At 37.6% G+C, this 60,948-nt stretch overlaps 2 protein-coding genes across 2 annotated transcripts; one reads left to right on the top strand and one right to left on the bottom strand.

Moving 5' to 3' along the window:
- Nucleotides 1-233: 233 nt before the first annotated feature.
- LOC129263266 (histamine N-methyltransferase A-like) lies at nt 234-34,810 on the bottom strand. The gene is made up of 4 exons (XM_064100435.1): nt 34,600-34,810; nt 15,269-15,583; nt 12,688-12,993; nt 234-310 (listed from the first exon to the last, which is right to left on the bottom strand). The coding sequence occupies exons 1-4, from the start codon at nt 34,808-34,810 to the stop codon at nt 234-236; spliced, it is 909 nt and encodes a 302-aa protein (XP_063956505.1).
- A 5,725-nt stretch (nt 34,811-40,535) lies between these two features.
- Nucleotides 40,536-41,591, top strand: LOC129263265 (uncharacterized). The gene has a single exon (XM_064100434.1). The coding sequence runs from the start codon at nt 40,536-40,538 to the stop codon at nt 41,589-41,591; it is 1,056 nt and encodes a 351-aa protein (XP_063956504.1).
- Nucleotides 41,592-60,948: the final 19,357 nt, after the last annotated feature.

Raw genomic sequence — 60,948 nt, 5'->3', positions numbered from 1 at the left:
CTTCTCGAGAACTTCGATTGGCATCTCCTTCTTTCGCTTCTGCTTTGGGCGAGTTTCTTTACTTGCTTTTTCTTTAAGTTTGGGCATGGTTGTATCCAAAGAAAATACCAATAACGAATGTAGTAGTAAGTAGAGAACAATCCACAACAAATGGTTCCAAAAAGCGGTGCAAATAATCAGTAATAACTTCCAATTTCTACAGCACAAAAATTGCAGTCGGTCCAGTCAAGTCTTTATACGTTTGATGTCGTTGGTGTAGCTGACGTGTTGGTCCGCGTTGCTGACGTGTTGACGACATCGGTGGCGGAAGCTAAAAAATTTAGGGGGGACCACCAAAATTTCTTTTGACAAATCTTTTGACTATTTTTTTTTTTTGACAAGCAAAAAAAAAAAAGGATATCAACCAAAATTTTAGGGGGGGACCAACCACACCCCCCCCCCCCCGCTTCCGCCGCCTATGGTTGACGACCAGATGATCCGTGTAGACGACCTACTCTGCCGGCACGGTCCGTGTAGATCCTTGTGAAGATGCCGTGTGTACAGTCATCATGGCTCGTCGACGCTTAATCCGGGGCAAAACAATCCCGGACCACCCCGGATCATGCCGACATTACCGTGTTGATCCGTGAGGATCCGTGTCTATATGTGACTGGGGGCTTTAGATTTATTTATTTTCGTTCAACATATTTTTTTAAATATGAGCAAAGTAACAATACAAATTCGATATGATACCGAAAGTTCAATGACATTTCAAAACAAATATTGAAGATAAATTAAACAAAACTAAAGTGAATTGCAATCATTTTATCTTAAAAAAATGTTGAAATAAACGGAGGGACTGTTGTGATTGATTAATGAAAATTTTACTTATAATGTCGAATTAAATGGGTATTCCAGGCTGAATATATTTAGATATTTATAAATAGAGTAAAATTCACGAAGCAAAATGCTGAAAATTTGATCAATATCGGATAAGAAATAACGAATTTATTAATTTTAAAGATTTGCATTATTCCTTTGATACAGTTCCATGCATGTCTCCATGAATATTTATTTGTGAGCTTTTGATTTACCAATGTGGCTCCAAAATGGCAAATTTTCCAAGTGGGCAAAATACGAAAAAAGGGCTGGGTGAATTTGGCAACCCCTGAGGGAGTAGGCTTTGCTGTGCCCTATTCTTCTTTATGATCTTTATGTAGCTAATATAGAAAAGCCTAGTCTTTCGTCTCCAAGTTTTTTACCTAACCCAAGCATCATTTTACCACATTGGGGGCTCCAAAATGCAAGATATTTAATAATAGTCAAGCTACCAATAAGGAGGGATACGTTCGACGGGCTCTTGTGGGACTATACTTTAAGGTACCCGAACGTAATTGCTTGCGACATTTTATAGAGCAATGCCTCCTTTAACTTTTCCAAGAGGTTTCATTAACATACCGTTGCTTTGATATGCATAAAACGCCGTTCGCCCTCATACCCAGATATGTAATATACACCTTTCTACCGCTATGCTCATTACATGCATTTATGCGTGGTAGTCACACCAACACAGGCAAGGCGAGACCGATTGAGTCTTTTGTACTCTATTGAAAGTTTTGCCAGCTAGTAGGGCATCGTAGTAGGCACCACAGTAATCACTACAGTGCGTCCCCTAAAAAACTATACACTTTTGAAATGGCTACCAAAACATAGAGCTTTTGGAGGGAAAACACATATATGGAAGCCAATAAAGTCAACTTTTAAATGACACAAACAAGTTGGAAAACTATTCATGATTGAGCGAGCACTGCCCACTAAAACAAAGGGTATGAAAATTGGGCTGGGCCAGAATTAGCCTTCCAGTTTATGTCAGTTTTTGACTCGGAGGCAAATTCTTTGGAACTTGCAAATAAATTAATGATCAACCATGACCAGTTTTAGTCGTTTAAGAAAATTTTATAAATTATCAAATTGAACTTTAATGCAAGAGTGAACACAAATTACACATTTTGGGCAGCATTTCAACTTTATCATGTGGATCTCAGCAATGTGTTCATGGGCAGAGTCGGGAGGATAGGGGGAGAGATAGGAGTATGTGGGAGAAGTAGGTTGATGGAATAAAGGTCAATAGAACATTTACCCCCCCCCCCCCCCGCCCGCCTTCCCCTCCTGTTGAGAAACTGATTGCTATTGTCATGTACGCGTGAAGTCCAGAGCAGAATGTTGATTTAATGATAAATTCTGAATCGGGGCATCAACTTTTCCCTATCAATAATCTAATCAACAATTTATCAGTAAATCAACTTAGGTGGCCTATTCAATGTGAAATGTGATTAATAAAACATTCAGTTTTTTTCAATAAATTATTTCATTAATCATCATAATCAGTAAATTTCTTGGTAATCATTCAACGAAAAAAATGACCATCGGGCACCGGTCACTTGGCAGTTAAGTTTTGAATAGGCTACAATCCATGAAGTGTGTGTGTGAGAGAGAGAGATAAACAGAGAGAGGGGGGGGGGCTGGTAAATGAAGGTGGAGGGGGAGGGTACATGTGACTTTTAATTTGTAAAAGGACACAAAGAAGAGGAATGCCCTTGTAACTAAGTCTTACCATATCTCGCCTTCTTGCTTGTAACAGGTACCATCACATCACTCTCTCACGAACACACTCCTGAGGTCCACAAGATGAATATGCTACACTAAAATTACAATTCCTGTTCACTCATGCATTAAATTTCAATTTAGTAACTCATGAAATTTGCCTAAGAAACAAAAACTTATCTCACTCATTAATTTAGCATGACGACCTTAGCTTTGCAAGTTCCAAAGGACTAACCACTCAAAAAACTATAAGACTAATTCCTGCCCAGCCTAGGCGAGCTTAGTCTCTCAGCAGGGGCCGCGGAACCGGGGGGGGGGGGGGGGCTGGGGGGGGGGGGGGGCTTCAGCTTCAGCCCCCCCCCACTTTTTTCCAAAACCGTGTACAAAAACTTAAAAATGACCATATGATTGTGATTTTTAGCATGGTCAGCCCCCCCCCCCACTTTTGGCTCAGCCCCCCCACTTTGAAAACCGTTCCGCGGCCCCTGCTCAGGATTAGAGAAGTGGGGGGGGGGGGTATTAGAGATGGAGGGAGGGGTTGCTAAATGTTCTGTTGAACTTTATCCAATCAACGTTCTGCACCTTCTTAAGTCCTATCTTACCCCCTATTCTCCTGACTCTCATGAAAACATTGCTGAGATCCACATGATAAAGTCAAAATGCTGCACTAAAAATTGCAATTCATGATCACTCATGCATTAAATTTCAATCTAATAACGCATGAAATTTTCTCAAACAACAAACCTATCACAACTGATCATTAATTCATCACAAAACCCTTAATTTTGCAAGTACCAAACAAAAGAACCTGAAAGAATTTGGAAGGCAAATTCCGGCCCAGCTTAATTTCCATTCCCTTTGTTTCAGTTACTGTAGGCATTGAAGCATGAATAGTTTTCCAATTTTTTGGTGTCATTTGAAAGTTGACCTTATTGGCTTTCCATATATATAGGTCTTTCCCCAAAAGTGTTATATTTTTTTATTTGGCAGCCATTTCAAATGTTTATTTTTTGGGGGGACACACTGTAGTGTGTGACTAGACACGGGGGTTTGCTTTTTGGTGTAATTTTACCGCAATATCGAGTAATGCATTTTGAGGTATTTGCTCTTTATCTAAGCTACAGGTTAAGACATAAATACTGTCATGACGCATATCATTATTCTCGTTGATACATCTTCTTTCGTGTAGAAAATATGCGTCATGACAGTATTTATGTCTTAACCAGTAGAATGCTGATATGTTGCATTTGTTGTTAATGTTAATAACAACACAGACATATATTAATGCACATGCAAATTTATGACCAAAAACATGAAAATTTTGGCATATTTATCCAAAATTATCAATCGGACTCTCCAGAAAACGATTGCAATCTATTTCTACTATCTAAATCATTGTGAAATGCGTATTCATTAAAGACTTTCCCATTGTCTGTGCAAAAATATGAAAATAATTGATTTTTATGAAAGTGAAATATTTTTATTTGGAAGCCATCAAAAATGTAAAAAAAAAAATGGAGACGCACTGTAGATATATACAAAATATGGTATATTTAAATCGATTTAAATGGGTATCTGGAGAAACGGGAGATTCACTCAAAAGCATAGCTTGCATAATGTGAACCTCCCTAAAGAAAGAGAGAGAGGAGAGAGAGGGGGGCGCAATAATGAGAGAGAGAGACTCAAAAGTTGCTGACCCTAACCCTACGGAGACTTACTGAACAGATTAAAAGAACAACACACAGAACAATAAAAAACTATATACAAGTTAAACAAAACGAAATTTAAAAATGAAAATAAAAAAAACTGGATGGTAAAACGCAGAACTTAGCATTAATAGAAACAGAACGAATTGAGATCGAAAAAGAGAATAAAACAAAATGATAAAGACAAATTAAGATAAGTTGAGGTCTGAAAGGAGGAAATAAGGTGCGGGAATTAGTAATGAAGACCTCTGTAGGATTCAAATGAAAAAGTGTTTCAGTTTTCTTTTAAAAGAATCTAGGGAAGGGCCGTGTTTTGTATGTGATTGTCGAGTGAGTTCCAAAATCTAACATCGAGCATAAAGGTACTCTTTGCAAAAAAAGTTGTGAAACGGGATAAGTGAAATTCCCATATTTGCCTATTAGGGTAAAAAAAATAGTGGGTCTGTGTGTGAACGAAAAACTGAATAATGAATATTAATACGAAGGGACTTTTTTGCAGTAATAACAGTCTGTCTAAAATTGTTTGGTGGGTGCTGTCCAAGGAACGTATCCCGCAATTCAAGTAAGGTAAGATCAAAGAAGAATATAGTATTAAAAGTTATGACGACGAAAAATGATATTTCAATTTATTGATAAAGCCAATATTTCGCGAAAAAAATCTTACAGGTACTAAATTTCTAGGAAAGCTTGCTATCAATGGTAGCATCGAGAAATTTAATGAATGTGACAATTTCGAAATTTGTGTCATCTAACACAACGTCCATGGGAAATGTATTAATGGAATATTGCTAAAAAGCACATATTTAGTTTTAAGTAGATAAAGAGACATTTTGTTGGATCCATTGTGTGCCATTTAAAAGTTGTCTGTTAACAGTATTTGCTAAGGTATATGGATTTGTATGGGAATAAAATATATATATATTTTTTTCATTCATGTAGGGAATAAAATATATTAGAATCGTCTGCAAAGAGGATGAACGAAAGAACATCAGATGATTTACAAAAGTCATTGATATAGATTATAAATTATAAAGGGCTTACCAAAATGCCTTGAGTTATTCCACAATTAATATATTGCATCGACATTAAGTAACAAAGGAGATGGGAAACCATTTACAGTAATAACACTTTTAAGGGCCGATGAGACATCATCCCACGCAGAGGGCGACATTTCATAAAACACTTCAGACATATTAAAAAAAAAAATATTCAAAACAAAAAAAATAATTAGGTAATTAAAGTGACAAAGCACAAAGTCTAATATTTTGGGGAAAAAGGTGTTTAAGATGAAAATGATGCCACTAAAAGTGGGACGATGGGGGAGCAGACTTTCGAATTACAAAAGTCCACTCCCCCATTTAACAAAAATAAAAATAATAACCTATTGGCGCAAGTTGGATGCATGGCCGATACAAATTGACATCTAAAGGACAAGTAGCTTCTGAACCGCTTGAAGGCCTTCGTGCGCCGGCATCCCAAATTGAGAAAGTGTATGCAATAAGATATCGCAACTGATGGTGTTGAAGGCCTTGGAGAAGTCCAGACAATGCCGACTAGATATGGGCAATTATCAAAAGTGTGGGCCACTTCAAAAAAAATTAATACTGCATGTTTTGTGATATCTTATTTTTCTGATTCCAAACTGAAAGTTAAAAAAATATTGTGACTTTTTTCTAAAATTTTGGACAAGGATAATAAGAAACAAATTGGGCGATAGTTACTAATACTTAACTTGTCACCCTATTTATACAATGGAATGGCAATTTTCATGTTATCATTGACTTGCCCAGAGGTTAGTAAAAGGTTGAAGATATGTTTCAAAGGATCTACAATCGACAGAGCTTAAACCTAGGGTGCGAACTGGAAAAGAACAAATTGCCGAATCTGAAGTTGTAAAATTCGTTTGGGGGGGGGGGGTCAATTATCCTTGAGAGATGTTGCAAGTGCGCATCGCGAGCTCAAACTTTTGGAAATCACGTGTAATAAGGCATGGAAATTATACATTCCGAGCAGTTTTTGTGATAATGAAAAATGGTGTGCATTTACCTAAAACGTTGACCTGAGCACGAAGCGCAAGCAATTTTATTTTAATATGCCAACAATGTTGATGCCCGCCTGTTATTTTATTTTTATGATATCTTTGCCGATTTTTTTTTTATATTAAAAGTAGAAATAGTCGGCGACTTTATTCTAGTCCTAAATATCATACATTTAAATCAAATGACTCTTGCCAGTAACAAAAAAAAATATTACGCATGTATGAATTGTAGATTAAACTCTGTCACGTGGAGTTACTTTTTTTTTACCTACTGCTGCTTGACACCAAATAATGAATACGTAAAACTGATGAATACAGTTATTAAAGGATTTAATCAAATCTCTTCAATCATTATGTTGTTTTCTTTTACAACAATTGTACATTTAAAATAAACATGAATATTGATAACAAAATATAACTTAACTTATTAATAATAGTTGACTCGAGCCCCCATCATCTCTTCTCGCCTGACATGCCCCACTCGGCCCTGGTGGTCGGTCCAGTTCCTGGCCTCCACAGAGATGAATTAAAGATAACTGTATATAATTATTTAAAACACTTGTACAAAATATGCTATCCAGCTGACTGGGATGTGATGGATATTCCTAACACGTGTACATTTTACCTAGGTTTAAATATTCACAACACATGAACTTTCTTTATAAACTCAGAACATGAGTCTAATCAAAGGAATTAAATTCAATAAATTTCTTCCCAGACAAACTCTTAGGACTATAATAATCTCGCCGGGATTTTTTTATGCGAAAACAAAATAAAAATAAATAATAATATAGGATTTGTATAGCGCACGTATCCACCTTTCTAGGTGCTCAAGGAATAAATAGGAAAATAACCACACAAAAAAGAAATACATTAAAAAAAAATTCGATTTTGATACTGGATTTTTGTTTCAAAATATTTGCACAAAAAATGTTGGCATTCCACGGTATATTAGATAAACAATAATATTTCATCCATAAAATAATTTATTAATTATTAAGGAGTTTAGTGAGGATACCTAAGCTACCAATAATACGTCATTCTCTACCATAGTGCAAAGTTCGTCGCGATCTCGCGATTCGTGGCCGTGATCTTATAAGGAAAGGAGAGGGGGTGTCTTCCCCAGGGCAATAATGAAAGTATCCTGGGATTATTAGGGTTCAAGCCTTTGGCTATAATTCAGCCGGTGTGCCAACCCACGACATCCCGGTCATAAGACGGACGCTCTACTACTGAGCCACCATATCTGATTTTCCTGTATATATTGAAATATAATTTCTTGTCTTCAATGTATACAAAACCAAGACGTTTCAAGTTTAGCTTAGTCTTTCTTTTTAATTTCTGTGCTTCATTCATTCTTTATTTATTCATTTCTTCTTTTCTTTCTTTCTTTATTTCTTTCATTCTTTCTTTCTTTCTTCGTTCTTTCTTTATTTCTTCTTTCTTTCTTTCTTTCATTCTTTCTCTCTTTCTTTCTCTCTTCCTTTTTTATCTTTGCTCCTTTTTCCGATTTCTTCTTCTTCTTTCGGTCCTTCTCGTCCTCCTCTTTAGTGTCCTTCATTTCCTTGCTGTTTTTTTATCTCTTAAAGTGCAAGTTGGTACTAAAACGGGTCTCGTTTAAAACGAATATGAAATTCATGAATGATAACAATCATCATAATAGTGCATTATTAACAAGTAAAAATTGTATTACGAATCATGTTATTATTCTGACCTTTGTTAGTAAAGAAAGTATCAATAGCAAAACGGCGAAGTAAAGTTGACATCGCCATGGCTGAAAGTCATACACTCTTGAGTTTTATTTGTTACTTGTATCAGCAACACGCAAAATTAACTTGCTCCGATTTATCACAAACGACACTGGCATATGAGTAGAAAACGTAAACCTAAATGAAATATTGGCGACGCAAAAATCACTCTTATGTGACGTCCCAATTGGAAAGCAACTTGCTCGTTTTATTTACTCCAGAGGGGCAATCGCACAGTTCTGAACACGACGGACAATGGATCCAGGGGGGGGGGGGGGGCTCACATATATTGGTTGTACGGGGACGTGCTGCTTTGATGACCCCCTTTTCAGACCTAATTTTCAGTTCTCTAGATACTCAGAATGACAAAAGTTCAGTTCAGAAACCGCCCAGCCCCGGTCGCAAGACCGTTACGAGACATCTCAGTGCCCAGGCCGCGAAATTATGCAGGGGTAAAAATTGAAGATGTAAAAATGGCAGAAGTTTATTGTTACACAAGGAAAGTTAAGAAACAGATTTTACAGAAGAAATAACCGAATCATTCTGTAAATTATTTTAACAGGAAGATATTGTACAATTTTACAAAACAGGTTTGTTTAAAAAAGGGTGAAAACAGTTTCATTACAATAAACTTGTAATGTTACACACACCAAATACCAATTTTCTGTAATTTTACACAAATGCATGTAAGATTATACAGTGAAGTAAGATTACAGGTGTTCTCGAGCCTGCTGCGAGATTTTTTTTAAGTAAAAATTTTCTAACAGTTTAAGAATGGCGGAGTTAAAAATGGCAAAGGTAAAGATGGCAGAAAGAGATATGGGGTGCTGGTTTGTTTAAAAGCAAAGAAAAAGTTTTCCCTCCAAAATGAAAGTGGATTTTGTTCAGAAGGGGTAAAATGACAACAAAAAAATTTATTCCAACTAAATGGAGTTCATTTAGGTCAGAAATAAATACCAAAAAATAATAACAATTAGATAATAAACAAAGTTTCTTTCTACTGTCCAAAAATAACAGAGATTTATGTCAAATCTCCACATTTTAGCATACCAACCTAATTCCCAGGGGGATGTTGCTTATGGTGTAAAAAAATACCCAACAGCACTACCGCTTCCAAAGGTTATGATCATCAAGGCGTTTATATTCAATATCATATTGGATGCAGAGGTAAAGGTCCAAGGTCTTTTTTTATTCAAAATCTGATCCAGACCCTTGACCGAACAAGACTATTGAGTTTCAATTCACAAATTTAGTGCCGAACCTGGGAATGCAAGCCTATTGTCATTCAAATATTTAAAAAGATTAGTACAAAAAAGGACAAAATATCGAACCACAATGACAATTTCAACGTATAAGTTTTCCCCTCTATTCTCTATGGCTTCCCCCCCCCCCCAATACCCTCTCTGTCTCTCGACCTTTCTCATGTCTACTCTTCCTCCTTTTTTATCGGTAAACCTGGCAAAGCTTTAGATCAAAAGAACCAGCCAGACAAAAAGAAAATGTTATAAAAAGATGAAAGAGAACAGTGCAGTTTCGTTTTGCTTCTGATAAATTGACTGAAAAATATATATGTCATTTGATTTCTTTTTAAAAAGCCGTCATGGTACACCTCCACCCGGGGGGGCGTCGATCAATTTTTCAGGTAGAGGGGGCAAAATCATGAGTCATAAATCAACATTACAAATGCGCTCGATCACACAAACAAACTCACACACAGGCTCACACAAACACCCATACACACACCCTCACACGCACACACACTCACACACATATTATATACTTATATATATATATATATATATATATATATATATATATATATGAAGAGCTCACTTGCAAAAGGGGTTAGGTCCATTTTTCATCAAATTGATTTTTTGGTCTCAATGTATAGATTTTTAGTAGCTCTATAAGATGATACCAAAGAAAAGTTGAAATTCCTATTTAAAAGTGATCAAAAATGGCAAAGAAAAATCACTTTTTTTTTCAAAAGGGGTTAGGTCCATTTCAGTTTAGTTGCAAAAGGGATAGGTCCACACCGATTTTTTTTTTTGGAAAAGAATATTTTTAAAAATATGAATAAAGGTAGATTTATTTTATACTCAATTTTATGTTGTCATGGTAGGGAATCTTGACAATTTCGTTTCGCATAAGAATATGCAATATAGGAGAATTTAAGTGGACCTAACCCCTTTTGCAAACAAACTCTTCTGAAGAGCTCATTTGTCAAAAGGGGTTAGGTCCATTGTTCATAAATTTTATTGTTTTCTGTCTCAAAACCTCTAAATTTTTAGTCGCTTTGATGAAAACATAAAATTTGAAATTTACATGAAAACGTGAAAAAGAGTGGCAAAGAAAAATCAATTTTTAATCAAAATAGATTGGATTCATTTCAGTTTACTTGCAAAAGGGCTTAGGTCCACAATGATATTTTTTTTAAGAATTTATAGAAAAAAATTGAAGACAGGTAGATTTCTTTTATACCCAATTTTATGTTCACATGATAGGGTAGTACATCATGACAATTTAGTTTCTCATAAGAATATTGCAGTAAGTGAGAATAAAAAACATGGTTTTTCTCAGAATGGTCCAAAGTGGACCTAAGCCCTTTTGCAACTAAACTCTCTATATATCGCATACATTCGTAATTCCGGAGCTTCGTTATTCCGAAGGTTCGGTTATTCCGAAGGTTTGTTAATCCGAAAACGAAATGAGGTTCGTAATTCCGAAGCTTCGTTAGTCCGAAAACGAAATGAGGTTCGTAATTCCGAAGGTTCGTTAATCCGAAAACGAAATGAGGTTCGTAATTCCGAAGGTTCGTTAGTCCGAAAACGAAATAAGGTTCGTTAATCCGAAAATTAAACATGGTTCGTATTTCTGAAAATGAAATTAATTCATTTTGGTAACAAAAACGGTGTTGTCATTACACGATAACACGATATCATGCAATAATAGTAATAGCATATAAGTGCCTTTTTTTTTGCTTCCCCCCCCCCCCCCCACCCAAAAGGAAAATACGTTCCACCGCCCCTGGTTGAAACATGCATCGTTCTTCATGGCTAACTGCAAAAAGTCTTTGACATGTCCCTTTTAGATCAGGTCAGAGCTTATATTTAAAATTTCTGTTCGCGCTTCTTGCTCGCAGTTATTATCTAGTCACACAGGGATCTCGTTTTGAAGATCACAAACATATTACCCATCATATATAAACAGATATATACATAGCTCGCGCTTCGCTCTCGCATTATCTAAAAAGGGCTTATGATGTTATATTTACTTTATTTTATAGGAATAAAGCTAATTATTGACAGTTAGGACAACCCTTTCAAAGAAACCAAAAAAAAATCAACTTTGAGCTGCCGATCGGGGAAAATATGGGTGAAACCCCCCCCCCCCCTATGAGCGAAAGTTGGATCCGCCGGGGGGGGGGGGGGGGCAGGGGGCACCTATACCCCAAAAAGAAAAAACAGGGAAATTCTATTTTTCCAAAATGGGAAATTCCTATTCCCCCCCCCCCCCAAAGGAAAAAAAACGTACCGTTGCCGTTTTTTTTTTCGAAATAAAATATTCTTTTTAAAGTATACATTTTAGATTTAGTTTTCAGGCTAGAATATTACAAATTTTCAGCTCGTGCTTCGCACTCTCAATTATTCGATTAGTGACATATGTATCCTAAAGAGGTCACTAAATGCATTCTTTAACAGGTTCCTTTTCTGGTCAGTATATTTAAGCTCGCGTGTTGCGCTCGTGTTAATTTTTTAGTTAGATGCCCATCTTTTCAATGACAGCAGAAGCCTGTTCGGATTGTTTTTTTCATTTCTTATTGAAATGCCATAATGTTTTAGCATGTGATTCACGCTCGCAACACCTCGCAATAATGCCATTTTAAGAATGATTGACCCTCAAAACGAGTTTTACAACTTCAGCTTTGGTTTTTTTTTCCAAGCCGCTCGCTCATTAATACTCTCTCGCGAAAAATAAAGCCTAAATCTACATCTTACCATAATTAGGAGTCACTTCAAAAAGGTTTTTCTCTACTTAATTATTATAAAACACACAATGACTTCACGCAGATGATAATCTCAAGGTGAAAATATCACCAAAGTGCCCATTTTGACGTATGAGTTTCATTTTTGGCTTTGCCCCCCAGACGAAAATTCGCACGGCCGCCCTTGCCTTCCCATTATAAAATGCACTTAAGACTTGGTAATAAATATGCTCGCCAATCAACTCACAATATGTTGACGCAATAGCAGAGAGGAATCCAATTTTGTTTCACATGATAATATTCCGACTAAAGGAATAGTCAATAGGTCACATCCTTGACTCCCTTAATTCCATACCGGCCAGAATAATTATTCAAATATGAACTTTTTGTCAAATTCAGCGCAGTTATTATTGTTTTGTTTGCATACGATTTTGGTGGAAAATTGTATTGTTCTCGTGATATTCAAATAGACTTGTTGTGTGTGGTAGGACTTTCAATTTAGTAGCAAAGAGATCAAACTTTCACAATAGCATTTGGTCATCCCATAGGCCTATTGCTTGTATGATTTCTCAACTATAATAGCGTCCCATTCTACACACACAGGATGATCCATATAATTTGTTTTACCAGATTCAGAATCCGGGGTACTTTCTTGTCTAAGGAATTTAAGAACACGTTCGACCAGGGATTCTGGTGCTGTTCTTCGGAAATCCATTACCCCCGTAAACAGGTCCAACAGATCATCGCCTTCAGCATCATTATCGTCGAACACACATGAGAAGTCTACGTTGGTCCGCACGCTATTCACTTTGGCCGTCAATCCCATTTCAGCAATTGCCTTAGATACTGTCTTCGAAGAGATGAAATAACTTGGTTTGAAGGCTGGGTGCAGTTCAGGAAAATTAACGATGATGCGAAAACCAGCTCCCTTTTCTGTTTTAGTATCAATTTGGAGCAATGCAAATAAACAAGTTAAATATGGTAGCGACTGAAGCAACGAAATGCGTGTGCCATAGACAGTATTATTAGGAACCCTGTCTATGACAGAGCATCTATTTATACTAATTTCGTTCGAATTTGTGTTATTGTTGATGTGGCTGTCTGTCTTAATTAAACCGAACACCTACTAATTTCGATAGATTTTAGAATTATATTGTAAATATTATTCATGTTCATAACAATATTTATTTTACCAAGATACAGTAACTCGAAACCGGCCGAATGAATTGTCATGTCATCTGTAGAGGCCATTTACTCCCGTAGCATTTTTGTAGAATTTAATAATTGATCATATCGTCATAACGGATTAAAAAAAATCATTCACGTTGATTTATTAACTTCAGGGGTCATCGTGTCACGCCATCAAAAGCCATACAAAAGACTCGATGCGTGATTGTACACGCACAACACAATTGTAAACTGTTTAAAATAATTTTTGACCCCCCCAAAAAAAATGCTTCAGGCAACATTAAGGATTTGTACCAATCATTCATCCTGATAGATGTCTATTCTTAACAATAACAGATATAAAATATTAATTAGCCATTCAAACAAATGATAATTCGCAAAGGCACGCATTAGGAAAGATATTAGGTCGTTTATATGGACGCTTAAAAGTGCCACCCGGTTGTTCATAATATAATCATCTCGTCATGTCTACGTCTCTTAGGGAAAAGGATAAGATGACGAGATCTCGGATCTCGTCATGTCTACATGCCGTGGGAGAGACGATCAGATCAACAGATCTTGGATCTCGTCATGTCTAAATCTCTTAGAAGAGATGATCAGATGGCAAGATCGTGGATCTCGTCATGTCTACGTCTTTTAGAAGAGATGATCAGATGGCAAGACGTAGACATGACGAGATCCAGGATCTTGCAATCTGATCACCTCTTCTAAAATATGTAGACATGAAGAGATCCAAAATCTTGCCATCTGATCATCTTTCCCTTCAAGATATAGCATGGTGAGATCCGAGATCTTGCAATCTGATCATCTCTTCTTTAAGAAGTAGACATGACAAGGTCCAAGATGTAGACATGGGGAGATCCGTGATCTTGCCATCTGATCATCTCTTCTTTAAGATGTAGACATGACGAGATCTCAAGATATTGTCATCTGATCATCTCTCCCACGGGATGTAGACATGACGACATCCGAGATCGTCATCTTGTGGGTCGTGGGGTCGAATCTCAGCCATGGCGTAATTTCCTTCAGCAAGAAACTCATCCACATTGTGCCGCACTCGACCCAGGTGAGGTTAATGGGTACCCGGTAGGAAGAAATTCCTTGAATGCTTGAGCGCCTAGGCAGCTCAGCTAAAGCCGGGGTAATAATAGCAGGGCCCGTTAGGCATACTAGGAGAACAGTTTTTGGAGCTGAAGTGGCTACCCTGGGTAAATATACCTATATCACTCTCGGCGAACAAAGTGAAATAACAAAATAATGTGCGATTACGTCGTGGCTTTATTAAACAGAGATGAACGCTTTTCGGATTCTGGTGTCACAATTACATAACAATAAAACATCATATGAACAATACTTCTAATTAGAGACTTACATACAGGTATGTCTGGAACCAACCGATAGCCTTGTTTTAGCTCCACGAAGGGGAGTTAAACCCCCAGCTAGAACCAAAAACTAAATTATCTAATCTTATATAATAAATTCAATTATCTAATCATTGATATTAATCACACGTTGATATTTACTAAAAACAGAAGAGGGATTATCGATCAAAGTCAAAAGAAACCGCTGAGAAACTCACTCATCACCACGAAAAAAATTACAGTGACTTTCAATATTGTGTCATTTTACAACTTTTGAATTTTGACCTTGCCCCAGATTTCAAGCCACTGTACCTCCATATGAGCCATATCATGTAGGGTATCATTTTAAAGAGAAATAAATTATCTAATCATTGATATTAATTACACATTGATATTTACTAAAACCGAGGAGGAAATATCGATCAAAGTCAGATTTCCAAACTTTTTTTTAGTTTACATGCAACAACACATATTCTTAAACAAGATTGCATTTTCTGATTAATAGCGCCTAAGGAAGGAAAACTGTTTGAAGTTAGGACAATAGTGTACCACCGAATCTTAAAGATGCCCGTATAAAGAAAAAATTGAGAGATACAGGAGAGAGATGGAGAATAGTCAACATGGTCAAAGGTGAGATGGGGAAGATAAAAGGTTCTTACCTGAACGGACAACTACCAAAAGATAGCCTGATTCAGTTAGTTGATCAATGAGAGAGCGAATGGTCTCTTTCACATTGCCAGTGTAGTAAAGAGAATTGACAGCACTAATGAAGTCGAATTTTCTACCATTGGAAGTGCACTCCTGGTCCTGCATGTATTGCTGGAATGTCTTGAGCTGCCAGTCATACTGTACATTCTCAAGGACGGAGTGAAGTTTGTAATGAGAAATGAATTCCTCACACGGCTCCACAACGGTGTGGTGTATTGAAGGGAAATTAGGCTGAAGTTGCTTTAGAAGAGCCATTTCAAAGCTTCCTGTAGAACGGGCAAAATATTTGAAATCACATGTAATTTCCTAGTAAGGTAATTCTAGTTAATTCGTCTTTACTCAGGGTAGATCTATATTCATGGTCGGAAGGAGTATTTTCTACCAAATGATTTGAATTCATATGCGGTATGCCCTCACTCTTTGATAATTAGCAGGCCTTTGCGGTGATGTAAATCTTGACTTGCGCCAAAATATAGGCGTGACTCCAGTCAATAAATTTTGATGTTAATGATGTCTTAATCCTACAAAGGTCGCATTAAAATCAATTTTAAAACATCTTTTCAATAATGATCATTAGAATTGTTTAATAAACGCATTTTAGTATCAATTATCAAGTTAATTTCATTGAAAATGATGCTGCAACTATGTTGACTATCTGATGTAGGATTAAGACATTAGTTGCATCTGGATTCATTCGGTGCAGACATGCCTTTCTTTGGCGCTAATCAAATTTTACATCACAGTAAAAAAAATACCTCCTGATTATCAGGCATTAAGGCCGTGGGTCGAACGATCAAAAGTGCTTTAGTTTTTAACTTTTGCTTCAGTTGACCTTGAGGTACTTGAGGTCAACTCCCTGCAGTTAGCAAAATATGTAATTTAGAACTCCGGTTTCATCATACTGTCGAATTATTGTACGAGCCGCACATTTAGCCAAACGCACTGCAATAGCTAAAGGGATGGTCCGAGCTGACAATGTTTATATCATAATACATAGAATAGAATTCACTGAGCAAAATGCCGAAAATGTCATCAAAATCGGGTAACAAATAATAAAGTTATTGAATTTTAAAGTTTAGCAATATTTTGTGAAAACAGTCGTTATGAACATTCATTAGGTTGGCTGATGATATCACATCCCCACTTTCCGTTTTCTTATGTTATTATATAAAATCATAATTTTTTCATTATTTCATACTTGTGTGAATAATATGTCTCCCTTATGATGAAATAAGTTGCAGCGATACATATCGAATGCACTAAATCAGTTGTCAGTCCAAGTTTTCTAGTTCTTGGAGGAAAAACAATGAATAAACCTAATTTCATATAATAAAATACAAAAGAACAAGTGGAGATGTGACATCATCAGCCCACCTAATGAATATTCATGTGACTGTTTTCACAAAATATCGCTAAACTTAAAAATTCAATAACTTTGTTATTTGTTATCCGATTTTGATTAAATATTCGGCACTTTGCTCAGTGAATTCTACTCTATTTTTAGGTTTTAAATATTTTCAGCCCGGACCATCCCATTAATATAATGGCACAGTCTGACAGTGGTGAAATGCGAGTGCTCACAGTCGAACGAGTCGAGTTCTCTAAGTATTAAACAGTATTATTATTTTTACACCCACTATAACGTATCCCTGGAGGTGTCTGTGGATGTCAATCACCTACCTTTTGTTGTAAATCATCGCAATATATGAATATTCCATAATAATATCCTCAAATTTACAGAAACAGTCGAGAAAATTGTAGACTCGCGTGTCGGACTGAAACTGAATACTCGTATACAAGCAGAACAAATTGCGTTGCCAATTTAGCTTTATAAGATATTGTTCGTAGTGCGCTGCGCTGCGGGTCTGTATCATGATGAAAATATGTGTTTATAAAGTGTTTTATTCACAACACACGCAAAACACTTGAAAACGAACATATCGACTAGTCTTAATATCATTCTGGTATGATAGCATAACATTTCGCCTTGGACTAATTTTAAGAAATGATAGCAATTCCTTTTCCAAAGTGACAAGATGCCTTGGTTCCATTAACCATGACATGATTTAAGAAGAAGACCGATTCTCTTAAAGGTCAAGGCCACCGCAGAAAAATGTTGATTTGAATAAATAGAGAAAAATCAAACTAGCATAACGCTGAAAATTTCATAAAAATCGGATGTAAAATAAGTAAGTTATGACACTTTAAGTTTTCGCTTATTTTTCACAAAACAGTGATATGCACAACTCAGTGACATGCAAATGAAACAATCGATGATGTCCCTCACTCACTATTTCCTTTGTTTTTTATTGTTTGAATAATACAATATTTCATTTTTTACAGATTTGACAATAAGGACCAACTTGACTAAACCATATAGTCATAAACAATGTTAATTCCACATGGTCAGGGAGGAATTAATCCTTGTTTCACTTGACAATGGGGAGGAAATTAGAATATTTCATATTTAATATAATAACATACAAAAGAAATAGTGAGTGGATGACGTCATCAGTTTCCTCATTTGCATACCGATCAGGATGTGCATATGACTGTTTTGTGAAATTAAGCAAAACTTTAGAATGTCATAACTTTCTTATTTTACATCCGATTTTGATGACATTTTCAGTGTTATGTTTGTTGGATTTTCCCCTTTTTATTCAAACAAACTTTTTGTTGGGGTGGATTTGTCCTTTATTACCCCCATCTCACTAGATGGCGATTCCACTGCGATCGTCAAAAATCGACAAAGCGTGGTATAACGTAGCTTGATCGTGCCTTGATCTTTTCAATCTTCTCCGTCGTACCTTGATCTTTTCTGAAGCGGCAAGGATCGCCACCATCTTTATGGTCGCCACAAAATTTTGAACATGTTCAAAACTTACGTAGCGAGATCGCGGAGGTGCTAAAGCGCATCACAGTCGAGTCATGAGCGTATTACAAACGACATATTCGTAGCTGTAACGGAGCCCCAACGCATAAAGTGTAGTATAAGCGCATTAAAAGCGGCACCGATCGCCCGTGGTTTTTTAGGCCCGTTCCCAAGACAATTCTGCTACGCTGCTTACGTTTACAAGGCGACTGACTGCCTTGCGCTCGACACGCTTCACACAGCTTCCACCACGACGCTTCCTTCTTTGGGTGGCATGTGGCACACGTTCTCAGCCCGCTACAGGCGTTCGCGTTGCGCTTTTGCTGCGCCGCTGATGACTGGGCAGCGATTGCGCAACAACCGTCCGCGCTGCTATAAAACGCCGTGCCGATGGTGGCGGATTATCATATTTGCAACAGATTACGAGGCGATACCACGGCGTTTTCAAACATACCTCCCAGAAAAAGGACCAGAAAAGGGAAAGCTGCCCAAGCTACCCCTCTTAGGCCGGCGGTCGAAGAGGAAGATCAAGGGGTTATGGTGGTGGTAGAAGAGGAGGTGGTAGAGGAGGAAGAGGAGGGGGTACAGGAGGATGGAAATCTTACTGCTGAGCCAGCTGGAAAGAGAAAAAAGATGCTCACATGTCTTCATGACGAAATGGGTTACCTCTGCAGAAATAAATAAATTGATTATGTTTTGAAAATAAATTGAATTCTATAACCACAGTGACAGTAGACAACATCAAATTTTGTTAATGATTCGATCACTAATGTATTGATTGGGAAAGGCAATCTTTAGGGAGATTCTGGCATTGTCCCTCCCTTTTTAGGAGTGCTCTCACATCAGTAGACTACTTCTTGTCAGCAAATTTGAAAGGAATTTACCAAATATTTTTGAGTGACAAACTTTGTGGGAAAAAATAAACAGAATATCAAAGATTTTTAAGCTCTTTTATGAAATTCTGGATGCATCCCTCATATTAACTATTAGACTCATCGACATCTTTTGAATGAAATTTTAAAAATATTGTATATTATGACTTAGGTGACAGCCAGGATCGGACCATGATCTTTTTGGCCTCCTCCTTCTCCTGTCCTCGCATTCAACTTTTAACTGATGTTCTTTTAGAATGCCAAGATGTATAAGTCCAACCAAATTCTGGACATCCATGTTGGTCGGAGGTTGGCAATCGACTGAAAAATGTGTCATGTGCCGCGATTAGTATGCCGATTGCTTGAAATCGTTTCAAGAGCCCATCATTAACGTAACATAATCGCTTCATTCGTAGCACCACCGTACCGAGGTCCTAACTAGCGTATGAGCCTCGTTGTACGATCGCTTTGATCGCAGAAGCAGCGCATCACATCTGCCTCGAATCGTCGCAAGAAAGTGGCATCGTCGTACTTTCAGCGTATTAACATCGCCTTCAGCGCAGGTCGGTCGCATAGAAGTTGCAGTGCAATCGTCTCGCAGGCTAAAAATAGAATTCGAGGAAGATTCTGCTACGATTTGCGGGATTTACACAGATCGCCATGGTCGCCACGATCGCCTTCCTAGTGAGATGGGGTATTAAGAATGCATTTCTTCTGGCCCTGCTTATTGATCTCTGTGTTTCAATATGTGTGTAGGTAAAGTTAAAGAGAGAGAGAGAGAGAGAGATAGGGGGAGAGAAATAAGAGATTACACCGTGGAATTAGAAAGAGACTAAGAAAGAGGGAAAGGTAAATATTGTAAATGCATAATTTTGGTAGGTTTAGTTGTATGGAAGATTCAGTTTTCCTAGCAAAATAACATAATGATATTGTCCTTTCATTAATGCATTTTCTGGTCATTTTGATCTTTGTATTTCTGTGTCTGTGTGTGTAGTTGAAGAGTGTGGGAGACATTGTAGAAAGCGAAACAGAGACAGAGAAAAACGGAAAGATAAATGTCCCTAATTTTTTTCCAGGATGAAAGAGCAGGGATGTAATATATTAGTTTACCAAAGGATGGTGAGCCCATTCTAAATAATCATGATTATCGTGATGATCATATTAAAAATCATAATAATAATAGTGATAACATTTACTACACGCTTTTGATGATACTAAAATCTAAATGACTCTTAGTTCATATTAGCTTTAGCTCAAATCTTGACAAACTTCCCTCCAAATTGTCATCAATAAAAAATTATCACTGTCTTCAATCCCATACATGATTTGTGTACGAACTATTCTCTCTCACCGATGCAGAATCGGCAATTTTTGCACCACCAAAGTAATAGGTTCAGAACCGCGAGCCGATGCAGAATCGGCTTTTTTACTACGTGTAAACAGGGGGCGTTTTATGAAAGGACTTGTCGGACGTTTAATCCGACAAGTCCCATTTTATCCCACAGTTACCATAGGAACAGTGCCTCCCTGCCAATCAAAATCATGGAAAGATGTCAGATCTGACAACTTGTCGGATGAAAATATTGATGAAACGCTCCCCTGGAAGCCGATTCTGCATCGGCATTAGGCGCGCATTTCGTTTAATTTATCATTATGACGTACTTCAAAGCGCACGGATCCAGCGCTGTGTTTATTATGACGTATATTGATAATTTCAGGTTTTTGACACGCGAGCCGATGCAAGTTAGTCGCCTTTACACGCAATGAAAAAGCCGATGCAGCGTGTAAATACGGTATTATGACGTATATTGTTGGTGAGCGTATCATTCCAGGCTTTTGCCACGCGAGCCGATTCTGCACCGCGAGCTGTAACAGCGTGTAAACGCTGTGCAAGATAAACCAAAATCCGATTCTGCATCGGCTTTTGGTTCTGAACCAAAAGCCGATCACATGTAAACACGGTAGTGGTTAATGGAATCTACATCTTGTCACTTTGGAAAAGGAATTGCTATCATTTCTTAGAATTAGTCCAAGGCGAAATGTCACGCTATCATTCCAGAATTCTACAAGGACTAGTCTATATTATGTTCGTTATCAAGTGTTTATGAATAAAAAAAAGTTATAAAAACATATTTTCATTATAATACAGATCCGCAGCGCATCTTTATGGCGCACTAAGAACCCGCATACATTCGTAATTCCGAAGCTTCGTTATTCCGAAGGTTCGTTATTCCGAAGGTTCGTATTTCCGAAGGTTCGTAATTCCGAAGGTTCGTTAGTCCGAAAACGAAATGAGGTTCGTTATTCCGAAGGTTCGTTAATCCGAAAAAGAAATGAGGTTCGTAATTCCGAAGGTTCGTTAGTCCGAAAACTAAATGATTAACTAACCTTATTTCGTTTTCGGATTAACGAACCTTCGGAACAACGAACCTTATTTCGTTTTCGGATTAACGAACCTTCGGAACATCGAACCTTATTTCGTTTTCGGATTATCGAACCTTCGGAATAACGCCACAAATGTTCGGATTAACGAACCCTTTTAGGTTTTCGGATTAACGAACATCGAGGTATAGGCAATTTACGTGTTTCGGAATTACGAACCTTCGGAATAAAGAATCTTCGGAATTACGAACCTTCGGAATTACGAAGTGTAACCGAAGAACCATCTGTGTATACAGCTAAATTGGCAACGCGACTTTTTTTTCTGCTTGTATATTCATTTTCAGTCCAACACGCGAGTCTACAATTTTCTCGACTGTTCTGGTAAATTCGAGGATATTATTATGAAATATTCATATATTTATTTAAAGGTATAGGTGATTGACGCCCAAAGGGATTTCCAGGAATACATTATACTGGGTGTATGAATAATAATACTTTTTAATACTGACGGGAATACTGACCGAACTCGACTCGAAATTCGACTGTTACTTTTGCATTTCCCTGCTGTGCAATTGCAGTGCTCATGGCTAAATGTGCGGCTCGTAAAATAATTAGGCAGCGTGATGAAACTGGAGTTCTAAATTACATATTTTGTTAACTGCAGGAAGGTGACTGCGGTATCAAGACATTTCCCAGTCAATATATATTTTTATTCGTTTGTTCAATGTACCAAAAATACGAGTTACAACGGAAATGTTTTGAAACGAAAAACACCCTCGGTCCACGGCCTAATAACACGAATTATTTTGGGCGACACTATTCCAGGCCCATATACATGTACATGATTGTATAATAATTTTGTGTTCATGGCATGTTTTTCTTTAAATTGGGAATTTTTGAGAGGTGTAAACCTATCTTTTACTTAGTTGATCAGTATAGCCGAACTTTCTTTCTTGACGAGCTGGTTCGGCCAGGGGCGGAAATTTCTCCCAAAAGGTAGGGCGGACAAGGGGCTGAAAATTTTTACAAGCCCCCCCCCCCCCAAAAAAAAAAAAAAAAAAAAGGTCATCACCCTTATGTAAAGTCATTTCGACCAAAAAAAAAAATGACAAGCAAAGAAAAAAGAAGGTTATCACCCCACAAAAGTAAGGTCATCTCGTCTAAAATGCACGTTTTATTTCGATTTTTCGATTTTGAATTATGTATTTCTTTTCATCACAAGAGACTAAAATAGTAGGGGGGCATTTGACAGTGTGCCCCCCTACTATGGGGGGGGGGGGACGCGCCCCCTGGGATTTCAGCCCATGGTTTCGGCTGCAATATACAAATAGTTGGTGTAAACTCCGTCTTTTGCACTTCTGACTCTTTGCTCCTTCTCAGTAACTATTTCTCAAGTAACCGTTCAACCATGTCGAAGAACCGTGCGTGATTTTCTTGTAATGTAAGTAAGACCATACACAGTACTTCTCACTCAATAATCTTGTCTATCGAATAACTCTTGCTATTTCCAATATCTCAGTCACCTAGGTTTCTCCAGTATCTCATTTATTCCAGTATTCAGTATCTCCGTAATTTCAGTATTTTCGGTGTCCTAAATAATCTCAGTATTTTCCGTTTCTCAGTAATTTCGGTAATTCCCTTATCCCAGTAAAGTCAGCATTTTCCGCATTTTCCGTATCTCGGTACTCTCAGTATTCTCACTCCTTCTAGTCAGTACTTCCAACACTTTCGTACTTTTGCTTTTCCGACCATGCATTCTTGTAGCTCCGTTCAACGAAATATCAACAAACATGAGGGTGAAGTAACTTTACTTTCGTGCTCATCCGTTCGCAGCAGGTTTCAATAAAATATTCAAAAGAGTTTCGTGCAGAATCCTTTCACTGCCATCCCTAGTACGCTTTACAATACAGGAGGGAGCTTGTCATGTCAGGGCATCAACAGTTATAGTCATGAAATAATTTTTTTCAGCAACGTCAATGGTAACTGTCACTTCTATTTATACCAAAACAGTGATTATAGACACATAATAATTAATACAATCAGAAAGTTGTAAACATCGTTATTTCTCAGCAAGTAGTAGGTTGGAACTACCCCTTATCGACGACCTAATTTTCTAAGCATCGTATCTGCGAAAGTATTAATCAGTTTTACCCAGTTTTCATATCAGTTTGTGCAGAAAATTGAGCAGATCAGATTCCCATGTTTCGATCGGCGACTCTGATTCAATCCGCGTATAATCGGCGAACAACGAATACGACGATTTTACATTTGCTCATTTGCACCCTTCTTTTGAAACCGACTACCCGCGATACACTAAGTTTATATTACGGCCGATTCTTTGCGCGGTGGCGAAATATTTTGACTCTTCTAAATCAGTTCTGATGTCAACATGCTAAATGATCGTATCGCTACTTCCACTGGGAGCTCCGGCATATGATTCGACGATTGACGACGGATATTTGTTCTAAAGCCGTTTCCCATCGGATTTCTTGGTATAAACAACTGTTTTTCAGCTGGGTTCGGGTATAGTCAAAACAATTTTGAAAAATTCTACTAAATTTTTATATTTTCTCCTTTCTTTTTCTTTCGTAAAATCAATTCTTGCCGTTCCTATGGACACTGCGCCTACTCTTCCGCGCGTATCGTTTGCAATACGCAATAATTTTAATGCGCGCAAGGTGGTCGGTTTCAAAAGAGGTGGTCGATATGTGGTGGTCTCACTCAGGCGCGGATCCAAAATTTTGTGGGGAGGGGGGCCCAAATTTGACCTGATTTTTGGCGCCCATGTGTACTTTTCGAAAAATGGCGCCCCCTCCCTCCCGGCCAGGCTAACTTAAATGTAGCTTAAATGCCTTGAATGTATTTTGAATTATCTTATTACATAATCACATAAAAAAAGGCAATTAAAGACCACTTTTTTAATGTGTTCTTGAACAAAAAATCCATGAATATATAATGTAATATCAATGGGAGCGCGAAGCGCGAGCGATTTTGGGGGGTGTCAATTTGGTTTAACTTCTCACCAGAGTAGGCCCTACTAGAATATTGTGTGAACGGGAGCTGTAGTTTCTTTACTAGTTGTTTAGAATAGCCCTTATTAATATCAATGATAACCTCTTGGGAATAATGCAATCTCGAAGCAATCTCCTCATCAGTAGCGAAGCTGTGATTTATTCAGCAGGGTTGCACGGGGGGGGGGGGGGGGGGCTTGTTGAACTTTTGTAGAGGGCACCAAGATAAAACAATAAAAATAAAATGGGGGGTAGAAGTTAAAGAAATTCCGAAATTTTATTCTTAAAAACACATTGAGGTATCTCACAAGGCCTAAATAAATAATGATAACGCGAAGCGCGATATATTTGACATAAAATTTGGAAAATAATATTATATTTCACCATAATCCTTTTCCTTTTCTCTCTTTTTTTTCTTGGTCGTGATTTTTTTTTTTGGGGGGGGACAAATCGCCCATATCCTAACAGTCATTTCCTAGCTTTACTTTATAAACAACATTAATGTGCAATAATCTCATAAGCCCTATGCGAGGAAAAACAATTAAATTTCATGTATTTTGACCTGAAAATTGAAAATTCTGGGCAATGTTTGTGAACCTGAACAAGATGCGTATGTAACTAGATAATTACTACGAGCGCGAAGAAATTTTTAATGTGCGTTCCGACCTGGTCGAAAAGGGACCTGTTAAGGAAGTTTTGCAGTTAGCCATTAAGACAATACATATTTCAACGATTAAATAATGCGAGCGCGAAGCACGAGCTGAACATTTTTGATATTCCAACCTAAAAAATTAGATTTCAAACCCCCAACGGGACATTCGATTCATGTTTTGTCACTCATGAAAAATGATGGGTAGTTTTTGGAATCTTCCTACATTAATGATGCGAGCGCAAAGCGCAAGCAGAAAATTTTGATATTCTGATCTAAAACTGGATAATTTTAGCACGTTTTTAATAAGATCAAGATGCGTATCTCGATAAACATGCATGCACGTGTTTTAGAGTTAGACAAAATCTGGGCATTCTGAATACATTTCATTTTTCATCATGAAAATCAATAATGCGAGCGCGGATCGCGAGCTGGAAATAATATTTGAAATTCCGATATGAAATGGGTCAATTTAAGCAATATTTAAAGCACTGTGTATATAGGGGAATTGTGAAGTGGATGTGGAAAGTACTTAATAAATGATTCGAGCGCGAAGCGCGAGCTGATATTTTATTATTTTTTAAAACTAGGATCGATACATTTTAGGCCTAAGGACATTTTGTCATATAAAAATGATGCCTATCTTTTATTCCTCTTCCTAGAACTGAAATGGACCTAAACCCTTTTGAAAAAAAGTGGCTTTTCTTTGCCATTTTTGTTCACTTTTTAATAGGAATTTCAACTTTTCTTTGGTATCATCTCATAGAGCTACTAAAAATCTATACATTGAGACATAAAAATCAAATTTGATGAAAAATGGACCTAACCCCTTTTGCAAGTGAGCTCTTCATTTATTAATCTAATAAGCCTAATGAGTGCGTGAAATCTGTTGACAGTGCATGAGGCCTGAAAAACTGGATATTTTATATTTTTTGTAATCATGAACAGCATTCATGGGTTGATACATTTATAGCAAATAATGCGAGCGCAAATCGTGATCCGAAAGTTTTAAATGGGGGGAATTCAAGTAGTTTGTTACAGAATATATAGGTACAGTGACGTACCGTGGGTCACGGCATTGGGGGGGGGGGCACCACCACAAATTTGGTGTCACTTAGGGAGCGCGCTCAGTTGCCAGGTATGCTGACCTAACATGCAATGCCATTAAACGGATAAGTATGTCACTGATTAAATAATGCGATCGCAAAGTGCGAGCTGAAAATTTTTGATATTCAGACCAAAAAGAGACATTATAAGCAAATTGTTTGTAATCGTGATACGTACCTGTCTCGCTAAACAAACAATGCGAGCGCGAAGCGCGAGCTGAAATTTTTGTATATATTGACCCCAAACAGGGACATTTTAAGGACTTTATTTTAGGTATCCATTAAGAGTATAAATATCTCAGCATAGTCATCTAATGATAGTGGCATCCTTTGCTGATTTTGTTAGAATTACATCTAAACATATGAAGCACTTTTTGTTGTCATAGTAATCATGATTATCATACGCATCTCACTAATCAAATACTGCGAGCGCGAAGCGCGAGCTAAAATTTTTTGATATTCAGATCAGAAAAATTGACATTTTAAGAACTGATTTTAGGAATTCATGAAGAGCAGACATCTCACCAATCGGCTCGGTGTAAAAATGGCAGAGGCAATAATGGCAGAGGTAAAAATGGCAGAGGTAAAAATGGCAGAGGTAAAAATGGCAGATGTAAAAATAGAGGTAAAAATGGCAGAGGTAATAATGGCAGAGGTAAAAATGACAGAGGTAAAAATGGCAGAGGTAAAAATGGCAGAGGTAAAAATGGCAGAGGCAAAAATGGCAGAAGTGAAAATGGCAGAGGTAATAATGGCAGAGGTAAAAATGGCAGAGGTAAAAAAAATGGCAGAGGTAAAAATGGTAGAGGTAAAAATGGCAGATGTAAAAATGGCAGAGGTAATAATGGCAGAGGTAAAATGGCAGGGGTTATAATGGGAGAGGTAAAAATGACAGCTCTAGGTAAAATATGGCCAGTCTTAAACCTCCATGCAATGAATTGTCAAAAAGCCCCCGCATGTACATACATTAAATAAGAAGTGCATGTCACGGTTAGGCATTTCATCATCATTATGTCTTCATCGGCCTAACAATGCTATTTACGAATTCGTTGGAGGTGTACCGTGAACGCTTTTTAAAAAGAAATCAAACGACAGATTTTTTTTCATTCAATTTATCAGGAGCAAAATGAAACTGCACTATTCTCATTCATCATATCATAACATTCCTTTTTGTCTGGCTGGTTTCTTTATATCTATTTTTTTTTGTTACCTTGGTATTTTTTTTCTTATGCCTATTATTGCCATTGTTGTAAGTTGTTATATTTCTTCTATGCCCCCAGGAGGGTCCGTCAAAGAAATAAAATCATTGTCATTGTCATTGTCATTGCCAGGTTTACCGATGCAAAAAGGAGGAAGAGGAAGAGGACATAAATATTATGTCCTTATTTGTAATGTCGTCTGTACTATTCTTTTTAAATATTTGAATGACAATAAGCATGCGTTCCCAGGCTTGGCACTGAATATGTAACTGATTATGAAAATCAATAATAATCCTGTTTTGAATGGTAAACCAATTTGGGGTCGATCGAGGGGACCGTCTGGTTCAGATTCTTTGCATAAAAGAAGACCCTGAACCTTAACCACTGCATCCAATATGATATAAACGCCTTGATGGTCATAACCCTTGGAAGCGGAAGTACTGTTGGGTATTTTGTACACCATAAGCAGCACCCTCTTGGTAATTAGCTTGGTATGCTAAAATGTAGAGATTTGATACAAATCTTTTATTTTTCAAACAGAAAAAAAAACATTGTTTATTATCTAATTGTTATTATTTTTATTGTAATTCGTTTTCTGACCTAAAAGAACTTCATTTAGTTGAAATAATTTTTGTGTAATTTTCCCCCTTAACCAAATCCCCTTTCATTTTGGATTGAAAACTTTTTTTTCTCGGCTTTTTAACAAACCGGTACCCCATTTTTCAATAACTTTTCAAAAGTAAGTGGTGCTCACTCAAGCGGAAATATTTTTCGACAGTTATATCGTCATTTGTTTAAATGGATCTGTACCAATGTTAAAATGTGGAAAAATCTTCAGGATTTTACATGCGGGGGCATTTTGACAATTCATTGCATGGGGGTTTAAGACTGGCCATATTTTACCTAGAGCTGTCATTTTTACCCCTCCCATTATAACCCCTGCCATTTTACCTCTGCCATTATTACCTCTGCCATTTTTACCTTTGCCATTTTTACCTCTGCCATTTTTGCCTCTGCCATTTTTACCTCTGCCATTTTTACCTCTACCATTATTACCTCTGCTATTTTTACTTCTGACATTTTTACCTCTGCCATTTTCACCTCTGCCATTTTTACCTCTGCCATTTTTACCTCTGCCATTTTTACCTCTGCCATTTTTACCTCTGCCATTTTTACCTCTGCCATTATTACCTCTGCCATTTTTATTTCTGCCATTTTTACCTCTGCCATTTTTACCTCTGCCATTATTACCTCTGCCATTTTTACCTGGCACCCACCAATCAACTAATGCGAACGTAAGCATGGACAGGAAATGTTTTATATTAAGACCCTAAAATTGGGCAATCACTTTAAGTAGTCATGAAAAAGAAGCAAATGTCACTACATAAAACAATAATAACTCGAAATGTGAGGAAATATATTTGGTGTATATTGATTTGAAAACGGGAGGTTTTAGTACAACAGGATTATACATCTCGTTAAACAGTCCACGCGAGCACCAGGAACAATGAAGACATAGGCCCTGAGCAAACTGTTTCATAAAGTCATGAAAAAATGCTTCTTATGTAAAATAATTATGATGTAATATAACATTATAATAAACAATAATTTTTTTTTTTTGGGGGGGGGACGTGCCCCCCATGCCCCCTGGTAGTTACGCCACTGTATAGGTATACAGAAATCACCAATAAAAATGCGAGCGCACATCGCTAGCTCATAGGCCTTCATTTTGACAATCGAGACACCTGAAAAGGAATATTTTGAGAATCTTATAGGAAATACACAAAGATAATAGGTAGGCCAACAACATTTTAAAGTTTCGCTTAATTTCACAAACCAGTTATATTCACATCCTTGTCGGTATGCAAATGAGGAGACTGATGACATCACTCACTCACTACTTCTTTTTATATTTTAGTATATGAAATATGGAATATTCCATTTTTCTCTGTTGTCGTGTGAAACAACGATTAATTCCTCCCTGAACATGAGCAATTAGCATTGTTTAATACTAAATGGTTCAATCAAGTTGGTTCATATTGTAAAATATGTAAAAAATGAAATATTGTAAAACTCTAACAATTAAAAACAAAGGAATTCGTGAGTGAGGGACATTATCGACTGTCTCATTTGCATGTCACTGAGTTGTGCATATCACTGTTTTGTGAAAAATAAGCAAAATTTTAAAATGTCATAATTTTCTGATTTTACGTCCGATTTTGATGAAATTTTCAGCATAATGCTTGTTTGATTTTTCTCTATTTATTCAAATCAACATTTTTTTTTTGGGGGGGGTGGACTTGTCCTTTAAGAAATGAATGCGAGCGCGAAGCTTTTTCAGTTGTTAGATTAGAATATAAAATATTTTCAGCTTGTGCTTCTCGTTCGCATAAAAAAAAACCTGTGAGGTCGGGATGCGTATATAACTAAACAGTGATGCGAGCGCGTAGCGCGAGCTCATTTTTTTTATATACTGACTTAAGAAGGACTCTTTTAAGGTATAATTCCTATTCTAAAAGTTTTTCCTTTTTCTCTTCGTCTTTTTTTTTCTTTTTCCTTCCTTTTTTTTGCGCCACCAGGGGGGGGCAAAAACTTTGCCCCCTGGATCGGCCTATGTATATTGACTTGAAAAACACTAACATTTTAAGGACTTATGTACGTGTGATCGATGGAGAGGATACACACCTCACTAATCAAATCAGGCGCGGATCCAGGAAAGGGCCGAGCCGGCCCCGGCCCCCCCCCCCCATTTTTGACAACCTGCAGAAAAAGTGTACTATAGGAAAAACACTAAAGAAAACACTAAATCATACCCAGGATGTGTAATTTACAACCTCGTATCGGCCGGCCCGACCCCGAAAGGAAACAAGAAAAGGGTAAGGGGAAGAATTGGAAAAAGAACTTTATATAAAATATTTCGCTCGCGCTTCGCGCTCGCATTGCCTGTGCCACTGAATCCCATTCAAGAGGATTAAATGACACTTATATATCCAGATCTGAAATCAATTTGCACACAATATTTTAGCTCGCACATCAAGCTTTAATTATTTTGTTTGTTTTACACAAATTGTTTATATCAAAATTTTCAGCTCGCGCTGCGCGCTCGCATTGTTTGATTTGTGAGTTACCTATCCTTTTTGGAATTCTTACCAAAATTTGTCAAAATGCTCCTTTATCATGTTAGTATATAAAAAATTGAGCTTGTGCTTCGCGCTCGCATTTAATTGTTTGAGACACACAGCTTTTTCTGTATTTAAATAAAAACGCGCTTAGACTGTCGAGTTTTCAGGTCGGAATATCAAAAATTTTGAGCTCGCGCTCCGCACTCTCATTATTTAATTGGTGATACTTGTATCCTCTTCATTAATCACTAAAAACAGTCCTAATTGAGTCTCTTTTCACGTTACTATGATAAAATTTCGGCTCGCGCTTCGCGCTCGCATTGTTTAGTTGGAACTTATCTTTTTCATGATTATAAAATCTCCTCAGAATCTTCAGGTCTAAGGACATAACATATCAAAGAATTTGAGCTCGCGCTTCGCGCTCGCATTATATATTAAGACCACATGAGATACCCTATCTTGTTTATAACAATAAAAACTAACATATACTTAAAACTTCAGTCTCTAGTTAGGACTACCCCCTGAACCCCCCCCCCCCAAAAAAAAAAAAAAAAAAAAAAAAAAAAAATCAGATTATAGCGGCCAATCGAGAAAAATGTTGATAAAAATATTTTTCGGCCCCCTATTGGCGAAAGCTGGATCCGCCCCTGCAAATATTGCGAGCGCGTAGCGCCAGCTGAATTTGATATTTACCCCTTTTCTGACCCTGAACAGGTTACCTATTTTGCCAAACAAACTTCAAACTCGAGCACATTGATTTTTGTCTATTATCGTAAAAACAGGATATTTTAAATCAGCCGCATCAATTTAACCTTTTTGGGCAGGAAATAAATTTCACTATAAACAGGCAATACGAGCAATGTTGCGCCCCTGGTCGAACATGAATTTGCATGGAGCCCCCTAAGGTCAAGGTCAATTTGGCGCCCTCGGTTGAACATGAATTTGGCACCATGTGAAATATCACTTTGCCCTCCCCCTTCTGAAACATGTCGCCTTATGGTCAAACATCAAATTAGCGCTCCCCTAGTTCGAACATCAATTTGGCGCCCCGCTAGTTTGAACATCAATTCGGCGCTCCCCTAGTTCGAACATCAATTTGGCGCCCCGCCCAGTTCAAACATCAATTTGGCGCCCCCATCTAGTTCGAAAATTAATTCGCCCCCTCCCCCTTGTTCAAACATCAATTCGGCGCCCCATAGTTCGAACGTCATTTTGGCGCCGCCTAGTTCGAACATCAATTTGGCGCCCCCTCGTTCGAACATCAATTTGGCGCCCCAAGTTCGAATAGCGATTCGGCGCCCCCTAGTTCGAACATCAATTTGGCGACCCTAGTTCGAATATTCAATTGGCGCCCCCCTACGTCGAACATCTATTTGGCCTCCCTAGGTCGAACATCAATTTGGCGCCCCCAGTTGGAACATCAAATTGGCGCCCCTAGTTCGAATATCAATTCGGCGCCCCCTAGTTCAAACATCAATGTGGTGACCCTAGTTCGAACATCGATTCGGCGCCCCCCCCCTAGTTCGAGTATCAATTCGGCGCCCCTACATGTAGGTCGATCATCAATTCGCCCCCCCCCCCCCGTTCGAACATCAATTCGACCCCCAGTTCGAACATCATTTTGGCATCCCTTCGAACTGAATTTGGTTTCCCTAGTTCGAAAATCATTTCGCCCCCTAGCTCGAGTATCAATTTGGCGCCCCCCTAGTTCGAACATCAATTTGGCGCCCCCCTAGTTTGAGTATCAGTTTGGCGCCCCCCTAGCTCGAACATCGATTCGCCCCCTCCCCCCTAGTTCGAGTATCAATTTGGCGCCCCCAGTTCGAACACCATTTTAACATCCCTTCGAACATCATTTTGGCGCCCTCCTTGATCGAATATCAATTCGGCGCCCCTACATGTAGGTCCAACATCAATTTGGCGCCCCATAGTTCGAGTATCAATTTGGCGCACCCTAGTTCCAACATCAATTCTGAGCCCCCCTAGTTCGAGTATCAATTTGGCGTCCCCCTAGTTAGAACATCGATTCGGCCCCTCCCCCCCCCCTAGTTCGAGTATCAATTTGGCGCCCCCAGTTCGAACATCATTTTAACATCCCTTCGAACATCATTTCGGTGTCCTCCTAGTTCCGAATATCAATTCGGCGCCCCTACATGTAGGTCCAACATCAATTTGGCGCCTCTAGTTCGAATATCATTTCGGCCCCCCTAGCTCGAGTATCAATTTGGCGCCCCCTAGTTCCAACATCAATTCTGAGCCCCCCTAGTTCGAGTATCAATTTGGCGTCCCCCTAGTTCGAACATCGATTCGGCCCCCTCCCCCCCCCCCCTAGTTCGAGTATCAATTTGGCGCCCCCAGTTCGAACATCATTTTAACATCCCTTCGAACATCATTTCGGCGCCCTCCTAGTTCGAATATCAATTCGGCGCCCCTACATGTAGGTCCAACATCAATTTGGCGCCCCTAGTTCGAATATCATTTCGCCCCCCCCCCTTGCTCGAGTATCATTTTGGCGCCCCCTAGTTCCAACATCAATTCTGAGCCCCCCTAGTTCGAGTATCAATTTGGCGTCCCCCTAGTTCGAACATCGATTCGGCCCCCCCCCCCTAGTTCGAGTATCAATCTGGCGCCCCCAGTTCGAACATCATTTTGACATTCATTCGAACATCATTTCGGCGCCCTTTTGGTTCGAACATCATTTTCTTTCCTCCTCTTCCTCTTTTTTTCTTCTCGTCCTTCCCCTCTTCCTCTCCCCTTTTCTTCTTTTCATTTTTTCCTTTTTTTATCTTCTTTCCTCCCTCTTCCTCTCTCCTTTTTCTCCTTTTCTTTCCCCTCTTCCTCTTTTTTCTTCCCCCTCTCCCCCTCCCTTTTCTTCTCTTCCTTTCCCCTTTTCTCCCCCCTTCTCTCTCTTTTTTTCTCTTCTTTCTTCCCTTTTCCTCTCTCTCCTTTTTCTCCTTTTCCTTTCCCTTTTTCCTCTCTCTTCCCCCCCTCTTCTTTCCCCGCTTCCTCTTTTTTCTTCCCCCACCCCCTCCCTTTTTTCTTCTTTTCTTTCCCCTCTTCTTTTTTCTTCTTTTCTTTCCCCTCTCTTTTTTCTTCTCTTCTTTCCTCCCTCTTCCTCTCTCTCCTTTTCTTTTCCACTCTTCCTCTTTTTTCTTCCCCCTCTCCTTCCCCCTCCCTTTTCTTCTCTTCTTCTTTTTTCTCCTTTTCTCCTCTTTTTCCTCTCTCTCTTTTTCTTCTCTTCCTTTCCCCTCTTCCCCTCTCTCTCTTTTTTTTCTCCTTTTCCTTTCCCTCTCTTTTTCCTTCTCTTTCTTTCCCCTTTTCCTTCCTTTCCTTCCCCCTCTTCCCTTTTCTTCTTTTCTTTCCCCCCCTTTTCCTCTCTCTTTTTTCTTTCCTTCTTCCCCCTCTTCCTTTCTTCTTTTCTTTCCCCTCTCTTTTCTCTTTCTTTCCCTCTCTTCTTTTTTTTTTGCCGAAGGGGGGGGGGGGGGGCCAAGGTCCCCTCGGCCCCCCCCCCCCCCCCATGGATCCGCGCCTGGTCTCACTATACTTAAATGCATTTTTAAAGAAAATTATTACAATCTTCCCATATATAAAAACCTCATCATGAATATTTGACTCTTTAATAAAGCAAATACTCTTATATGGTTCGGGGGTATGGGGCGCTTTTACCGTCAACTTTGAAAAGCTGTCATTCAGCGGAGCTTGTAAAAGGTAATAGTACTTGAGAAATGAAATTCAGAGTGTCCAATTTAAATGGTTGAGAAATGTGTCACGAATTAACAAAAGGTGCAGCCACTTACATGTAGCAATACTTGCAGAAGTTGGAATTTATTCATAGATAACACAAATTAGCGGAAAAGCGGCGCGGCGCCTATAGTCTCACTCTGCTATGCCGGTGAGACAAAAAATCACTCGTCGCAGAAATAAAAGTATCGCATGGGTATATGTTTACGCTAGCTACGTTTGACTGTGATTCTTTTTTATTTATCAAATCACTTATTCCTTTGTTTCTCAAAAAAGAATAATCTGCTTTCGGTGTGCCGGATTGGCTGTGTACTTGATATTTGCTTACCCTTCCCGCTGCCTATTCCCAAAGTACAAATCGGGTTCCGAATGCCTGGATTCCTCCTCCTGCCACAAATATCTTCAGCAACTCTAGAAAATTCCTCTTTTGCCCAGTTGTTGTACAGATCGATCTTGCCCGACCTTTTTTCAAAAACGTCGTAACATCGTTTGTAGTGAACAAAGTTCTGACAGATTGATGTCCATGCATGAGTCGCCATTCCGATTTTGCAAGGGTATATACAATTATGTTGCTGTTACACAGATATGGGTGCAGAATGCGTGCTGGTGAACGGCAGCTTCCATGTGTGTGAAATATTGAGAATTGTCATCTATACAGAGTTTAGCAATGCATACAATTTTGTATCTGCATCTATTGACTGTGCAGTATCAGAGCGTATCCCCAAAAAGGACCAACATCCGACAAACATCCCATAGGCTACTGTACAAAATTTGCTATTAAATATGAGATCTTATTCAATAGTTTAGGTTAGGACGTGTGCGTGAATGCGTGAAATATACAACGCGTATACAACAATTACCGTGTTTACACGTGCATCACGAAAACTCTAAATACTATGATGATGATTTATTTGAAGATATTATATATGATTTGATGAAAATTAATGGTACCTTGGGATTGCCAGTTTGTTTGATAGAAGATTTCAACGCAAGATCGGGTTCACTAATAGATTATATTAAAGATGATGACTCTAATATACCTTTTCTGTTAATGTCGTTTTGTCGGCAGAAAATGCAGACATGCCCTTAACTTGTTCTTATCCACCCAGATCTAACGAAGACAAGTTTGTAAATGCTAACGGTTGCAAACTGATTAATCTATGTCAAGCTACTGACATGCACATTGTAAATGGTCGTTTTGGAAAAGATTTTGGCAGGTGCATTAACCTGCGCCGAGGCAAGCACAGTTGACTATTGTATTGTCTCTGCAAATTTCATTGATCATATTGAAGACTTTACTGTTGACAACTTTGAAAAATGTATGTCAGATAAACACAGTCAATATTTGTTTCCTTGAAATATGTTAAGAAAAGAATATTTTTCAGAAGAGAAGAGTCATTACACCAATAGCGATTATGATTCTCACTCGAAAAGAAATATTATAAATGGAATTCAGAAACAACTCACACATTTGCACACTCCTTAGATGAAGATGAAATAAACAAAATAATAGAAATGATAGAGGTTATTAGAAATAAGCCCCAAACTAGTATTCAATCTGTCAATGATATAGTAAATCAAATAAAACAAGTATATTTTAAGTCTGCAACTGTATGTGGTATGTCACGGCAGAAAAAAACTGGCACGACTATTACCACTGCATCTCCGAAAATGAAGCCTTGGTTTGATAAAGAATGCATGAACTTGAGAAAGAATTTCTTAAATCTAAGAAACAAAATAAAAAAAATGTAAAGATGAAAATATGAAAATGGAAATGGAATTAGTTTTGAATACCTTACGCGAACAATACAAAACAGTTTTAAAGAAGAAAAAGTCAAAATATGTTTCTGACCTTCATGACAATTTGAGGAAAGTAAAAAATAATAACATCGGCGACCTTTGGGAAATATCTTAACAATGCGAATTCTAAGCCAAACAATTGCGCAAATGTATCTATTAATTCTTTCAAAGATTTTTTTGAATTACTGAATAAAGGAGACGATGTTGGAGACAAGCGCACTATATAGATGAGGAATCACCACCTAATGAAGCAAATTGTTTCAGCCTTAAACTGAATTATCCAATTTTAGAAGAGGAAATAGAAAATCAATTAAATAAGCTTAAAAATAACAAATCATCCGGTGATGATTTAGTATTAAATGAAATGATAAAGTACAGTAGCAGACCGATGATTAAACTGCTCACAAAGCTGTTTAACTTAATACTGGACTGTGGCAAAGTTCCCACAGACTGGACATTAGGTATCCTTTGCCCAATATACAAAAAGAAGGGTTCAGTGAAAGAACCAGATAACTATCGTCCAATTACGTTGTTAAGTTGATTAGGTAAACTGTTCACATCTATTTTGAATAAACGAATTTCTTTATATTTTGATATTTGCAACCTGATGAGTGAAGAACAGGCAGGATTTCGTGAGGATTATTGTACTCTAAGATCATATATTTACTATTTACAGTCTGATAGATATTTATCTTTCTCAAAATAAAATAATTTATTGCGCATTCATTGATTATAAGAAAGCATTCGATTCTGTAAAAAGAAATTTATTGTGGTCAAAAATACTTAAGTATAACATTAATGGCAAAATTCTCAAAGTGATCCAAAATATGTATGAAAACGCAAAATCTTGTGTTATGAGCAATGGACAACGGTCTGAGCTCTTTGAATTTAATATAGGAGCAAGGCAAGGAGATAATCTATCCCCATTATTATTTCTGTTTCGCGGACATGCGCAGTTAGTGAAAGTTTTGTTTATCGTTTTCGCTTTTCGCCATGTAGTCCTTGAGAACGTTACTCGAGCAGGCTACGGAAGATTGCGGAGCTGAAATATGGACGCTAATTCGTCTGTTTTCCTACAAACAAGAATTTCTGAATGAAGACTTTTAGTTTTGCCACAGAAATCGAATTGATGATTTGTTGACGAAAGGGACATCGATTCAAGAAATTTAGTTCCAACGTAATTGAGATACAAAGCCGTAAAGCTTTATTATTCGATCTGCAAAACAGAAAAGAATGAATCATAAATCTCCATGTATTAACTGCGGGATTAACTGGAATGCTTGAATTAAATACTTCTTGACAGAACAGATTTGTATTGCCTTTAACCTCTTCACGTACTTAACATCAATCTAAGCCTTAATAATTTTATTCCAATTTGCATAATCTCCTTTGACTAATTATCTCAATTACGATTTCTTGGTTGACCTGGGTTTGGAGATAGAAGGGATCCGGAAGTAATGGCTACCGAACAAGCAGTAAAGGATCTGAAGATCAAACGGAGGACAGCGAAAGCTAAGCTGACTCGGTTGTCAAATTGTTTGACAAACTTGCAGGATGGAACACGGAGATTTCGACGAGGTCACTCAGATGTTCCAGGACTTGAGTCTTGCATATAAGGATCTGGAGGCTAAGCACGAGCAATATTGTGAGACGATTGCTGATGACGAAGAATTCATGAAAGAGGATTCCTGGTTGGAAGATTGTCAGACTACCTTCCTCAGTATGCGCAAAAGGTCAAGGATTATGGTAAGATGAAGACTGGGAATTCAGATTCACATAGCAATGCTACTCCTGAAAGGAATAACGATAGAGCGGAAAGGGCTTCGTCATGTAAGGTGCAGATAGAGAGGCCGAAGCTGCCACAGTTCAGCGGTGATGTCAGAGACTATACAACTTTCAAGTCTGACTTTAAACATTTGATTGAATCTAGGTATGAAAAGAGAGATGCTATTACCATTCTTAGAACCTCCCTCACGGATAAGCCTCTTGACCTTATTCGCGGCTTGGGGAATGATTATGAAGCAACCTGGACTCATCTTGATAATATTTATGGAGATCCAAGACTGGTTGCAGATGCTATTGTGTATGATCTTGGGAAATTCCACCCACTCAAGGAAGGAGAAGATGGTCGCTTTTGCGATCTAGTCCATCTAATCAGAAGGAGTTATAATACGCTACAGGACGTAGGCAGAACCAATGATATGGATAATAACCATATGATTTCTGTTATAGAGAAAAAGATGAGCAATGAAGACAGGAAGCTCTGGCTGAGGTTTGTCGAGCGAGAAAGGACAGATGCTTCATTCCATGCCTTACTATACTGGATGGAGATGGAACTTAAGACACGGATCAGGGCTTCTGCTCCAGTGAGAGACGGACGCTCTTCGGCACAACAGAGAGATAGACGGTCTTCAGCTTCAGTAAGCAATGTTGTAGAGGATGACAAGGCAAAGAAGAAACCTGACTTCAGATGTTGGCTGTGCATGTGAGTGAGTTAAAATAGCCAGATGAAGTTGCTGAATTGTCTTCTCGATTCGGGAGCACAAGTTAGTCTGAGAAAGAACTCTGTTGCCGAAGATCAGAAGCTGAGAGGTAAATGTATCACCATTAATCTCACAAAGTGTGGCTGTGTAACTGAACAGATTAGAACCAAGCTGTATCGGATAAAGATTCAGTCACTTGATGATCACCGAATCTATGCAGTAGATGCAATCGGACTTGACTGTATCAACGAAGACATCACTGAAGTGAACGTTGGTGATCTAGCTGAGAGATTCAATATAAGGAAGGAACCTCTTCTTCCGAATAGTGGCTGTGCTATTGATCTACTAGTGGGTGTAGACCATGCCAAGATGCATACTGGAGAAACTAGACAGAGTGGCAAACTGGTAGCAAGGCCTTCACCTCTCGGATGGGTGATTTTTGGAGCTACCAATATGATCAGGCTACCATGAGTACAGTTCTGAACGTTGACCTGAGAGAACTTTGGACAACGGAGTCTATGGGAGTATGCCATAGTCCTGATAATTGCCAGTTTAGCGGTCTTAGCAGACAGGAAGCAGATGAATGAAAGCTGATCAGTGATTCTTGTAAGAAAGTTGGCAATCAGTGGCTCGTCCCCTATCCATGTTGTAAGGATCCTAGTCAACTTCCCGACAACAGGACCAAAGCTGAAAAGATGTTGTTTGCCACTGAGCGGAAATTGGCAAAGAATCCACAACATGCATAGGCTTACGGCAATCAGATAAAGGAAATGGTGGAATATAACTTTGGCCGGAAGTTATCAGAGGATGAGTCAAGGACATATGCGGGTCCTGTGCACTATGTTTCGCATCACGCTGTTATCAGACCGGACAAGAAAAGCACTCCTGTCCGTATCGTGTTCAATTCACTGAATGATTATTGGATGAAGGGTCAAAATTTTCTCAATAGATTATTCGGGGTGTTGCTGAGATTTAGGCAACATGAAGTAGCCCTGTGTGCAGACATATCCAAAATGTATCACAGGGTAATGATACCTGAGGAGGATCAGCAAGTCCATCGCTTTCTCTGGAGGAACTTGGATCAAAATCGGAAGCCTGATGTGTATGTCATGGAAGTAGTCACCTTTGGTGATAAACCTTCCCCTGCTATGGCACAGATGGCATTAAGGAAAACAGCAGAGGAAGGGGCTGATAAGTATCCTGAAGCAGCATCAGCCATCAAGAAGGATACTTACATGGATGACATCTGTGTATCAGTGCCAACAGTAGCTGAAGCCGAGAAGCTTAGCAGTGACATTGACAAAGTGCTAGCAGATGGAGTGTTTAAAGTAAAGGGATGGAGGTCTGATAAGGCTCTTTCCAGAGATCTCGATGAGACAGAAGGATAACCCAGACTGTTAGAAGCAATCAGTGATGACAAGGTACTTGAAGTTGTCTGGGAGAACGACACACATATCTTCTCATACAAGGTTAAGATGAGTGAGAATGCAGTTCACTCAACCAAGATTACTAAGAGAGGTATCCTGAGTCAAGTAGCTCGTATATTTGACCCGATTGGATTCACGACAGCATTTGTAATACGAGCAAAGATTGGACTGCAAAAGATGTGGGAGAAAGGACTAGATTGGGACGATGTTCTCCCAGAGGAAAGCCAAGCTGAATGGAGAAGACTGTTTGAAGAAATGGAGAAACATCAGATTTGAGAGGCGTATAACCCCAGCAGGTGCTATTGGTAGACCAACATTATGTATCTTCTGTGATGCATCGTTAGATGCATTTGGAGCAGTGGCCTACCTCAGATGGGAAGTAAAAGGAGGAAGGTATGATGTACGATTCCTAACAGCTAAATCCAGGGTAGCACCATTAAAACAACTGACTGTCCCACGTCTTGAGTTGCAAGGAACAGTACTAGCAAGCAGACTATATACTGCAATCATGAATGAGATGACACTGAACCTGGATGAAGTAATCTTCATTCTTCATGACAGATAGTCTGATAACCCTGTCTTCGATAAAGAGTAGAGCCAGGAGTTTCAAGAAGTTTGTCGCCACCAGAGTTGGAGAAATTCAGGGCTCAACTAATCCTAGTCAATGGCGACATATCCCAGGTGACGTTAATGTGGCAGATGACTTGACCAGAGGGTTGAATGCAGATCAGTTGAATGACAGATGGCATCGTGGGCCTGACTTCTTACGAAGGCCGAGATCAGAGTGGCCAGAGGAAGCTAAGGTAGAAAATAAATCAGAATCAGAACAGGAAAGACGAAAAGAGCAGTCAGTCATGGTAGTAACAGAACCAGCGGAAGATATCATTGACTGTACCAAGTTCTCAAGTTGGAGAAAACTGGTTCGTGTGGCATCATATGTACTGAAGTTTGTCAAGAAGTTAAAGTCAAAGTGCAAGAAGGAAACTGATACAAGTAATGATGATGCTAATGGCACTTTGACTCCTGATGGCTTACAGATTGGAGAAAATTATCTGATAAGGAAAGGTCAGAGACCTCTGAGAAGCAGGATAGATAAAGGAGAATTGAAAGCCCTCAGTCCATACAGAGATGATGCAGGTATTATCAGAGTAGGGGGCAGATTAGACAGAGCTAAGATGTCCTTTGATATGGTACACCCAGTCCTGCTTCCCTATGAGGATTGGATATCCAGATTGATCACGAGATATGTCCATGAAATTGGACATAATGGAGTGGCAGCAACCACAGCCAAAGTAAGAAGGAAATACTGGATACTCAAAGGACACAACCTTGCAAAGACTGTGAAATTAAGATGTGCAATATGCAGAGCATTTGATCGCAAAGTAGAGACACAAAAGATGGCAGAGCTGCCTATAGAGAGACTAACTCCATACTCCCCACCATTTCACTACACGGCGTGTGATTACTTTGGGCCGTTTCAAGTGAAAGTTGGACGAAACAAAACGGCTAAGCATTATGGAGTTCTGTTCACATGCTTGAACACAAGGGCGGTACACTTAGAACGTGCTGTTGACTGTAGTACAATGGAGTTCATGCAAGTTCTCAGATGATTTTTTGCTGTAAGAGGCCAACCAGGAAGAATCTTGAGTGACGACAGAACTCAATTCATCGGAGCAGAGCGAGAGCTGAGAGACATGATAAAGGGTTGGTCCAAAGACGAACTGAAAGAATTCTGTGCTGAGAAAAATGCAGAATGGGCATTCACTACACCAGGGGCCCCACATCAGAATGGCTGTGCAGAGTCGATGTTGAAGAGCTGCAAGCATGCTCTCAAGAAAGCAATTGGAGAGCACACGTTGACGCCTTTTGAACTGTACACTGTCTTCTTTGACAATGCCAATCTTGTGAACCAAAGGCCAATTGGCAGAATCTCAACAGATCCTGACGACGGTAAATACCTCTGTCCTAACGACATGTTGTTAGGACGTGCATCCAGCCATGTCGCACAGGGTCCTTTTTCGAGAAACCAGAAACCCGAGGCATCGTGTTGAGTTCATCCAAGAGATCGCGAACTCTTTCTGGAAGTGTTGGACTAGAGATGTTCTTCCGTTACTAGCACCATGCCGGAAGTGGAACGTCGATCGCCGCAACATCCGAGTAGGTGACGTCGTGATGATGGCTGACGCGAACGCTGTACGTGGGAAATGGACTATTGCCCGCGTAAACGAAGTCTTCCCCGGACCAGATGGTAAAGTGCGTAATGTAAAGGTTAAGACACCAATCGCAGAATATAGACGTCCCATAACCAAGATCGTGGTAATTAATCCAGGAGAGGGTGATGAAGATTAATTTGTATGTAGTTAGTTTGATCATGAGGGGAATTTCCCTCATTGGGCGGGGAGGATGTTTCGCAGAGCAAAGATTTTTGTTTAAATTCATGTGATAGAAAATTTTGATAAACATTTGCTTTAACCTTTAATTTGAGGGCATCATAACGGACATGCGCAGTTAGTGAAAGTTTTGTTTATCGTTTTCGCTTTTCGCCATGTTTAGTCCTTGAGAACGTTACTCGAGCAGGCTACGGAAGATTGCGGAGCTGAAATATGGACGCTAATTCGTCTGTTTTGCTACAAACAAGAATTTCTGAATGAAGAATTTAAGTTCTGCCACAGAAATCGAATTGATGATTTGTTGACGAAAGGGACATCGTTTCAAGAAATTTTGTTCCACCGTAATTGAGATACAAAGCCGTAAAGCTTTATTATTCGATCTGCAAAACAGAAAAGAATGAATCATAAATCTCCATGTATTAACTGGAATGCTTGTATTAAATACTTCTTGACAGAACAGATTTGTATTGCCTTTAACCTCTTCACGTACTTAACCTCAATCTAAGCCTTAATAATTTTATTCCAATTTGCATAATCTCCTTTGACTACACACAAACAACGAGACATATTTTCCATGAGTAAAATTGTTTTTTACATAAAGAATTAAGTGCAAAAATTCGTAACGTATGTGTTTTTACTCGAGAATCTGGGTTTCTGTTACACCTGATCTTTTTTTCAAGGACATTACTTATTAACTACTTTTCTTGAGTATCCCTGTCAGTGAAAGTATGTAAAACAATCCGTACAAATGAGTTTTTCTTCAAGTTTGTAAGGTATGATAGCAGAACGGGTGAAAAAACTCACAGCCAGGTAAAGCGATAATCTGACGATTAACTGCGCTGAGAAAATGAGTAGTATATGACTCTTGTATGTGAGTTTTGGGGTGTTGAGATCATGCATCCAAGTAATTTTACTCGGATCTCGCGTTAATTGCTTGCGCGCACACGTGATACCGGCCAAATGTGCAGAGCATGAAGACTTTTCTGGTAAGTTCTACATGTCTTTTTATTTATTTTCCCCCTTTTCTTCTATAATTACTTTTCTTGACAATAATAGCTTAGACCTACATGTATGGGGCAAACATAAATGCTATTTATGGTGACAACAGGGTGCATTGATCTACATTCTCATCCATCCGAGGCTCACGCCTCTCGGTTTGGGTCAGTAACTCAACTGATTAGTTTTCATGAGGTGTTTTCCAACACCTCATAAAAACTAATCAAGTGTGTAATATGTTCACATACTCAAAAAGTCAGTAAATATACTGTAACGATCCTGCAACTAGGATCGTGACGTAAACAATCAGCCCTGCGCATGACTATTGTTTACTCATTATTCATAGCTGTTGCGAGAATTTATTCAACCGTGAGTATTATGTCTTTCGGTTATTATTAGAAATTACTTAAGATTTCATATTCCAAAATGATTAATGTATTAGGTTTTAATATGAGACCTCTATTTTTAATGAAGAAATGTTAGGAGATAAGTTGTTTTGCAGAATTGGTGTAGATATAGATTGAATACCGGTAATTCATCACTGGCTGTGTTTATGTACGTACATGGTAATTTGCATAAGAGCGCAGCCGCGGCGTATTTGCATAAGTGCGGATGAGCGTTTGGAGTGCACACGTCCGATCGCAGCGCTGGCAGGTTTTGATAGATTTTTGACGAATTCATATCTTTTTAAGTACTGATATGAATGGTTCTGTATATATTTCATTGCAAAAAGATATATCCTTTTGGAAACGTATCGACTTATTGAATGTTTTGTAGTAATGAACGAGAAATTGTGAATAAACCGGCTTCAATAAAACACAGTTCGAGTTCTCTGTACATTATACGCTGCGCGTAGACGTGTGTGTGCTATCCAAACTCGCTCGGCGCACCGTTTTCACCTACGTCCGCAACTTGTCCATATAAATAAGAGACGTTTAATCGCGGGGCTGGCACAAACAACGGAAATCTGACTGCGGAAGGCTTGCCACGGGGAAGACTTGGGAAACTTGGAAAGGTAAACAGACGCAGGAAACAAGCCTATAGCCAAGGCCTATAGACGCTGGAAACCTCGATATAAATTTAATTAAGTCCCTATATTGACCCATATGTATGAATATGAGAATTCCCCAATAGAGGTCCAGATTAATTAGAGTATAGATAATAGGTCTTGCTAGATATAAATTTTCTTAATAATTATTTTGGGCGAGCGACCTGAAGTAAATAGTCTAGGAATCAATCTCTTCGTATATATCGACGCCGGAATTAACAGACGTGGAAACGAATGTCGAGACTGGGAAGCTGGAAATAGAATTTTTCTCTTCAGCTAGACGCCGGTTAGATTTGGAAAATTCTTATACTTGGAGGCCCAAAATAAAAGTTTAATAATTATCCATTATATTTCTCTGATAACAAATACATCTTAGAGCTTATTTGTAAATATTAGACATTGTTTACCTGTAACAGTGGCGAGTCAAGTAAAGTACATGTATATATATTTATGCAATTTGAATAATAAAGTGCACCATTATTTTTCTTTTTGCCATTGAAACTAAAATCTGAGTCACAAACCCCTGTGTCTTTCTTTGCTGTGTACCCACGTAGTCATATATTTTGACGAAACGACCCTTGATTGCAAATAATCTATAGCGAGCCGCTCTAGCATTTTCTTCCACTCTTATAATAATTCTCTTGGAAACTGCATGCTCGGAAGATATTGAGATAGACAAGAATGGAAATAGAGGAAAGCTCAGGTGATCCACCAAAGACTGAACACCATCCTGACGTAGAGGTCGGAATGGAAGAAATAAGCGAGAGCGGCGGCCGCTACAAAACTTTAAACATACTCATTACACTGGGTTAAGTTACTCATTAGATTGAGTAATTCAAATTTACTCACTTGATGTGTCACTATAGTGTCAAATGAAATATACTCGACAAGATGAGTTTTCAAAGTACCTTCATTGAGTGAAAGTACTCATCAAAGTATGTCGCTATAGTGTCAAAATTATTTTGACATTTTAGTACGATTACTAACACATGCAAGTTTCTGTTTTTTGTGTGTAATTATCTCAATTACGGTGGAACTAAATTCTTGAATCGATGTCCCTTTCGTCAACAAATCAATTTCCAATCTTTATCAATGATTTTGACAATACATTGAGAGAAAATTGCAACGGCGTTAATTTACTTACGAGTGACCTGAAAGAAAATCTCCTCGAGAGAAATATATGTGCATATCTTAAATTATTTACCTTATTATACGCTTATGACACTATTGTATTATATAGCAGAATCTGAAAATGATCTCCAAGAAGCATTAAATTTTGTCCACAAATACTGTGAAGATTGTTCGTTGAATGTAAATATACAAAATACAAAAATTGTCGTATTGTCTCGAGGTAAGATCCGCAATATACCCATCATTACTTTCAATAATCAACAGCTAGGGGTTGAATACATATCTTGGAACAGTTTTGAATTATAATAACCGCTTTTCGAAAGCTCGGAAAAAAACAATTAAGCCAAGCACAAAAAGCATTGTTCAGTTTACGTTCCAAATCCATAAAGTTGAGTTTACCAGTTGATATGGAATTAGAATTGTTTGAAAAAATGGTACTCCCGACTTTGTTGTATGGAAGTGAGTTGTGGGGTCTTGAAACTAATCTTCAAGATGTTGAAATGTTCCAAGTCGTTATTATAAACGTCTACTTCATGTGGGTAAATTTACTGCAAACTGCATGACCTATGGAGAAGTCGGCAAACACAGTATCAAGAAACTAATTGAGTGGAGAATGTTACACTTTTGGATTAAAATTATCGTGAGCAAAATATCAAAATTTTACCATACTGTTTACGATATTCTGAAAATAATGTTTGATCTGAATATATATCAAAACCCGTGGATAGTAAAAATCAAAAATACATTGGATAAATCAGGCTTATCTTACCTTTGGTTTGATAATCAGCCAATAAATCCACGGTGGTTCAAAGCAACAATTAAAACATGATTAGGCGATATGAAAATATATTCTCAAAATTGGCATGCTGAAATGTTTTCTAATTCACTGTGCTTAAACTATCGCATTTTCAAAGAAAATTGCAGTTGTGAATTATCTGTTCTAAAATTGCCTTTCAAATACAGAATTAATTTAACAAGATTCCGGTGTGGAAACCACCGTCTGCCAATAGCATATGGTAGATTTGCAAATATTGAGCGATCACAGAGAATATGCACTATATGTAATACAACAAAGCTGGGTGATGAATTTCATTATTTGTTTGAGTGCCCTGCATTTCTTAAAGAAGAAAGAAATATATTGATGGTTCCTATACAAGCCGTCCAAATGCATTAAAAATTGTTAAGCTTTTCAATTCTTCCAAAATGTCAACATTAATAAATGTATCAAAATTTTGCAGAATTATAATGGATAAGTTAAATAAATAAATGAATAAAATATTTATGCTAACATTTTCTTTTTGAAAACACGTTCATGTATATATGTTAACAAAACAATAATTAGGTAAAGGGAAAATAAGTCTTAATTCTTTCTATTTATTTAAATTTTTATCAATTTTTATGCCAAAGTCCAATATATATAAGAATTATATATTCACTTTTTATTCACATATCGGTGCCTTTGCATTGCAGTTCCAAATGTTTCTATCCTATATAACACGCATTCATTCGTCTATTTATCTATCAACCCTTAATGCTATCATGTATCATTATTGTTGTTAGTATTGTTTCTTTTAACATTATTGTTATTGTTATTACCATCATTTATCTCTTTGTTATTTTCTTTTTTCTCTTCCCCTTTTGTTTTTCCTTCTTTCTTTTCCTCTTTTTTTTTGTCTCTCACCCTTCTCTCACCAATCGATTTAGAGACACATCATTCCTTTCATTGACCGTTACGTCTCTGAAGTAATTTCAGGTAGTATTTATTCCATTACTCTGTAGATATGTGATTGTATATATTTGTAAATACTTTGTAAATATAATTGAAATGATTTTGAATATGTTTTGTTCTATGAGTGTCACAAATACCCGAATTAGGGTGACATGGGTAAGTAAAATCATTTTCATAGTCATCGGCTTTTGGTTCATCTTGCACTGCGTTTACACGTTGCATCGGTTTGCAGTTCAGAACCGGCTTTTGGGGCAAAAACCTGAAATGATCCGCGCACCAACAATATACGTCATAATAAAGACAACGCTGGATCCGTGCGCTTACAATTACGTCACAATGGTAAAGTAAATGAAATACGCGCCTATTGCCGATGCAGAATCGGCTTTCTGTTTACACGTAGTAAAAAAGCCGATTCTGCATCGGCTCGCGGTTCAGAACCGGCATTTTTGCACCACCAAAGTAGTAGGTTCAGAACCGCGAGCCGATGCAGAATCGGCTTTTTTTACTACGTGTAAACAGAAAGCCGATTCTGCATCGGCAATTGGTGCGCATTTCATTTACTTTACCATTGTGACGTAATTGTAAGCGCACAGATCCAGCGTTGTCTTTATTATGACGTATATTGTTGGTGTGCGTATCATTTCAGGTTTTTGCATCGGCTCGCGGTTCTGAACCGCGAGCTGTAACAGCGTGTAAACGCAGTGCAAGATAAACCAAAAGCCGGATTCTGCATCGGCTTTTGGTTCTGAACCAAAAGCCGATCAAGTGTAAACACGGTATTGGTGGTGCAAATTGCCGGTTCTGAACCGCGAGCCGTGCTCGGCTTTTTCATAGCGTGTAAACGCGATTAACTTGCATCGCATCGGCTTTTTCATAGCGTGTAAACGCGATTAACTTGCATCGGCTCTCGGTTCAGAACCGGCAATTTTGCACCTCCAAAGTAATCGGTACAGAACCGCGAGCCGATGCAGAATCGGCTTTTTATTACATGTAAACAGAAAGCAATAGATTTTGAAAAAGCGTTTGATTCGGTCTCGCACATCTTTTTGCAAAACGTTTTACGTTCTTTTGGCTTCGGGTCCTCATTTTGCAGCTGGATCAAAACATTATACAAAAATGCCTTGAGTTGGGTATTTAATGGGGTATATCGACAGGATACTTCAGTGTTGAAAGAGGTGTGAGACAGGGGATCCCCTCTCTCCTTATTTATTTATACTTTGTATGGAGGTCCTTGCTAATACCATTCGTAAAGATAAATCCATCCACGGAGTCAGCTTTGGTAATGTAAAAGTCAAACAAGCGCTCTACGCGGATGATATGACACTTTTTGTGAGGGACTCCCAATCTATTGATACAATCGGGAAAATATTTGGAGATTTTGCTAAGATTTCAGGCTTAAAAATGAATAAAGACAAAACATTTATATTAGCGTTGGGTCTTCTTTCTAAAAAAAATATTGAAGTTCCATTTGGTAAATTAGTTGAAGCTATTAAAATATTGGGAATAACTTTTTCATTAGATGTAGAAATTCAGGAAAATGTTAATTACAAAGAGATTTTAAGTAAAATAAAAAAATTATTAATATGGTCGAAGCAAAGAGATCTCACCCTGATGGGCAAGATACAACTTTTGAAAACATTTGCACTTTCTAAAATAAATTATGTGTCTTCACTTTTACCAGTACCAATATGGGTATTTGAGGAGATCGACAAGTTAATGTTTGATTTCTTATGGAATGGTAAAGATAAGGTCAAAAGAAACGTGATGTCTGTGGAGTACGTAAGGGGAGGACTTAAAATGATTGATTTTCATTTATTTGTATATGCACAAAGAGTCATGTGGCTGAAAAGGCTTTTGACAGGAGATTTCAGAATAGGATGGAAACGTGTTTTATATTTGGAACCCGTGATGTAGGAGGACTGTTGTTATTATTCACTAATACTTCACTGAATATTTGTAAAATATCATTACCAAAATATTATATGGATATGTTGGAAATTTGGGCCGCTACCAAAGAAGTACTCCTTAAAAAAGAAACATCTAAAAGAAATAAGATATTTTTTAACAATAAACTTATTCGACTAAACGGGCAAATGCTATTTGATGAAAACTTATTTCTTAAAAATATATATAAATTGCATCATATTGTTGACAAGGAAGGTAACATCAAATCTCCTAGAGACTTTCTGAGAATGGGGTTAGATGGAAATGAAATAGATAGAGTTTATAAAGTTTTTGAAAATATTCCAGTAACATGGAAACACCTTTTGAAGAAAGAAGAGAATTGTGAAGACACTGGTCTAAATCCATATTTAATGGTAAGATTAACAGTTTACCAAACGTGACATCCAAGAAAAAAAACAAAGCACTTTTAAGTATTAAATTGGAAAAATCGTATGCGTTTAATAATGTAGAGAAGACATATAATTTATCCGAAAAAGATATCTGTGCTATATTTTCAAGACCCAGAAAATGTACTCTAAGCAGTAGGCTTAGAGAGTTTCAATTTAAATGCTTTATGACTTAATATACACGAAGAAATATTTACATTTATTCCAAATTTTCTCAGATAGTGAATGTTCATTTTGTGGGAATACTGAAGAAACTTACGAGCATCTGTTTTTTCATGTGAAAAGACGAGAGACGTATGGATAGATTGTGGTAACTTATTCAATATGTATGAAATAAAAAATGCCAGTTGGGTGGATATACACATTGGTGTTAAGCATGCTAATATAGGGAAGGAACAGATAATTAATCACATTATTCTTTTAATAAAATATCTGATTTTTGTTTACAGCAGGACTAAACAAAGACCACCAAGTCCCAACGAAATTAGAAAGAAGATATTAGAAAATGAACGTGAAGAGAAAATTTTAGCAGTAACGCGGGGTAAATTATCAAACCATATAAGGAAATGAGAACATTTCCTTACAGCATCACCTACAAGAGTATAGAGGCGACAGAGCTCACGAGATTATGTTCGTTCATTATGGTGTTTTTCTTGTTTCAAACGGGACGCGGGCACCGTATGTAAGGGCGTATGAAGTGTGTGAGTGTTTGAGGGTGTGAAGTGTAGGGGTTTGCGGAGGGAAGGGGATGGGGTGGGGTGGGTAAGGAGGGGGCAGGTACAACACATATACTTTTATAAGTTTTTTTCTCTGATATGTGTTTGTTAAACTCATCTGGTAGTGGTACGATGCAGTGTCTTAGAATATTATTTCATGATGTGCATAATGTATACGAGTTCAAGAGATTTGTTCGAATTATTATTTACAATTGTTACTTTGTAAACTGCTTTGTATATGAAATTTGATTTGAGAGAAAAACAATAAAAACATCTTTTTTAAAAAATTACGTATTAGACAGCTGGCAGCCGTCTGTTTCGAGGAGTTTTTTAACATTTTTATTTCTCCTCGTACACAGACGACTCGCTATCGTGCAGCCACCATTAGGGGGTTGAAATGCAAAATCCCCCAGACGGGGCTCATCGATTTTTGTCTTTATTTCATAAAAATATATGAAAAGAACTGTACCAAAATACAGATTATTATTCCGTTTTGTCCTAAAATGCACCAAAAAAACGGGAAAAACAGTGACTAATTACTTCGGCTGTCGCGCAACTTCACAGTGCGTCCCAGATAAAACGAAACCGAGATTAAGCGATGATTTATCATAACTTAATCACAAATACAATAGACAAATGACCTACCAATGTAAAGCTTAGAATATCCTCTTTCATCTGATATTACTTAGATTTTTCCCCATTCACGCATGAGTGAGCAAAAACAATTTGAAGAAAGGATACCAAAAACTCATTTGGCGGGGGGTATCTGAATTTCAAAAAGAAAATCACATGCCTAGAAGGTTCAATATCTGCTCTTTTATTTGATACCTTGATCACAAAAAATGGTCAAGAAGTAAAAAAGTTATGTTCCCTCGAAACAATGCTTGTATTTCCATAATTTCATTAAATAAACGTGTTTTCACCGGTTTCCCACAGAAGCAATCGCATGGTTAACAAAAGACTTTGTTGAACGCTAGCCTGTAGAACCTCTTAATTTTATGAAATCATTGAAATTCAAGCCTTATTTCAAATAACCAGAACTTTTTTATTTTTTGACCATTTTCTGTAATTGAGGTATCAAATTAAAGAGCAGATATTGAACTTTATAGAAATGTGGTTTTCTTTTTGAAACCCAGATAGAGCCCGCCAAGTGACTATTGGTATCCCCTCTTCAAATTGTTTTTGCTCAGTCATGCGTGAATGAGAAATAATCTAAGTAATTCCAGATGAAAGTGGAGATTCTAAGCTTTACAATGGTAGGTCATTTGTCTATTGTATTTGTGATTAAGTTATGATAAATCATCGATAAATCTCGGTTTCGTTTTTTGTGGGACGCACTGTATGGGATGCACTGTATAGTGCGTCCCACAAAAAACGGAACTGAGATTTATCGATGATTTAATTATCATAACTTAATCCCGGGGGGGGGGGGGCACTTCCACTGACGAGTGGATACCATGCGCGACCATGGGGTCTCGAAAAGCACCCTTAAACACGAATATTCAATATTCTGAAAATTATGGAAATACAAGCATTGATTCGAGAGAACATAACTTTTTTTACTTCTTGACCATTTTTTGTGATTAAGGTATCAAATAAAAGAGCAGATGTTGATCTTTTTAGGCATGTGATTTTCTTTTTGAAATTTAGATACCCCCCGCCAAATGAGTTTTTTGGGGTTACAGCCCGATAGACCGCGGGTCCGATAGACCGCGGGTCCGATAGACCGCGGGTCCGATAGTCCGCGGGTCCGATAGACCGCGGGTCCGATAGACCGCGGGTCCGATAGACCGCGGGTCCGATAGACCGCGGGTCCGATAGACCGCGGGTCCGATAGACCGCGGGTCCGATAGTCCGCGGGTCCGATAGTCCGCGGTGTGTGTAAAATTATGATCAGGATATAGTGAGATCCAATGCCATCAAGAGGTCAAAAGGCCAATGATACGAGTCCATGGGGTTCTATAACGATGACCCAAAGGACAGTCGCCCCTGACATCTACTTCAAGGAAAATATTATCCCCATATTTTTATCGTCAGGGACTGTTACCCCCCCCCCCCCCGGAAATTTACCCTCTAGACGCCATACGGAGCCTCTAAAATGCCATCGACTTGACGACATGGCGAGATACTTTATCTTGCCATGTCGACTAAATAAGCATGATAAGCTTATTATGTCCGCATGACGCGATACGTTATCCTGCCACTTTTAAAAAGTTATATGTCAACATGGCGAGATATGTTATCTTGCCAAGTCGACTTAAATAAGTTACATGTCCACATAGCGATATATCGGGATTCTCGCCGGGACTTGTACACTTCATATCTCGCCATGTGGACATATCGACTTGACAAGATAGAATATATCGCTATGTCGAAATAATAAGCGTATTAATTACTTAGGCGGTGGAAGCGGGGGGGGGGGGACCTTTCCCCCCTAAATTTGAGGTGGGGGACGGTCCCCCCTAGATTTTTAGTTGAGAACCTTTTTTTTTGCTTGTCAATTTGTTTTCTACGTCCCCCCCTAAATTGAGGTGGACCCCCCCTAAAATTTGTTTGTCCCCCCCCCCCTAATTTTGGTTGATCACTTTTTTTTTCTTGTCAAAAAATTTTGGTGGTCCTTCCTATAAATTTTGGTTGACTTGCTTGTCAAATTTTTTACCTGTGTCCATCCCAAAATTTCAGGTTGACCCCGTAAATGTTTTTCCTTCCGCCGCCAATGATTAATTAAGACATGGTAAGATAAAGTACCACGCCATGTCGTCACGTTGATGGCATTTTCACGGCTCCGTACTCGGGGTAATTATCCGGGGTAATTGTTTGGAGGGTAAATTTCCGGGGGGGGGTGTTGCACCCACAAATGTAATAACGCCCACAAATGTAATAACGCCCACAAATGTAATAACACTTTACCCACAAATGTAATAACGCCCACAAATGTAATAACACTTTACCCACAAATGTAATAATTTCACCCACAAATGTAATAATGCACTTTACCCACAAATGTAATAATTTTTGATCGCCCACAAATGTAATAATGACTTTACCCACAAATGTAATAAATTTGAAGGGATTTTTGGCGAATCCGTTCTAAACTAAAATCCTGTAGTAATGCGTTCATACAGCACAAAAGTGCAGTCTTTTTCCAGACCCGGTTAATTAAACATTATAGTACAAGTCCAAAGTCTCTTTCCAGACCCGGTTGTTTCAAAATTATAATATACGTCCAAAGTCTTTTTTCCAGACCCGGTTGTTTCAAAAATTATAATATAAGTCCAAAGTCTTTTTTCCAGACCCGGTTGTTTAAAAAATTATAATATATGTCCAAAGTCTTTTTTCCAGACCCGGTTGTTTCAAAAATTATAATATAAGTCCAAAGTCTTTTTTTCAGACCCGGTTAATTCAAAAGTTATGATGCAGGTCCAAAGTCTTCCAGACCCGGTTGTTTCAAAAATTATAATATAAGTCCATACTAAGATGCGATAATGATATTCCAGTGGAATAAAAATGAGAATCGAGCTTAGTCTTTTCTCCAGACCCACTTAATTAAAACTAGTGGAATTAATGTCTTTGTTGTTGTTTCAACTTATACGGCGTATATTGTGAATATATGCGCTAAGAGTAAATTGAGAATCAAGCGTAGTCTTTTCTCCAGACCTGGTTACTTAAGACTAGAAACTAAACCCTATAGCAATGCGTTCATATAGCACAAAAGTGCAAAGTCTTTTTTCCAGACCCGGATAATTAAACAATTACAATATAAGTCCAAAGTCTTTTTTTCAGACCCGGTTAATTCAAAAATTATAATGCAAGTCCAAAGTCTTTTTTCCAGACCCGGTTGTTTTAAAAATGTTAATATAAGTCCAAAGTCTTTTTCCAGACCCGTTTATTTCAAAAATTATAATATAAGTCCATACTAAGATACGATAATGATATTCCAGTGGAATAAAAATGAGAATCGAGCTTAGTCTTTTCTCCAGACCCAGTTAATTAAAACTAGTGGAATTAATGTCTTTGTTGTTGTTTCAACTTATACGGCGTATAATGTGAATATATGCGCTAAGAGTAAATTGAGAATCAAGCGTAGTCTTTTCTCCAGACCTGGTTACTTAAAACTAAAAACTAAACCCTATAGCAATGCGTTCATATAGCAGAAAAGTGCAAAGTCTTTTTTCCAGACCCGGATAATTAAACAATTACAATATAAGTCCAAAGTCTTTCCTCCAGACTCGGCTATTAAAAAATGAATAAAAAACTTCAAATCTAAGACCAATTTTCCAAAGTTTCACCCAGTAAAAAAGATATGTCTTTACCCCACACCCAGTTTTTTTAATAATACTACGACCCCTACAAAACATTGTAATAATGCATGGGTAAAGCAAACATCCTTCCTCCAGACTTGGTTATTTTTTTTTACAAAAAATAGTTTTTACAAATATTCTAAAACGAATACCCAATAATCTAATTACTGTGGAATAACATGAAGACCGATTGTCGAAGATCGACTTTCCTCCAGACACAATTACTTCAAGAATAAAAAATCAATAAAACCCAACCCCCAAAAACGATTCTTAGAACCAACAATCCTCAAATTAAGACCATGCATGTAGAAAAGAACATGTTTAGAGCGTTGTCTTTATTCCAGACCCAGTTATCTAAAAATGATTTAAACAATCTTAAAAACAAAACACTTTGTCATATTCTTATTCTTGTGGAATAACACGAGTATTATGCTTAGTCTTTCGTCTAGACCCGGTTATTTAAAAGATAAAACAAATATTGAAAAAAAAAATCACAGCTAATTATAAGGCCAGTCTTCAAAATTAAACCCACTTAAAATGCTTGGGCTTAGAGTGTTGTCTTTACCCCTCACCCAGTTCTCTTTAAAATACAAATTAAGCGAAACATTAATCTTAAAACGTAGACCCCAGCATCTTCCAAACTATAAAACCCTTGTGATAACGCATACTTAATTTGACCAGACCAGTTTATTAAAAAAAACAGAACAAAAAAAATTAACCCTCTTCCAGCCTAACATCCTTTAATAAATGATGTAATTAAACATTCATTTTTTCTCCCAGGCAAAGAAATTTATAATAAAAAACAACATCAAAACTTAGAGCCCGGGGAGCATTTCATGAAAGGAGTTGTTGACTGACGTTTTATCCGACACTGGTAGCACTGCTTTTTAGCCAATCAACATCAAGAACAGTTGTCAGATCTGACATCTTGTCGGACATAAATGTTGATGAAATACTCCCCCAATCATCTTATTCATGTTGAACAGGCACAAGAATATGATTGAGTCTTAGTTATGAGGATTTCATTTATCTTATTTTTGAAATGACAAGGTCTGGAATAAAGAAAACTCTCTAAACTTTATTTATTGAAGGTTCTCAATTTGAAGGATAGTTGGGCCTTAGATTCTGTTATTCTTTTTTAATGATTTTGGTTATTTTGAAATAATTGGGTCTGGAGGAAAGACTGCACCATATTTCTGTGTTATTCAATGTTAATAATTGCAGGGTCTTTGTTTTGTTGTTGTTGTTGTTGTGTTTTAAATGATGTTTATAACTGAGTCTGGGGGAAAGACTACGCTATATTTCCATGTTTTTCAACATAAAGAGGATCGTGGGTCTTTGTTTGCTTTTTTATTATTACTAATATATTATTAACATTATTCATTTGTTATTTGAAAGATCTGGGTCTGGAGGAAAGACTACGCTATATTTCCATTTTATTCAACATAACTAGGATCGTGGGTCTTTGTTTGCTTTTTTATTATTACTAATATATTATTATTATTATTCATTTGTTATTTGAAAGATCTGGGTCTGGAGGAAAGACTAGCCTGTATTTCCATGCTATTCAACATAAATAGGATCGTGGGTCTTTGCTTGCTTTTTTATTATTACTAATATATTATTATTATTATTATTCATTTGTTATTTGAAAGATCTGGGTCTGGAGGAAAGACAACGCTATATTTCCATGTTATTCAACATAAATACGATCGTGGGTCTTTGTTTGTTTTTTTATTATTACTAATTTATTATTATTATTATTATTATTATTCATTTGTTATTTGAAAGATCTGGGTCTGGATGAAAGACTACGCTATATTTCCATGTTATTTAACATTTACAAGAGAGTTGGGGTCTTTGTTACTTTTCCACCAGTTTTAATTAACTGGGTCTGGAGAAAAGACTAAGCTCGATTCTCATTTTATTTTATATACTAGAATATCATTATTGTATCTTAGTTTGGACTTATTATAATTTTTTAATTAACCAGGTCAGGAAAAAAGACTTTGGACTTATATTATAATTTTTGAAACAACTGGGTCTGGAAAAAAAACTTTAGACGTATATTATAATTTTTTTAAACAACCGGGTCTGGAAAAGACTTTGGACTTATATTGTAATTTTTTAATCAACCGGGTCTGAAAAAAAAGACTTTGGACTTGCATTATAATTTTTTTATTAACCGGGTCAGGAAAAAAGACTTTGGACGTATATTATAATTTTTGAAACAACTGGGTCTGGAAAAAAAACTTTAGACATATATTATAATTTTTGAAACAACCGGGTCTGAAAAAAAGACTTTGGACTTATATTATAATTTTTGAAACAACTGGGTCTGGAACAAAAACTTTTGATTTGCATTATAATTTTTGAATTAACTGGGTCTGGAAAAAAGACTTTTGATTTGCATTATAATTTTTGAATTAACTGGGTCTGGAAAAAAGACTTTGGACGTATATTATAATTTTGAAACAACCGGGTCTGGAAAAAGACTTTGGAATTGTACTATAATTTTTGAAACAACTGGGTCTGGAAAAAAAACTTTAGACGTATATTATAATTTTTGAAACAACCGGGTCTGGAAAAAAGACTTTGGATTTGCATTATAATTTTTGAATTAACTGGGTCTGGAAAAAAGACTTTGGACGTATATTATAAATTTGAAACAACCGGGTCTGGAAAAAGACTTTGGAATTGTACTATAATGTTTTATTATCCGGGTCTGGAAAAAAGACTTTGCACTTTTGTGCTATATGAACGCATTACTATAGGATTTTAGTTTAGAACAGATTCGCCAAAAATCCCTTCAAATTTATTACATTTGTGGGTAAAGTCGTTATTACATTTGTGGGCGATCAAAAATTATTACATTTGTGGGTAAAGTGCATTATTACATTTGTGGGTGAAATTATTACATTTGTGGGTAAAGTGTTATTACATTTGTGGGCGTTATTACATTTGTGGGTAAAGTGTTATTACATTTGTGGGCGTTATTACATTTGTGGGCGATTATTACATTTGTGGGTGTAACAGGGGGTAACAGTCCCCGGCGGTAAAAATATGGGGATAATATTTTCCTTGAAGTAGTTGTCAGGGGGTGATTGACCTAATTGGGTTATTGTTATAGAACCCAGGCGCGGATCCAGGATTTCGTGGGGAGGGGGGAGGGCCAAATTTTACCTGATGTTTGGCGTCCATGTGTACTTTTCGAAAAATGGCGCCCACTCCCTCCCGGCCAGGCTAACCTAAGTGCCTTAAATGTATTTTGAATTATCTTATAATCACATTAAAAAAAAATTAAGACCACTTTTAATGTGAAAAAAAATCCATGAATATGTAAGACTAAAAATATACCTTTTACTCAGTTTAGATAATTGTATTATTTTGCTCATACACAATTTATAATTAGCTTTGGTCATATAGCAAGGTGAGATTTTAAGTATTGTTAAGTCGCTAGAATCTCTCTACTGTCCTTCTGACCAGCTCAGACCCATCCAGTAATCCTCACCTAATTATTCGCTTTTGTACCCATATTAGTAAAACCCAGAAAACCTTCCTTTGATTCTCACCGCACATATTACCCACATCAGTTGTACAAATATAACTGGAAATTAATAGAACTGACATCTTTGTATTTCTTTCTCTCCTCCTCTCCTTCCTCCTTTTGTCTGTACTTATCCTTCACCTAGCTGGTAGCAATCCTTTCCCACCTTTTTAAATAGAACTAATAGACCTTTCATTTGGTTAGGATTTGGACCAATGTCGAAATCCTTTATTCACTTTCCCCTGTTAATTACTACTTGTAGCTTGTACACATGCAATATTGAATAAAAGAGTAGACAAATTGTCACTCTGGGTTCTTCTTGGGTTTGTGACTCTCCGGATCACATCCCTCCCAGTGTTATTAACTCCAGGCCAAACCTATGGCCGGTAACGGAGTCATCAGCTCATAAATGCTATTTTATCTGGAATACCAGTATCTACAATATCGTTATAATATTACAAATTACCTTCTCTACCTTTAAGAGAGGTGATAATAAACTTTAAATCCAATTTATCCTGTTTCATCTGTGTTTCATCTGTGTGCATCATATTTAAAGTGACACTCGCCAATTTCGCCAACGCTACCTCTATATCACTAAGATAGACAAATATACAGAGTGTTACAAATTTATAATGTAATATCAATGGGAGCGCGAAGCACGAGTGGTTTTGGGGGCTTTCAATTTGGTTAAAGGGGAAGTTCACCCTGAAGCAAACTTTGTTGTAAACATAGCAGAATTTTTTTTTAAAAATATTGGTGAAGGTTTGAGGAAAATTCGTTTAAGAGTAGGAAAAATATTAGAGTTCAAAGTTTTGGATTTGTGACGTCATAAACGAGCAGCTGCCCCATGTGTTATGTAATATAAAATGCATGAATTTCAAATTTTGTATGGTTCCTGATGACTTAATTTTGTTTTCTATTCATGATCGGGTGTGAAATGATTTGTCTATTGATATACAAAAGGTACAGTGAAAACCATTTTCAATTTTTTGAGAAAATGACATTTCATTGATTTTTTACCATTCGCTATGTAGGAATGCTGCTCGCATATGACGTTACAAATCAAATAATTGAAATTCTAATAACTTTTTAATTATTTGATGAATTTTTCTCAAACCTTCGGCAATATTTTTTATTATTTTTTCTGCTATTTTTACAATACATTTTTTGTCAGGGTGAACTTCCCCTTTAAGCTACTCACCAATGTAGGCACTACTAGAATATTGTGTGAACGGGAGCTGTATAGTTTATGTACTGTTGTTTTAGTATACCCTTCAATAATATTAATGATAACTTCTTGGGAATAATGCAATCACGACTAATTATCCTTATCAGTGGCGTATTTATTCAGCATGGGTGCACGGGGGGGGGGGGGGGCCAGGGCACCAAGATAAAAAAATAAATGAAATGGAAAGGGGGTAGACGTTAAAGAAAATCTGAGATTTTATTCTTAAAAACACATTGAGGTATCTCACAAGGCCTAAATAAATAATGAGAACGCGAAGCGCGATCTGATTTTTGTTCACTGTATTTTTCCTGAAAGCCTAAGTCAGGGGCGGACCCAGCTTCCGCCTATAGGGGGAGGGGCCATTTTTTCCACCCATATTTTCCCCGATCGGCCGCTCAAAGTTTATTTTTTTTTCTTTGAAGGGGTTGTCCCAGTGCTTTAATGAGCCAATAATTTCGAGGGGGCTCGATATGGCGTATCGCATAAAATTGATAAGAAGTTGCCAGTGAGCGAAGCGAGCAAGCAAATATGTTGACATTTCTATGACAAGAATACAAGGTTGTGATATATTTTGACATAATATTTGGAAAATAATATTATATTTCATCCTAGTCCCTTTCCTTTTCTCTCTATTTTTTCTTAGTATTGATTTTCTCTTTTTGGGGGGGAGGGCAAAACGCCCATGTTCTAAGAGTCATTTCCTAGATTTACTTTAAAAGCAACATAATGCGAGCGCGAAGCGCGAGCTGAACATTTGTGATATTCCAATCTAAAAAGATGAGATTTCAAATCCCCAATGGGACATTCGATTCATGTTTGTCAATCAAGAAAAAGGATGGGTAATTTTTGGTATCTTCCTACAATAATAATGCGAGCGCAAAAATTGTTGATATTCTGATTCGAAACTGGATAATTTCAGCACGTTTTGAATAAGATCAAGCTTTGTATCTCAAAAAACATGCGTGCGCGTGTTTTAGAGTTAGACAGAATCCTGGCAATCTGAATTTTTCATCATAAAAATCAATAATGCGAGCGCAGAGCCCGAGCTTAAAATAATATGAAATTCCGATATGAAAAGGGTCAATTTAAGCAATGTGTACAGCACTGTGTATATAGGGAAATTTGATAGCACTATATAAATTATGCGAGCGCGAAGCGCGAGCTGATATTCTATTATTATTTTGACCTAGGATCGAGACATTTTAGGCCTAAGGACATTTTGTCATCATATAAGAATAATGACTATCTTCTATTTCTTTTCCTAAAATTTGTGTGAAATTTGTTGACAGTGCATGAGGCCTAAAAAATGGATATTTTAAGTTTTTTTGTAATCATGAATAGGATTCATTGGTTGATATATTTTTAGCAAATAATGCGAGCGCAAATCGCGATCCGGAATTTTTTAATGAGGGGATTTAAGTAGTTTGTTATAGAATTAATATATAGGTATACATAACTCACCAATCAAAATGCGAGCGCACAACGCTAGCTCATAGGCCTTTATTATTTTTCTACGATCGAGACACCTGA

This window comes from Lytechinus pictus, chromosome 6 (assembly GCF_037042905.1).
Source record: "Lytechinus pictus isolate F3 Inbred chromosome 6, Lp3.0, whole genome shotgun sequence".
Classification (NCBI taxonomy): Eukaryota; Metazoa; Echinodermata; class Echinoidea; order Temnopleuroida; family Toxopneustidae; genus Lytechinus; species Lytechinus pictus.
This window is presented reverse-complemented; position numbering and strand designations above follow the sequence as displayed.

Coding starts and splice junctions, on each gene's coding strand:
- LOC129263266 (XM_064100435.1), bottom strand. CDS start 34,810: ATGGCGACTCATGCATGGACATCAATCTGTCAGAACTTTGTTCACTAC. Junction 12,994..15,268: donor TTTGGTAGTTGTCCGTTCAG/GTAAGAACCTTT, acceptor ATACTAAAACAG/AAAAGGGAGCTGGTTTTCGC. Junction 311..12,687: donor TACCCCGGATTCTGAATCTG/GTAAAACAAATT, acceptor TAAATTTTTTAG/CTTCCGCCACCGATGTCGTC.
- LOC129263265 (XM_064100434.1), top strand. CDS start 40,536: ATGACAGATAGTCTGATAACCCTGTCTTCGATAAAGAGTAGAGCCAGG.